This window comes from Podarcis gaigeae (genome assembly GCF_964106915.1).
Source record: "Podarcis gaigeae genome assembly, chromosome: 3".
In the NCBI taxonomy this organism is placed as follows: Eukaryota; Metazoa; Chordata; class Lepidosauria; order Squamata; family Lacertidae; genus Podarcis; species Podarcis gaigeae.
The window spans coordinates 93,387,736-93,459,824 of NC_139680.1; the positions used below are offsets into that span (position 1 = coordinate 93,387,736).

A 72,089-nucleotide genomic window follows, 5' to 3' on the forward strand; every position below is an offset into this window, starting at 1 on the left:
CTCTGAAGCTTGCTCCCAGAGGAGGCAGTGATGGCCAACAATTTAGATGACTTCGAAAGAGGACTAGATAAATTCATGGAGGAGAAGGTTATCAATGGCTATGCTTTGTCTCCATAGTCTGAATCAGGACTTCCTCTGAATACCAGTTCCTGGAAGCCACAGGAAGTGAGAGAGCTTGTGCTTGGATCCTGCTTGCATATCCCCCAACATTTCCCCAATGAAAATAGGGACGTCCCATTCCATAATGATAACCCCACACATCTTTTGGGGTTGCCCCAGCACTCTGGGCAGCTTCCAATATATTATTATTATTATTAATAATAATAATAATAATAATAATAATAATAATAAAACATTTTAAAAGTTTCCCCATAGAGGATTGCCTTCAGACAGCTTAGGGGTCGGATAAATCCTTACCCTCCTATGAAAATAGGGACATCCTAAGGAAAAGCAGGATATTCTGGGATCAAATCAGAAACTGGGACGGCTTCTCTAAATCAGGAACGTACCTGGAAAATAGGGACACTTGAAGGGTCTGTGCTTGCAGGTTTCCCTCAGGTATCTGGTGGGCCACTGTGAGAACTAGGTGGGCCATTGGACTGATCCAGCAAACTCTTCTTAAATTCTTTAGTTGCTGCTGTTTACTGGGACAGAGAGGGGCAGGGGGAAGGCCATGGTGAGGTCAGCATATAGAAATGTGCCAGCAGGAGTGGCAGGCCTATTCCGCCAGCATGTTTGCGCCACACTGACCTCATCACTGCCTTACGTCTCCAATCCCCATCTCAGTACGTAGGAGTGACTCAGCCAGAGAGAGGTCAGGTGACATCAGCCTACTAGCCAAAGGTCAACGATGATGGGAGTTGTAGTCCAGGTAATGTGAGTAGTAGCTCAGTATTTTCCAGACTGACCAGTAGCAGATCTCCGGAATTTCAGGCAAGGAATCCTTCCTAGCCTTACCTGGAGATGCCAGGGATTGAATTTAGGATCTTTTGCCTACCATGCTGATGTTCTGCCACTGAGCTACAGCTCCTTAGCGATGTAACTATCTAACTAGCCATTCAACAAGCTAACAAGCTAACTATTCCCTCCCTTTCTATATTTTCTCTACTGGGATCCTGTGTCACATTTATGTTCTTTTCTGCTCTATCATCACAGCTGCTGACTTCAATCCTATGGTTGCTCAGGGTCCACATTTGGCCTTATATTTGACCTGTTCTTTGGCCTATTTCATGCTTTTATACTCCACTATTTTAATTTTGTGATTCTAATCTCTAAACTCTCTGATGTATTTCACTATCCATACTCGCTCCAAAATACAGAACGTTTCCCCTGAGATTTGTTTGTGCCCCAATATTATAAGCACAATGTTGTTCAACTGTGAGAGAAAGCGCACGGTTTGTCCTTGCCAAAAGGACACACTTCATGCTTCTACTTCATCCATATCCCAGGAAACAATTCCTGAGTGATCATATGGTTATTTATTTGCATCTGTGAGAGACAATGAATCCTGGGTAAAAGTATGAATTCAGGGAACGTGTTCTCTGTGTACAGTTAATGGATGTGTGTCTTTTGGTGCTGTGGGACTTTGGGGAAAGGAAAGACAATTGAGATGACTTCATCTGAGTAGACAGAGGAGCAGAAGTTCAGAGGATGTAATGGGTTCTTTGGATCCCATTAGCCACACCTCCTTTGTTTAGAAAATAAACTGAAGCTGTGCAAATACTTCGCTGATCACAAAATCTGCTGGCAGAATTTTTGTGTCCTTAATTTTGTACAAAAGGGAAAACAAAAGCTGGCAAGAAGTGCAGTTGTGGATATTTTATGTCAAGCTCAATAAAATGAGCAAACGTCAAGGCCTAGACTACACAAATAGCCCCTATGTCAATTTTGGTAGAATCCATAAGTTTCCCCCCCCCCCCGCCACGCCCCCAAAATCCCAATTCTTTAAACCAGACTTGGGCTGGACAGTCCTTCAACTGAAGGTCCTCACTATGTAAAGCAGGATCCATGTTTGGGATCCTATGCACTAAATATAGTAATACTTAGTTCTGAATACACATGCATAAGATTGCATTGCCAGAAAGCTTTGACACTGAGATAAATGTCACAGGATGGGTAAAATAGCTTCTCAGAGAAGAAGCAAAGGAACTACTCACCAAAAGCTCCTTGCTTTTCTGTTAGCACTTCTGATCCAAGCTGAATCCAAAATGTGACTTCATGCAACACAGTGGCCTCTTCAAGAATGTGCTAAGTACAATATAAACTCAGGAGAATAAACAGTGACATAACAAGGGCTCAACAAACATTGAATAAGAGACACAAGCTTTCCTCTAAACATGTTGCATTGTTCTGTGTCCAATTAATTGATATAATTACATCATCAATTGAGCACAGATTATTCTGTACTCATGTACATGATACACACCAGTGGCATGCGGTGAAATTTTTTGTAGGGGAACATTTAGGGCCAGAGGCATCAGCTTACAAGGGTGATTTGGGGTGTGTGTGATGTCATGCCCATGAGCATCCCGCCTCCTTCTCTAAGCTGGGCTTCTGACATGATGCTGGAGCTCTGCTGCCTCCATCCTAAAGCTAGGCAGGCTTTGGGAAAGTGGTGGGAAGGAAACATTTAGTCCCCCTTGTCCAATGACCACACACCACTGACACACACACAAATGAGAGTTGCATTTTTTCTAACACATATGGCAACTAAGGTCATATCTACTCCACTGATTTTTTCATGAAACAAGCTTCTAGAAAGTGTGTGTGTTAGTAAAACTTAGTGCTAGTTTTAAGATGGAGACAGATTGTCCCCAGCCCAGCCCAGCCTGAGCTGAGGGTAGTGTTATCATAACAGTGTCAGCTTCAACGTTTTTTTTTTGGGGGGGGGGTGGATGGGGGGATGTCAGCAGCTTCAAGAAGAGGTCCTCTGTGGGCCACCTTCCCTGGGTAGGTTCACCTCCTTGCCGCCACCACCAGCCACTGTCATTTGACTAGTCTCAGCAGTGTTGAACCACTGTTATCAGGATTGATTCACTTTTGTAAGTGAAAAGGCCTGCTCCTCCACCTCAGAGTTGAATGAAATATTTGAAGGGTCCAAAGAAAAGGTAGAAAACTCTTTCTAATGAGAGGGATGAACTCTTAACAAGCAGGGAAGTGGTTAGTGTTGACTAGCTTGCTCTTCCATAAATGCACAGTGCTGTGACTCCAGAACCAGATAGCGCTGTTCTACTATGTTCTGAGAAATAAAGGTGGCCCTACCATTAGGCAGAGAGATGTGATTTTCTCAAGCAACAGATGCTGGGGGCAGGAAGCAGCACTGAAGGCCAGACCACTGCCCTGTGTCCAACACAGCAAGCCTGCTGGCCTCAGGTTCACAGTCCCATTGAAGCATGAGTCAGCTGCCAACCAAACAGCTTCCATACATGGAATGTGTGTGGGTGCCATCTTGGCCTTCACCAGGCTCAGGCAGAAAAATAATGTATCGGGCATCCTGCACCTCCTCCACCTTTTCCCCTTCCTCCAGCCAGGGATCCTGCCTCATAGGAGGCACAAAACCTCATAAATCACTAAACCCTTCCATTGGATCAGCCTCAGGCCCTCATGCCTCTGCCACACACTCCTCAGAGCCCTGTCAGTTCCTGCCAGCCCTGTATACAGCATCCATGTTTGCTGGTGCTTCCTCAGGAACCACCTGTCTCTGTTCTTCTGCTAACTGCTGAATATAATGCCTTAGGACCTTCCCTCACAGCTATTTGGATAGATGGTAGCTGTACATGATCTTCTTTTCCTGTATGGCATTTTGCTCCATGGCGAGCTTCATGGATTTAGGTGCATAGGGAACTCGTTCAGGAACCCGTAGGGGAAAAAATGCTTTCTACTCTTTCATTCAGTTTAGGGAATCCCTGTATATTTGGGATCATTTGACTTTCAGGGACTTGTTCCTTTCAGCTTATGTCAGATATGCACGTGCACTGCAGACTTGTGAACGGTCCAAGTCATGCGCAGTTCCCAGACCAACCTGAGAAGGGCAGACTTTGTTTTTCAGACCTGTGGTGTGTGGCAGGGGGCTACTCCCAGAGCAAATACTCATCTGTTATAAAGTTGCAGCTCAGAGGCCACTGGAAATAGAAGAGGCTGGTGATGATGCAATTGGCTGTATTAAACAGAAGAGCTCAATTTCCTGCTTTGTTTATCTGGAATGATGCATGCAGACTGACCTCACCTTTGAGAACGAGAGAACGAGAGAGAGAGTTATTGGAAAGAACCTAATGCTGGAGCTGTTGTTTTATGGGTTTCTCCACTGGAACAGATCTAGGTCAGCTGAGCTCATTAACAAGAATTGGTCTGGACTCCGGAGCAGGTTCATTTGAGCAAATGCAAGCTCTTGTTTATAATAAAACATGTGGGCCAAATTAGAATGTAAATAAACGGGTGACTCTCCAGAATCCCAGATAACACTTGCTGAGCAATGGGGTCAGAGCAGATGTAATCTAAAAATCTTTCTGCTGCGTGTAAATGATTATGTCATAGCATTTGTCTTTAATTACTAAACTCTTTCCAAAGGATTGACTCATAGCACGTTTCCTGGTTAACCACAAAAACTTGTACTACAAGATTTGTCATATAGATTCTTTCGTTCCCCCTACAGCATTGTTAAGTCTTGGCTCCTGTAAAAGAAAATCCTTGCTCCCTAGAAATACATTTGCAGTCATCTTTAATATTAGGGGTGGTAGAGGGGATGGGGAGCGGGGATTTCAGCAAAAGACCTGTTTATTTTTGACTCAGGGGGAAGAGTCTTATATTTAACGATGACAGTGTTTCACTAAAGTACAGCTCATTAAACTCAATGTTCCCTATAAAACAAAGCAGAGAGCACCTTACTATATCTGCAGGAATGCTACATAAATATTAAGGGTGCTGACTATTTGGGAAGACTTCTGGGGTGCTGGGCTTTTAAAATTACTTTTCTCTTTGGCGGGGTTGAAAGAGGGAGAATGCTACTAAAATTTCCTGAGTTATATATTTGTTTATAATAATGTTATATATGCATTGTAATACTGCGTTAACAAAATTGAAGGTTGGGATGGCAGAGAGTTAATGGATCCACATATACAAAGTTTGTCATTGGTTGGGGAAATTAAAGGTAAATTACCCGCCATGGCTCATGAGTAGTTGAAAGGGAGGTACCTTTCTCTCCTCCCACCCAAAAAAAGTTTCAACAACATTGTTATATAATCTAAGTGACTGGGAAGGGGGGGGGGGGAGAACAAGCTGCAGTTCGATAAACAGAGGATTTATTTATTGCATTGATATCCCATTTTTTCTCTGCTCCTCAGTTAATCCCCACAACACCCCTGTGAGGTTAGGCTGAGAGGCAGCGACTGGCCCAAGGTCACGCAGTGAGCTTCATGACCGAGTGGGGATTTGAACCCTGGTCACCCTGGTCCTAGTCCCACCCTCTGATTTAGAACTGAGTTTGGGGTCTAAGGCAGGGAAAGCCTTTTATGTTTTGCCACCCAAGGCCAAAAGGGAATGTGCCGTCCCCACCCCACTTCTGCCGCTGGAATACCCTCATCTCACCAAAAATGGGTGAGAGGAGGGTGTTCCACAAAGCTTCGCCGCTCATCTTTTTTGCCCCAGTGGCCTGAATCTCGGCGAGAGGGGGGGGCATCCGGGTACTGCCAGTAGTGGTGAGCAGGGCACTGCCTCTTGCACTTCTGCTACCTGATGCAGCTGCTTCACTCCACCTCATGAGTGGGCTGGCGCTGATCCCGGGGTGTTGCTGGCTGTATCTCTAGGGACTGAGCGAGGGGCAGGAAATATGGCTGTTGGTCAGAGTGTTTAAGAGGTTCCTCTGACCATGCTTAACCTGTACATTATTAAATAAATGCAATGACTACAAAATGCCAACAACCGCACAATCCTATATGTGTCTAGTCTAGTTAAAAACAAACCACATTCATTTCACTGGGAATTACTCCATGAATATGGGACACGGGTGGTGCTGTGGTCTAAACCACTGGGTCTCTTGGGCTTGCTGATCAGAAGGCCAGCGGTTCAAATCCCTGTAACAGGGTGAGCTCCCATTGCTCTGTCCCAGCTCCTGCCAAGCTAGCAGTTCAAAAGCACAGCAGTGCAAGTAGATAAATAGGTACCACTGTGGCGGGAAGGTAAATGGTGTTTCTGTGTGCTCTGGTTTCCGTCACAGTGTTCTGTTGCGCCAGAAGTGGTTTAGTCATGCTGGCCACATGTCCCAGAAAGCTGTCTGTGGCCTCACTTGGTCTGAAAGCGAGATGAGCGCCACAACCCCATCGTCGCCTATGACTGGACTTAACCGTCCAGAGGTCATTTACCTTTACCTTACTCCATGAAACTGGGTACAGGCTTGCAGCCACATCATCCAGTGACCTACTTCTCAAGGAAACCACACCTGGGTTATCTTTGCATCCCTAGACTGTCTCGCTGCTTAGACAGGTGGCAATGTCCTGATATGTATTGGGATAGGACAAAATAGATGGAAATGAAGCTTCTGAAAATTGGTGGTGTGATACTACAGACTGTACCTGGTCTAGCTGGGCTATGTTTTTTAAAAAATATTTTGAGACACTTTTAGAACCGTGGAGGGAAAAGGAAGCTACAAAGATGCGAAAAGAATGAATAGATAAAAGTCCACTATACTGCAGCCACACCTGTGCACTCACAGGGATTTGCTTTATACCAGCTCAGATTGTTTGTCTAATTCTCTAATCTGCCAGCTGCTTGCCTTTGAGCACCTGGGTACATTCCGAATCCTCCTCCTTCCTCAAGCAGTCTCTGCTCATCGGCTCAGGGATGAGTGGCTCAGGGATGAGTGGGTGAAGCATTGAAGTCCTGCTTGAGGTCAGGGCCGTCTTTACCCAGGGGTGCAAGAGGTCCGGGGCACCCGGGCGCCGAATTCTGGGGGGCGTCAAATGTATACCTACTGTATACCAGTCCTTTTCAATTGGCGGCAGTGAAAAGCAATGGAGCGAAAGTTCCCCGTCCCCTTCCTCTGTTGCTCTGTTACTCCCTAGTGCTAAATATTCTTTTTTTATAAAAAAAAATTAAATTGTTTTTCCAATAAAAAAGCCAATCAACATATCCACATCATAATGTAATTAAAAACAATAAACTAAAATAAAAAACCACAACCAGTTAATTTGGGAGTGGCTAAACTAAATTTGAGGGCACTGGGTGGTTCTTTGCACCCCAGCGGTGCATATGCCTAAAGATGCTTGAGGTAAAGTGTCTGGCTACAATGACACATGTGGAAGGATGCCACATCTGACAAGGAACGTGAAGATTTTGCTTGGCTCCAATAGGAATGGAGGCAGTATATGCCTTCCTGGGAACCACAGTGTTGAGAGGACACTTAGGTCCTCCTTGGACCTGGCTGACCTCTGTGAGAACACAGTGCTGGACTAGATGGGTCTGTGACTTACCCCAGCAAGACTCTCCTTGTCTTCTGTGCGCAAACATGCTACGGGAACCAGAATTCACCTATTACCTACACCACTTGCAAGGGGGGGATGAGCGAATCATACCTCTTCTGGCTTTAGCTCTGGAAACAATTCCAGTGCAACCTCTCTGTAATTGGCCAAATCCTTCCACCTGCATCACTGGGATTCCCAGGGTAGTCTGGACTGCGCATGAGGCAGTTGGGATTTTCCTGCAGACAACAAGGAGCATCCAGAACCAGGGAATGTAAAAAACACAAGAAATCCATTCTTTCCTTCACGAGAGGTGGACATTAGCAGAGCTTAAGGTTGCATCAACCAAACTCTTCATTTTTAATATGTATCGGCTTCAGGGTAGCTGAAGTCTGAATCAAAAGATACCATTGGCCATTAGTAATTGTTTGGCGCTAATGTGTAATGCAGTGCAGATCTCTTCTATCTGTGGCAGCTTTCACCTTTTCCATAAGCCTGTCGGGTCCAAGATTTACAAGCAAATTAGCTGGAGATGACGATATGTAGATGATGCCCGCTGCCCCATGCTTTGCCTTTTTGGTGTATGTAATAACTCAACCCTCTTAGGGATTATGCTCTTAAGCTGTCTGAAGGCAGGTTATCTGTTGAAATACTTATCCTTTTATGAGGGTGAATCCAGAGTGCATTGTGTAATGTATAATAAAATTGAGGGGGTGGCGTGGGGGAGAGAAGAAAGAGAGGAAAAGATAACACAGTAAAATCAGCTCCAATGACTTCACCATTCAGTAATGGCTCCTACCAAATAACAACCCCGTAGTTTTATCTTTCAAAAACCAAGATTGTGTTAATGCTCTAAAATTAAATCTCTTGTGAAGTTATCTGGAATTTCTCAACAAGTTTAAAAGGGGGATTATTTTTTCATCCGAGGTCATGCCTCAAGAATTTGTAGGAATTCCGCCTGGAAAGAAATAATCAGTGGAAACTGGCAGTCAAAGCTAATTTATACTACTCTTCCAGATAAAAATTCCTTCCGTCTTAGACCTGCATTTAAAAAAGAAAGAAAGGGAAAGAAAAGAAAGAAAAGATTATTATCACTCATGAGAGAATACATCAGTGAAAAAATATATAGAAAGGAATGACTTAAGAGGAGTCTTCGCTACATCTGTAGCATTGTCATTTTGAAATGCTTGAGTAATGAACGAATGGTAAGAAATGTGGGTGTGAGGGAATGAGCATTCAGTGCTGCGATATACTGTAAAATAAGACTCACCAACAGATTTAGGGCCATGAAGTACAGTGATTATTTGAGTCTGCCTGGGTGCTGAAAGTGTGTTTGTCTTGCTACCTATGTTTTAAAATTTCCCACAGCTCAGAGCACACATAATTTACTTTTTCACATGGGGCTGGTTCGTACATCAACTGATGTATGCGTATAACTGTGCTGCTCTGACACCTGAAAGTCTTGCATCGTGTGTATGGTTCAGTACTTTTTTCCTGGGGGTACTCAAGGGCACACAGTACCGGCACCTTTTTTTCCTACAAGAAGAACATTGTGTGTGTCTAATTGTGAACTGCTCTGCCGGCCAATTTTGTCATAGGATGAGGATATAGATTAGTTTAATGAATGAAAATGATACAAAGATGGACTCTGTGGAAATACATCTTGTTTGAAATGCGACATATTATGGAATTCAAGTCACTGCTTACTTGGGCTAGAAGACAATTATATTCCAGCTGCCTGAGACCCAAACTACAAGCATTTTTTGAAAAACCCGGAAAAGCACTTCAGAGGTGGGGCAGGGAAAAGCAGCGGCTTCTAGCTGTTTTCCCAGTCAAAATCCTTCCCCTGGTAGGGTTGCATTTATTTCATAAATGAATTGCTTCCCATGGAACATCCAAAAGCAATTTAACAATAAAAACAGCAACAATAAAATTCATATACACACTTGCTAGGCTGATGCAGATGAATGCTGCAATTGAAGGGATAAAGAAATATCCACATAAAGACTTGTGGGACAAGAAAGGTCTTTCATATCTTCCAAAAGACAACGGAGATGGTACATTTCTGACATGTGATGAGGAGTTCCCAAGGGCTGGTGCCATCACACTAAAGACCAAATTCCTGCATCGTACTTCCTGATGAGACGGTATCTGTGGAAAGTCTTCAGCTCTAGCACCCTGAACTTAGCCAGGGAGGTAATTGGTGGCCAGAGAAAGCAGTGGTTTTCAGCAGTACCCATATCTTTTCTGCGCACTGGGTGAAAACTGGGGTGTTTGAGGAATTCATTATTTTTGAATCCTGATATGAACTGCCCCTCTCTTGGAAGTCTATATCTGTCCGGAGAACACTGCTACCCTCCAAATGTCACACCGAATTTTGTGATACAGTTCTCAGCTCTCCTCCCAACCCCTAAAAAAGTTTAAAAATGAATACATAAAAATGTGTGTTTTGGGGTATATTTAAGAAATGTGTATTATTAAAAAAATACATTTAAAATTCTGAATGTATCATTAAAATACAACTCCTTGTGGGTTTTTTTTAATTAAAAAAAACCCCACCATAGGATAATTAAGGCAGAAATGGGGTGCGGCGGACTTATAAATGAACAAACTTATGAATGAATGTTAGTCATGCAAAACCTGACAGGGATCAGAAACACATCTATCCATCACCAGTAAAAAAACAGGCTGGAGAGACAATTGAGCATTGCATATTGTTTGGGCCTAAGAAAGCTCCCTTCTATCTGCTACTGTCTCTCCCACATGCCTGGTTGCTGGAATTTGTGATATATCTGTCCTCTCCCTCACTCCTGCCAGGATTCCATATTGTATTTTTGATACAAGTCTACTTCTAATACTAGGAGCTTAGAGAGTAGGTAATTCTTTAGGAGTGAAAACAGAAGACAGATTTGCTTCCAAATGTGAGCTCATTCCTAGGTCACCACTGAGAGCGGAGAGGAGCAGGCTCCAAAATAAACAACTCAAACATATCCCCCCCTTTTTTTGTTACAGGGTTCCCCACTTCGGATGAAGGAAGCCTTGCCTGCTCAGGTCAGCAATTTGCAAATTTCCCTTGGCGAGTCTTTTCAGAGGGTGCATTTAGATGGCACACCCGTTTTGTGGTGCTTATCCCTAAGAAAGAGACTCACGCCAGCTCCCTCTATAAGTTCACATCCTGTAGCTATCTGGGAAAGAAAACAACTGCTACGAACAATCCATTCTAGCAAAGTTGTTAACTCGAGTGGGCCAGATAAGGCTTTCTCGATTTGCTTGTAATTTAGGATTCTGTGACATGGTTATTAACTAATGGATGAACTATGCACACATTCCCTGCCCCTAGGCTTCTCTTTAAACAATTAAGTAAAAGAAAACAGAGTAATTATATGCTCCCCCCCCCGCCACCCCAGTCAAATGTATTTTTGCTGCTTTCTACCATCATCTTTATAAAATTTTGCTGGGTTTCCTTTACACCAGTATTGGTGATAGACCTGCCCCGTGATATCCCTGCCACTGTTTAGTGGAAGGGGACAAACCTAGACTTGCTGAACGTTGGACAGGTCTTTCTTTTAAATTCATTTATCTATTGCATTTCTATCCCATCTTTTTTCTCTGAAACATAGGGTGGCATACATGGTCTTTCCCATCTTACCCTTACAACAACCCTGGGAAGTAGTTTCAGGTAAGAGAGAGTGATTCGTCAGTGGAGCTTTCAACAAGGGGTCTCACCAGTCCTACTCTAACATGCTGACAACCTGCACCATGCTCTCTCTTTGAAATTGAGGCCATGATGAGTGCCAAACCTCTGAAGAAGCAAGAATAATTCAAAGCTGGAATTATTCAAGAGCCATTTTTCTGAGAGCTTTTTGATATTTTCTTTTTCTTTTCTTCACCTGTTTTTGCATCATTTGTCCAAATATTATCCACCATATCTGGGGTTTTCTTCTCCTTTGGGGACAAAAAATGGATGGTGAATGTGTGAATCTCCAGACTTTGCTGGACTCTAATGGTTAGGGATGATGGGAGTTGTTCAACAACCTTTGGAGGACCACGAAGCCCCCATCACAGGTCTATCTATGAAGGCAGACAGTTTATTTAAACATGTTTTTAGGGGTCAGTGGGTGGGTTTAATAATTTGTGTAAACTCATTTGCAAGGCTGCTTTTTAAGGAACAAACAGTGCACAGTTCAAACACGAGTTAATTCTGTTTTTACTGTATCTTCTGGCAAATGGGAAAGTTTTAAATGAAGACAACTCTGGGCCAATGAATCAAGACATAACTTTTTTTCCCTTTCAAACCAGACTGGCAATTGGAAAATAACTAACATGTCATGTGGATGTGAACAAAAGCTGACAGAGAGAAAGAGAGAAAGAAAGAGAGAGAGAAAGAGAGAGAGAGAGAGAGAGAGGAGAGGAGAGGAGAGAGAGAGAGAGAGAGAGAGAGAGAGAGATGTTGACAAAGAGCATTCTTTTGAAGCATCTCTTTCATATGTACTTTACTAGAACTTTTTTGGAAAAAAATACACGCACACACACCAAATAGAAATGACCCTATTGTCATTTATTCATTCATGGCCATGGAACTCCAACTCTCCATAAAACTCCCCTCATGCAAGTAGGAATTTGTCCACGTATTTATTTAGGGGCTGATGTTTTATGAATCCTACTCTCTCTGAGTAGCTTTTCCTAAGAATAAAAATGGGCAATATGAGTAGTTTGTCTTGGTCACTTCATACCCTCAGGAAACATATCTCCAGGAAAGGACAGGCAGGTGCCAAGGCAAATAGAGAGAGTGGCAACTCTAAAAGGGAGCCGGAGAGAGAAATTTGTTTTATTACCACACTTTTCAACCCTTTTCTGTTTTCACATCTTGTATGAGCATTTGGATGCTTTACAATATGCAACATTTAAGTGGATTGGTGTGGTTTTTTTTTTAGTGGAACATTTAAGTACAGCCCATCAACAGGAGGATTTTGGAATTAAGTCACTGCCAAACCTGTCACAGCTGCATGGAGTCCTCCCTCCCTGCCTCAACTTTTTGTCACAACTGCTTCAGCACATGTGTGTGTGAGGAACAGGTTTGTCACGCGGGCAGCCAGCTTGCCAAACGCAAACACAGCCAAGCTTGAGGGTAGCAGTGTTCTGTCAGAGAAGCTGACAGGGTAACAAACTTCCTGGTTTCCTGGCATGGAAGAAAAATGACTATATATTATTTCCAAGAAGAATTTAGTGATGCTGACGGGGGGTGGCAGCAAGTTATTTGCTGATTTAAGCACAGGTGCCGATCATTTTAGTAACACGATGCTTTCCTTTCCACCTTTTTATTTTTTTAATATTTATTTTTGTTGTGTTTCATTACATATTGAAAGGAGAGAAAAGACAAGCTAAATACTCCCCCACCCAATCTGAAGAGATAGTTCAAGATGTCAATATGGAGGAAGACATTAACACAGCAATATACGTGAATTATAGAGTGTACTGTTTCTCCTGTAGAGTCTTTGTTTGTGTGCTGGATAAATGGCCATGAGTCCACTATTGAAGTTTCTCTGCCTCTCTCTCTCTCTCTCTCTCTCTCTCTCTCTCTCTCTCTCTCCCTCCCCCTCTCCTTTTTGCTTTCTAGTCATGCAAAGTTTCTGTGTCAGTTTGCGTCTTACACCCTTATGTGCTTGCTCAGTCCCCTTGTCGTGTGAAACAGGAACGAAAAATGCCATGTGAAACCATGTTGAAGGCTAAAATATAAATAAATAAAAGAGTAACAATGGAATAATAATTGCATACTGATTATATCAGTTGAAGGTCATATTTAAAGCACTCATATCAGTTTAACAGGCATGGCTTCCGCAAAGAATAATGGATACTAGTGTGCTAAGGCTGCTAACCTCACAGAACTACAACTCCCAGTGTCCTCAACAAACTACAGATCTGAAGGATTCTCCACAACTACTAAAGTGGTATAAGAATGTTTTTGAATGCAGGCTCAGCGAAGAAGACTTGAGCTCTTCCTCCCGCCTTCCAGCCTGTGTCTGCAACTCACACCATCCAGCTAATATTTGCTGCTATTTGGTGGCGGCAACCTGGGGTTCCCAGGCCCAGATCTGATGCTGAACATCTAATTCCATCCACTCTGCATGGTTTTAGCTTTTATTCTGAATCAATTTTACCAAATAACGTATTTTTAACAGTGCCGGGTAAATGGTTCTAAAGCAGCCAGTAAACAGGCAAGCCAAATCCTCTTCAGAAGAATTTACAACGAAGCCATACTTTTCACCAAGTTGTGCCCAACAGCATTTTAACTCTTAAACCTAAACCTACTAGAAAACACACATAAATCAAACAGGCACCACCACCCTATTATATACTTCCCTTTGCTATAAAGGGGAAAAAGTGATATCATGATGAGGTTCCTGCGCATGAATGAAGAGCATTGAAACAGCCCCATGTGAAAGCGCAGGGGCTGGTGGTTCCACATGACATCACTGCAAAGATACAAGACAGATTTCTTGTTGATACAACCACTATTTAGTTTCAGTTGTGTGAGGTATCAGGCAACTTTTAAGCCTTGCCTCATGGATGTTAAAAAAATGTTTACCTTTTTCCAGGCAATTACTTCATGACTTCATGTAAGAAAAATGACTTCATATATAAGGAGTGAACACGCATTAAGCTGATTGACACCTTGGTTACAAAAACGCCGATTCAAAATAAGACATTACTGAAAGACGTGACCTTTGGGGAGTGATGTGAAATATTAATAATAAGCATTTCTGTACTGTGTGTCTCTTAGGAACAAAGGAAGTGGCCTTATACCAAGCCAGACCATCTACATTACTATTATCTTCTCCAGGGGTGAGCAAACTTCAGGCTAGTGTTCTGCTAGAACCCCAAGATTCACTAACAGGCCCCAGGAGCAAGAAATATAGGCAAGAATGAAAGATGGTGCATCTGTGCATGGAGCAACAGGAATGAGCTGAGTTCGCAGTCACAGGTCAAGGGCCATAGCTCAGTGGCAGAGAGTCTGCCTTGTAAGCAGAAGGTCCCAGGTTCAAGCCTGGGCATTTCCAGGTAAGGTTGGGAGTGCCTGCTGCCTGACATCCTAGACAGCTGCTGCCAGTAAGTGTAAATAACACAGAGCATCTATACCCTGCCTTTCTTTGATCACAAAACTCAAGGTTGCATGTGCAGGTTCCACAGGGGGGGTCCTGTCCAAGCACTGAACCCACCTAGACCTGTTTGGCTTCAGCAAAGTGGCTGCTTAATGTGGCTGCCCAGGTAAAGCTCTAAAAGGGTCTGCCAAGACCCTCAGCAATTTTCAAGAGTTCTGCTGGGGAAAAGTTTGGGAGCCACTGTACTAGACCATAGCTAGAAGCTTCTCTAATGAACATTTGTTTTACCTGAAGTCACTAGTGTATAGGCTGGTTTTCCTTTAGATTTCCAACAGATACATAAGATTCCAGGTAGAGATGAGATAGCCATGTAATTCAGAGTAGTTTAGCATTGCCTGCAAAAATGTTTCATGCTCTGCATGACTGGAAATTTGAGGAACATGAAGTAATGCCCACCTGAATTTGGAAAGTTGCACTCTAACTTTGAAACGTGAGATACTTTATTAAGGAAGGCTCAAGAGGCATTTTTGCTCTTCCATGAGCACAACACCATACATTTACATTCTCAGGCATACAGACATTGAAAGGGGATTTTACAGTGGTTCCGAGAAAAGCAAAATATTTGCCATCTTTGCTTTTCTGTAACTCTCTACCAGGTCAGTAAGTTCCACCATAATCAATATGGATAACTCTCAAGTAAATATTCCAATTTGGGTAGAATGAAACCCACTGACCTGAGCGGGATTTGCTCCTAAGAAAACCTGCATTGTTGAACACAGCTATGGCTCAACTACACAAAGCTTGTGTATGTTATTTTGAGGGCCAGCTAAGTAAAATATAAGATAATTACTTTACTGAATTTTTAAATATTTACTTTCAGATTTCTAAAGTTCTGTATAGGTGTTCTAAGTGCGGCTTGCCTCAGTGAGATCATGGTGACAACCACTTACCAAGTGATAATTTGCCTTCTGGGCATACAAGCGCACAGGAAGCCATTAGTGTGGAGACACTGAGGAGCTAGAATGCTCCTCAGTGGTGGCAGAACCACCATCATGTGTAGGCGATGTGGTTAAATAACCACACCACTTGGTAAACTCTCATCTGAATTCACCCAGAGCCTTGTGGAAACCTGCTGATTGAATCGAATTGTCATCTCAAGAGGAAGAAAAATATTCTAGTGGCTGCATTTGAGGAAACTCCAGACAGATCCAGCAACGCCTACTGGCGGGCCACATAGGAGCCTGTAAGGAAAGTATTGCGACTAAGTTTTATTTTAGGTTCAGAAGTGGGGGAAAACTTGAAGCTTCATAACATACAGCAGCGCCATTCAGGGTCTGCCAAGGTTTCCATTATGAACAGCAACTTTCAGGAGCTTATAACCTAGTTGTAAAAAAATTGTTTTGGGATCAAATATGAAATAATACTGTCTCCACGTCGTATTTGTTCCATCTCGATTTTCTTATTCTTTCTATTCGGAAGGGAGGGGAGCGAAGGAAAGTTGAATTAAGGGTAATAAAAAGAGACAAAATAAATTAGGATCAGATGCCGTCTGATTGGTCTACTGCTTTCAGTCCTCTGAACAGCCCACATGCTCAAGATTTGCTTTTGAAGCACATATAGCAGGCCTTATTCTCAGGTCTGAGACAGTAAAAGGTAAAGGTACCCCTGACCATTAGGTCCAGTCGCGGACGACCATGGGGTTGCGCGTTCATCTCACTCTATAGGCTGAGGGAGTCGGCGTTTGTCCGCAGACAGCTTCTGGGTCATGTGGCCAGCATGACTAAGCTGCTTCTGGCAAACCAGAGCAGTGCACGGAAACACCATTTACCTTCCCGCCGGAGTGGTACCTATTTATCTACTCGCATTTGACGTGCTTTCGAACTGCTAGGTAGGCAGGAGCTGGGACCGAACACCCCGTTGCGGGGATTTGAACCGCCGACCTTCTGATCGACAGTAGACTTTGAAAATGATATAGGAGTGGAGGAAAAAAATATGGAGGATAAGGGATAGGGAAGAAATTCATTCAGCTTTCATTATAATGCAAGCATACCAAATTTAAACCAATACACTGTAAAAACAGCAGCAGCAGCAACAAGCTAAAACATAGCTCTGCTCCAAGCAAAGAATGCGTACAAAAAGGCATATACAGTGGTACCTTGGGTTAAGTACTTAATTCGTTCTGGAGGTCCATTCTTAACCTGAAACTGTTCTTAACCTGAAGCACCACATTAGCTAATGGGGCCTCCTGCTGCCGCTGCGCTCCCGGAACATGATTTCTGTTTTCATCCTGAAGCAAAGTTCTTAACCCGAGGTACTATTTCTGGGTTAGCAGAGTCTGTAACCTGAAGCATATGTAACCCGAGGTACCACTGTATTAATAAAAGGAGTGTTCAATAACATGTATGTTAAGGAAAGCAACGCACTGAAACATATTCAATTAGTGGAAAATTGTTTGCAAAAATCTGTATTTGAAGCAAAATTGCATGCAAAAATGGGTATATCGGGAGTAGCATACATACACAGTTGCAAATATATTGTAGAAGTGGGGGGGAAACAACCTTAAGATTGAATATTGAGAAATTGAGAAAAACCAAAAACAACAAATTCTGGATAGAATATATGGTTTTGTTTCTTACTCCCATTGTATCCTCTCAGCAAACCAATGCAGCAGGCTACGCTGTGAGGTACTGACTTATCCAAGGTTTCCCAGGAAATTTCATGAATGAGTGGAGATTTGAAACTTAAGTCTTCCCAGCCAACATTTTAAATGACTGCTTTCAGGTTGAACTTTCCTAGGGTGCCCCTACAATACCTTAATTCTCCAAGGAGGGATAAGAATCCTAGAATCTCGCTCTCCTACAGATTGAATGTGCTTATTACTGGGAGAGGCTAGTGGACAAACAGACCTTTTTTCATTATAGCTGGGAAGTGCCTACTTCTATGTGCTACATCAGCCACTGTACACTTGCTCAGTCCATTTTTATTATGAGTTGGCAGATCAGAAGCAAGTTCCTGCAGCAGCAACAGAGTCTTTCTGTAGATTTTCTGTAATCAGAGCCACCCATTTTACACAAGCAGGCCATCAGGGGCTTCTCTGAAAAACTGGTTCCCATTTGAAATTGAACTCAATATACCTCACTTTTAAAATACAACACTATCGTGAGTGAAAGAGGTGCTTTAATATTCTTCCCGTTGTGGCACTGGCCAAGAAAAACATCCTCTCTTGTAACTGTTCTGCTGGGGGTGAGAAATATCACAATTAGATAGGTGAAGAACATAGAATGCAACAATTTACCCCAGTTTTTGTGATGGAATGGTTGAGACTGTGCGCATGCATGGATGTGCCCATTTGCATCTACTTATCCTGCATGCATGAACTGTGAAAGGAGATTTGGAAATGTACATTTTTGCAAAATCCATAAAGTGATGTCAGAGGTTCTGAGATGCTCTCTGGTTTCCAGAGTGGACAGGCAATGGAAAATATTCCTGAAGTCAGCAGTGAAAGATGCAATTCCAGTTAAGCTAGCTGGGCAGATTCTGCTGTCTTCTGCCCTGCATCTCCCTGTGTAATGGTTTGATTAGGTTGACTTATTACTTCATAATTTGAACGAACAACCTGAAAAATGAGTTTTCAATATGAAAAGCAAGAGCCATTTATGAATTACCTACAGCAATCATAACAAATGCGGTAATGTAGCCCTGACGACAAGATCACAAGTTCTTCCCTACCATATGAAGAAGATTAGAGATGGCAATAGTCTGGCATTAATCAAAGACACTTTCAGAACATTTGTTTTCACAGCAAGGAAAAGCTTGCCATTCTCAAGGCAGCCCAGCCAGCCCTTTAGAAGCTTTCATATTTTGCTTACAGAAGCATCCTCTTTCTTCTTTCTTTAAAAAAAGAAAAAATGGACCGAGAAAGAGCCAAGGATGATTTCATGAGGCATTTACAGAAGGTTTGCCTATCATCTTTTCTTTTTCACTTTTTGTCAGCGCAAATGTGTTTTGGCCTTTGGAATAATTCTGATATCATCGTTGTATCATCAACACGGCTCCGACTTCTGGAGGTAAGTCAACACTCAGTTATGTAACACAAGCAGAGTGAGTACTTTGTTAAAAAAAAATCCCTACGTGGTGAACCCATCGTACCATCCTGCTTTGGTTGAAATAAGTTCAAAAACTAGACCAAGACAAACAACATTTGGCTAGCTAATGGGGCACAAGAGGGGCCTGCTAGCCATGCCCTGTACCAGGATACTCCATCCCAACCCCAATCCCCAATAAATACGAGGTAAATCAATAAATATGAGGGAGTAAGTCACCCACATAGGCAGTTCACAGGGTCTTCATGAATTTTGTAATGTTAAAGTTCACACTCTTCTTTTGATCTGTTCTTTTTGTAAATCGGTTTATGGCTGATTCATTGTACAGTGGTACCTCAGGTTAAGTACTTCATTCGTTCTGGAGGTCTGTTCTTAACCTGATGGTTAGCTAATGGGGCCTCCTGCTGCCGCCGCGCTGCCAGAACACGATTTCTGTTCTCATCCTGAAGCAAAGTTCTTAACCCGAGGTACTATTTTTGGGTTAGCGGAGTCTTTAACCTGAAGCGTCTGTAACCTGAAGCGTCTGTAACCCGAGGTACCACTGTAGTGTCTAAACACCTTTGCAGTTGTAATTTGCATCATAGCCTACCCTGTAATCTTAACCATAAAGGACAAGTTAGAAATATACTAAATAAATACTGACTTGATGTTGTTTGTTTTAACTGCATCTCTTGCAGGGTGGTTCAAACTGATAGAAACCGCCTACCCCACCCCACTCCACTTTAATAAATTAATTAGCTCAACCACATCCAGTCTTTCTCATACATCTCTCGCTTCAATCCACAAATCCAGCTCTCCCCCCCATCCTTTTCCTTCCCTGAATGAAGTTATTAAAGGATCCAAGGTCTATTTCCGTTCTTTCTTTTAAAACCACTTGACTGTCAGATGGTTTAATAGGGGAGACTAATTTAACTCCACAACCTCTTGGGCATTCCAGTTTTGTTACCAATAATTTTAGGCTTGATCAGCTGGTTTCAGTCTTGCCTATAATTGTTCTCTGGCTCCAGCTGTCTGCAGCCACAAGTCAATTAGTTAGGAAGCATTGCTGTTCAAAGCACTAATCTATTCATGAATTGCAGCCCTCTTTTAAAAACAATCTATAATGGTGGAAGATTTTTTTTTAAAGAAAAAAAACCCAACTACCACCAAACTTTGTTTCCAAGCAGAACAGAAAACCTTTACAGAACCCAGGAGAATTCAAGCCTAATTTGAAGCTGTTTTCATTTGCTTGCTGAATTATGTACCTTGCCAACGTAAGTGGCAGCTCCAGAAGGTATCATGAAATGGACGGCTTAAGCCCACTCATTTGTTTCATTTAGATTTGCCAAACGGCCTTCAACTCTTAAAGACCGAAATGAGAGGCTACATGATATATTGGTTTAAAAAAGGCCCCTAGAAAAAAAAGAAGTTACTTTTAAACAGTAAAGGACATTGACTAATTATTTATTGTGCTTCTGAATGAACTTTTGCTGGGTTCTGAAGTGATCACTGAAAAGCTGTATGAAAGTGGCTCCCTCTCTTTCAGCTTCAGCTCATGGAGAAAAAGCATACAACATATTTAGAAAACAATTTCAGCAAGCTTCAGGATCAATGGATTTCATAAGTCCATTTTGGCAGAATGCAAACCTCTGCAAAACTATGCACAGAACAAAGCCCAACTGCTTTGCATAGGATTGCAACCTGGGAGATTTAGGTCAGGATCAAAACTATTTCAATACTCCAAAAAGCTTGTTCAATACCTGCCCCATGCTCCATGGCAAACTGCTTTTAAAGTGAGCTTGAAGATCTGTTTGCACTGTGTTTGTGTGTTCTGTTAAATAATTATTTACCTGAGACATAATGTCTAAATCAGCCTGCTACCATTAGTAATAAAATCAATTCATATATGCAGTAAGATAAAGGTAAGGTAAAGGACCCCTGGGGTGCAGTGCTCATCTCGCTTTCAGGCCGAGGGAGCTGGCATTTGTCCACAGACGGTTTTCCGGGTCATGTGGTCAGCATGACTAATCCTCTTCTGGCACAACAGAACCACAATGTGCACAAGGAAATGCTGTTCACCTTCCTGCCGCAGTGGTACCTATTTATCTACTTCCACTTGTGTGCTTTCGAACTGCTAGGTTGGAAGGAGCTGGGACAGAGCAACGGGAGCTCACCCTATCACGGGGATTCGAACTGCCGACCTTCTGATTGGCAAGCCTAAGAGGCTCAGTGGTTTAGACCACAGAGCCACCAAGTCAAGTTTCTGGACTTTGCAAGCTACCCATCATATTGAGATGGGATCCTCCTAGTGCTTGATAATTCTATTTCATCCTGTTTAATAGATACAGTGGTGCCCCGCAAGACGAACGCCTCGCAAGACGAAAAACCCGCTAGACGAAAGGGTTTTCCGTTTTGGAGGCGCTTCGCAAAACGAATTTCCCTATGGGCTTGCTTCGCAAGAAGAAAGCCCATAGGGAAATCTCCGGGGACCTCTTTTAAATGCTAGCGGTGGGGAGCAAAGCCTTTCCCCCCCCCTCCGGCCTTCAGAAGAGGTCCAGGAAGGCCGGCGGGGGCCGAAAGGCTTTGCTCCCCACCGTCAGCATTTTAAAAGCAGTCCGGGATAGCAGGGAAGCGCTTCCCGCTATCCCAGACGGCTTTTGAAGGCAGGCGAGGGGCAAAAGTCTTTGCTCCCCCCCACCTGCCTTCAAAAGCCGTCCGGGAGCATTTTAAAATCGCCCCGGGACAGCAGAGGAATTCTCCGCTGTCCCGGGGCGATTTAAAAGCCCCCGGGAAGGCAAGCAGGGGGGACAAAGACAAAGGACCTCTTCTGAAGGCTGGCGGGGGGCAAAAGTCTTTGTCCCCCCTGCCTGCCTTCCTGGGGGCTTTTAAATTGCCCCGGGACAGCGGAGAATTCCTCCGCTGTCCCGGAGCGATTTTAAAATGCTCCCGGACGGCTTTTGAAGGCAGGTGGGGGGGAGCAAAGACTTTTGCCCCCCGCCGGCCTTCAGAAGAGGTCGGGGGACAGACTATCCCCGGACCTGGTCTGAAGGCGGTTTCCATAGGAACGCATTAATTGATTTTTAATGCATTCCTATGGGAAATCGTGCTTCGCAAGACGAAAAACTCGCAAGACGAAAAGACTTGCGGAACGAATTAATTTCGTCTTGCGAGGCACCACTGTATACAAATCATGATATGCACAACCAAGACCTCGGAAATTAAACAGATAAAACTCAAGAAATTCATGGCAACTTACTTTTCTGTGAGTTTTTAATATTTTCATTTGAATATCTGTGAAAAAAATGAATTATGTCTATTAATAGGAAATTATCATATTACATGGTTGAAAGCCACAAGGCACAGAAAATTCCATTGCATTTCGTTTCTATATATACTTTCATTTATTGTTCATGGTTACTCTGGCAATTTCTTCAAAATCCAAGATTGCAGTTTGTCCAGCTCACTTTTGTTTAGTTCATGATAAAGGTTTGGCAAGCTCAGAAACGTAGTCGCTACTCCCAGGGATTTCAACATCTTGTTGGTTTCTTCACCCCACGAATACAGAACCAATTCATCAGCAGTTCCATGGCACTGAAATAACTCTGGTGGTTCCCTTTCAATTTTCTTCAGCGCCTGTTAGTAAAGGAGACATCTGTGTTGTTACCACAATAGAGAAGTGAAGGGAGATATTTTACAGTGGATACCCAGTGATCCACCTAGATTAGTGAGTGCATGGAATATCCAGCAAGTGTAAGGAACTGAAAAGATCAATAAGCAATTGTCCACTGCTTTCTACTTTCAGACCATCATTGGTCCATCTAAGCCCGTCATTGTTTACTGTGATTAGTAAAGTGTATCAGAGATCTTAGCTTTAAAACTGAGACCACTGAGTAATCATTATCTTTGCTCAACTAAAAGATATTGAAAAGGGAGTGTACGGGGTTCCTGCCACTTGGGGTTTACACTCTGGCACAACCTTCTGAGATTTTAAATGGCCACAATGGGACAAACAGTTAGCAAAGAGTTCGGTACCCACCTGGTAAACAGCAGAGGTCTTACTGAGGAAGCTCGAAAGACCAAACACTCCAGCTACATCTTGGTGGTACCTATAGGCTAAGTGCATTGCCATGCCTCCTCCCATTGAAAAACCACCTATGGATTTTTAAGGGGGGAAACAATGTTAAAGCAAACATTCAGAGCTCTGAGAAACTATTGGAAATGCTTTCAGTGATGACTTTCTGCTTTCTGTAGGAAACGCGTCTGAACAAGCTAAAACTTAATCAAGTTGTACAGACTGTATCTTTGTTCACAAAGAAAAAGTCCATATTGACTGCGATGAACACTTGTGATTTTTAATCAATCTCTGCCCCACAATATATTTCACTGTATATAAGGACTGTATAGTTTCAGTTGCATAGGGATTCCAAGGGACTGTTCATACTTTTAGACAAATCAATTAGACTTCTGGTTTACTTGGTGCCCCCTCTTTTTTTTTGGCTTCTCAAAGCATGAGAAGGGGAAAATGTCGCTAGACTCCAATTCCCATCAGCCCCAGCCAGCATGGTCAATGGTCAGGGATGATGGGAGCTTGAGTCAACCTCTGGATGGCCACAAATTCCCTTCCATGTTATGGTGAATTATGAAGACCAAACCGGAATCTAGCAGTTCAATTCTATGGAGGCTTAATGGGGGTTCATCCACACTTCTGTGTGGTCAATGTTTTATACTGCTTGTCCCATGGGTTCTAGGCAAAAGTCTGAGAGGTTCTTTGTTAGCCCCACTACTTTCCCTGGGAAAGCCGATGGTTTACTGCTGGATCAGAACGGACGTCAATCTGCAGAAAACCTAAAGAGGTAAACAACAGTTTTCCCCGGGGAAAGGCAGAAGGATGAAAAAAACAACCCTTTCAAACCCATGACTTGAAACCATGGGAGCCCAAAGAAGTGGCACCCACTATGTTAAACAAGGCAAATATACAAAGGTCTGCAGTGTAAAAGTGCAATTTTGTGAACTTATATGTGGAAATAAATCCCACGGAGTTCAACAGGACTTAACTCTCAGGTAAACATACAGGGATTCCAACAAAAAAACCCCCAAAACTGCTTCCCATTTGTCTCATGGGGGCTGTAGTACAAAATCTCCAGGTATCTTCCGAAAGAACAGGTCTGCTATGAAAATGTAGGTATGAACGACTATTACACACTTGGCTTTTTTCAAAAAGAAATAACTGCTCACGAGTCCTCTACTTATTTCCTTATGCCCTCCAGCGAATGATGCCATCACCGCAACACTTGTAAAAATAGAGTGGACAAGTTTCGCTCTGTATTAATAGATGCATATTTATGGTCAGACGCTGGTGCATAGGGTGCATACATAAAACTAAATACATTTGAATGTTTCAGAATACAGAGGCAACATGGAGCACACTGAAAGCTCGTTCTGAATTTGGAAATGATTTGCAGCAGAATCCTTTGCATGTGTATTCAGAATTAAGTCCCCCCGATATCAACTGGCCCGGCTCTAAGCTAAGTGTATACAGGATTGCAACTTCTCTCTCTCTCCATCTCTTTTCTTTTTTTTTTTCTTTTTAAAATTCACTTACACTGGAGCTCACAAAGCAACCTAGAATTACTCACTGGCAGCGCCTGATAATGCAGTCACCTTCTGTGAGGACAGAAAAGCTTACGGCTTTCATGTGGTTCCTGCTATTCAGGAAAAAACCTGAATGCCAGAAGTTGGTTTGTTGAAATTTGGTTTTGTAAGTGGAAGCCTGCAGCTTATTAATCAGAAAAACATGGTCTCTGGGAGAATTATGGAGAGGGAAAGCTTTGCAGGCCCCTAGTCTGGAAACAGTGGGTATCATTGAAGGTAAAATCCTGTGATTTCAAAGCACCATTCTTACCATGAAAACCTGCACTAGTCCTGCATAAGCTTGTGTTAGCATAATATGGATGGCACAGTCATAACAAGAGAGTTTTGGAGCCAATTTTCAATGTCTAAAGTGAAATCTAAAAATAAAATGTATATTGCAATAACTAGGGAAGTATGAAATGGACTTGTCAGTGTCAATTTTGTATGTTTCATTTTTAATTCCATTTCATACTGTTTCTGCAGAAATCTATAGCGTTTTTAAAAGTAATTCTTAAAGTTGCTTTTAAATACACATGTTATCACAGGTTATCTCAATGCACTCATTGCTAAATGTCTTCCCAATAAACTCACATTTGTTATGTATTTTGCTAAGTTTGTTTGTTTGTTTTGAGCCATGAGCTCTATTGCAAAATTTGAAGATGTATGTATTTGCTACTTAATGCCCAAGTGGCTTCTGGTCATTACGTGGTATATTAAGGATAATTACATTCTGATCAGTGTATATATTAGTCCAGGAACTGCATATTAGATCAGTTTGCTTCTTATTATTAAACAAATTTACAGCCCACTTTACAGCATAAAGTCATCAATGCAGTGTGCAATCAAAAAACATAATAAAACAGAAAAACACAAGCTCTGAAAACAATAAAAACAATTCAACACACCCTGAAACACAAGAAAACCATCCCTACAAGTTCCAAAACCAGCAAAACAATTTCATCATAAAATTGATATTCCTTATATGATTGCATTACATGTCAGGAGAAGCCTTCTTTTAAAAAAATGCCTTGTGGACCAAACAAAATTCTCTTCCCTCTCTAACAATAACACTTCACTGGATGGACAAAATATGTCTGTCCAATGATGTCACTGTAATACCATACAGACTGAGACATACAAGGTTTGTTTAATCATCTCAGTTATATGTGGTAGGTTGCTTGTGGCAAAAAACAACAGAACATGGTGCCTTGAAACTTGGCTGTGACTACAATCCTGGTACAGTGATGCTGCTTAAATCTTACTGAAGTGAGCAAGTTTACTGTGCATACACTTGCAGCAGAAATACAGTGGTTGCCGTTTAAGTCTGAAATTGGCCACACATAACATAATGGGGGCATTTGGCACAGAACAGCTAAGCAGAGCAGTTGCCCCAGTCAAGTTATTTCAATGCGTTCAGTGCAGGGTGTTATTCAGTAACTGACAGTACCCTTTCTCATTCTTCTTCGTCATCCTGTCCAGACCCAGAAGCCAATGAATATGCCAATATTTATAGGAAACACGGCAACTTTCATATTCCTTCTCCCATGGCTCTGTAGCTACGGAAGAAGCCTAGCAATCAACAAGAAAGTAGTTGTGTGTCCTGTGTTATTGTAATGAAACAAGGGGTCAAAAACCATGCATGTATTCCTTGGCATTCTGTCGAGTCTACGGCTCTGTCACAGAAGGTTTATTTTCATTGGCTGCTTATGAAAGTGACTACAGGTGGCAGGAACCCATTGGCTTGGATCAGCATTTCTGTGGCGTACCAAAGAAAGGAAGAAATAAGGGAGAGAGAAAAAATGGTCCTGAGAAAACTACAAGAGAGGAAGCGAAGACTTCGAGGGAGAAAGCTAAAAATCATATATGGTTTTGCTCCACTGCCAGTACAGCAGAGGTAAAAACTGCAGCTTGCACCCGATCCTGCAATATATTTGACACAAATGGAGATAGGGAATTTGTGGCCTTTCAAATGTTGTTGGACTCCAACTCCCATCAGCCCCATCTAGCATGGCCAATGGTCAGGGACAATGGGCATTCAGTAACATCTGGTGAGCCACAACGGAATATTTTCCCAGAATGGGGAACAAAGTAATAAAGATGAACTGAGAGAATGCAATATACAAAAATAACAAAATCATAGCAACAGATCCAAGAAACAACACATTTAACAATTCTTACCTGATTGAAACAAGCAAAACTACAGTGAGGCCAAACTTAAAATCTCTAAATACCTAGGTAAACAAAAAGAAAACAAACCAAGAAACACTAGGGAACATTCTAACCGATTAACCAACCAATAGTCATAGCCAGGGCCATCAGTTATTAAGAGTTACAGATAGGTAGCCGTGTTGGTCTGCCATAGTCAAAACAAAAAAATTCCTTCCAGTAGCACCTTAAAGACCAACTAAGTTAGTTCTTGGTATGAGCTTTCGTGTGCATGTGTATCTGAAGAAGTGTGCATGCACACGAAAGCTCATACCAAGAACTAACTTAGTTGGTCTTTAAGGTGCTACTGGAAGGAATTTAGTTATTAAGAGTGACTAGTTGCCCATAACGTGACTTGGTATGCACAAAGATGAGACTATCTGCTCATCTATTGTCCAGTGTATTCTTATATTCTTCTCTGACTAGGAGCAGATCTCTGGGGTCTCAGAGGTCTTTCGTGACAAATGCTTTGTGATCCTTTGAAAATGCAAACAAACCTTGGATGTCAGGGGTTGAATCTGAGGCCTTCTGCACTCAAAGCATGTGCTCTGCATTGAGCTATGGTCTGTTCACCGTATGCACAGAGAATGAACTTAATGTGCATTAGCGTAACGTATTTAAATAGACAAAAAAGAAATGATGCTTAAAATCTGGCAGGTTGTTGAAAATGGAAAAAGTGACAATTATTAAACCAAGAGAAAACTTGGCTCTAGTCGAGTTATTGAAATGATGCTTACCAGTTGAATTACAGTTATTATTTTGTCACTTATGTAAAAAAAAAAAGAGAGAGAGAGATCTTAAGATACAAGATGTACTCACTGCATTACTTTATTCTTATTTTTAAAAATGGTGTGGTAATTCACCTGCTCTTTTTAAATAGCTCCAAAGGAAGTTTTCCTTGGGCAGCCACCAGTCAGCTCAGCCATCTCTGTGAAGCAGAGCGGTTCCACGCAAAAACATATTCTCCCAAAAGTGAATTCCCAGACAGAAAATGTCTCTCCAGAAGAGCCCCCTCCAAGACCTTGTTTTTCTGGGCCTTGGTGCAATGTGCTGTGTGTAGCTGCCCTACCAGCCGGCCCTATGGAAGACACCTGCTCCTCTTCATATGCTTCAGTGTCAGCAGGTAAAGTGGCGAAACCAGATCAAACAGACTCTGTGGACCATTTCCCACAAGCCAGGGCAAGGAGCCACCAAGGCAAGGCAAACAGGGCCCTTCAAAAGAGCAGGGAGTGGCCAGATCCAGAAAGAAAACAGGCAAGGAGTATTTTGGCTCCATCGTTCAGGATCTTGGTGGCATCTGGATAGGATTTTAGACATTCCCACATTAAAAGCAAATTTTCTCAATATTGGATTATTCATTGGTGTGCTCTCAACACCAATTTCACTCAAATGTGAAGAGAACATTTTCCTCATGTGAGCAATCACACACGAAGAGAGGGCATAGTATGTTGTCAAGCTATGGGCTGTATTCTATCCATAGGTCCCATCAGTGCCCAGATTTACTTTCCCCATCTTTCCTCTGCATGCCCCACACCCTCCCCAAATCAGCTCCCCTAAAGTGTTAGGGGGCTCCTATTTAGGGGGCATGGATGGGGAGAACGTTCTTTGGCTCAAGCAGAAATCCTTGCACTGGTGGAACATTCACTTTGCTTCATCATCCCTTCCCCAAAGCACTGGGATAGCCCTGGTAAAGTCCTGGATAGCCCCTTAATAGTATTCTGATGTACTGATTGTATTGTGTTGTAACCATTTTACTGGAAATTGCTATGCAATGGAGGGCAGTTCATAAATGAAATAGGGTAGAATGCCGTGTAATGTTAAAGAATCACTTGTCTGTCCTTTGCTAGGTCTGCTAGTGGTGTTTGCTTGGAAAAAGCTGGACATTAACTTCCTTCTGCCTCTATACCACATACCCTCACATTTATAACATTGTTGATGTTAATTTTTTACATCTTTATTTTGGATCTTATGATTTATGTGGAAATTTTCCAGTTTATATTTTTTGACGTTTTGTTTACTGTTTCGGACTAGTTTTGTTATGTTGGCGGTTATGTAATTTTTTATATGTTGTAAGCTGCCTTGCACATGGTTTCAACTTTGGAAAAATTAAATGATTGATTTACTCCTGTCAAATCAGCTTTGCACTTAGTTTTTGTGACCCCCCCCAGTCACTAGCGTACGGGATTCAAAATAGTTTTTATATTTGCATTTTTGTTATTGTATTGTGACATTGCTTCAAGATGCTTCATAAGAAGCGATTCATAAATGAAGGGGGGAAATTATCATCTCTTTTTTAAAAAATCCCTACAATAGTGAATTGAAGCCTGGTTTAGGCTGCAGGGTCAAAATCAGAGTTTCCCAAACTTGGGTCTCCAGCTGTTTCTGGACTACAATTCCCATCATCCCTAGCTAGCAGGACCAGTGGTCAGGGATGATGGGAACTGTAGTCCAAAAACAGCTGGAGACCCAAGTTTGGGAAGCCCTGGTCTAAATGAATACTTCACAAGCAGCTTCCTCTCAAAGCGTAACCCCTAGGATTGAGCCCCCTGTTCTCGGTTCATGGGGGAAGAAGACACAGTCTTTAATTAAAACCTAGCTAAACATTAGTCCTGACCACCCCCCTCCCCAAATTGCTTTGGTGCTGGATCCAGTTCGGGGGGGTGGGTGGGATCCCGGATAACTTAATAATAATTAAAGAGCAACAATAGTTTCCAAGTAAAACATATTTCCACAAAAATAGGTTCTTGTGCAAATTTCTCACGTGTATTCTGAGCCTCGTCTAGAGGGCATTTGAGCAGTCACAGAGTTTGTGTAAGAGATAGACGACATTGGCCTCAATCCACAAGGCTGCTGCCCTGCTCAAGTCTCGTCAAAACTGACTGGGAGCTGTGGAAGGGGATGACCATGATGCAGGAATGGGAGAAGGCAGCTAGCACTGCCCTCTCCACCTGCTGTGTGGGGGAAAACGGCCATTTAATTCCTCTTTTCCCAGAAGTAATTTGCTCAGTGGCCATTCCATCACACAATTAAACTTTGGTAGCCACAAAAAGTCAGCATGTTTACTTAGGCCTTTTCACCTATTTCTGGCTTGCATTGCCACAATTCCTATGAAACAGAAACAGTGCTTCTACTGCCTCCCAGGCACAGCATCTCATTCCTCCCACAAGTGTGGTGTTGCATGCAGCAAAGAAAACCCAACACATGGGCACCAGCTTGCTCCTTGCAATTGGGCCATCCAATTGAATCTCATCCCTCCCTATCCCCTTTTTTATTATGTCTATTAGGAGGTTAAGCCTGCAGTCAGAGACAGCATTGTTTTCTTAATCTTAACTTATGTACTGTGCCTGGAAAACCTGGAGTGCTTTCCAAATAAATTAGCATTATTCTTGTGCAGTTGCTAGCTCTTTCAACAGAGTTCTGCACAGCAGAACTTCCCATTTTCAGATAATAAGATGGAATCTGTTCCAACTACTGCTCTGCTTCTTATCCCAACTGGGATGCAAAGAAAACCTATGTCAGGTGGTGTCAAGAGAGAGAGAGCATATGCCTGCCCCGTTTTCTTCAAAAGACCCATCTCAAATGAAGCTGATGATGGGTCTCCTCTTTGCAACAGAACCTCCGTGTTACGAACTCTGGTGAAACAGAACTTGCTTCCAACTATAATGGCTGAAGATAGCACCGAAAAGACATTAGCACAACCCCTACCTAAGCATTCAGGGATTCCTTGGCTGCTCAAAGCCTCTATAACCACTCACCACATTCCCCGGTTTGGCTCCACTCACAGGATGAGCTCTCTTACAAATGTCAAATATTTTCTTCTTTCTAAATCTTACCCAAGAGTATCCTGTTCTTTCCAATGCCGCTTTTAACTTCATCATCAATCAAACTCGTAAGTGCTTGACACATTGAGTCAATGGTTTCAATATGTTCCGGGCAATCATTAGAGATCTTATATCTGTCATGCCACACGTTGGACAAGGACCCTCTCATCGGTGTATATGGTCTGGAAGAAAAGTCGATGAAAAAGGTGTAAGAAGAAAACTGTAATATATAGCCATGGAAATCAGGAAGCCATGCTACGCCCTAGGGCCTCTCCATGTGTGCCAGGGTGGGGGTGGTGATGGATGGCTGTCACTCAGCCACCCAGGTAAGGCTCAAATTACGGGTGGCTGTCATAGTAATTTGGAGGGAATGTATGTCAAGAAGGGATGCCTGCGTAAGAGAAAAAGTCCATTGCCCCAAGCAATTGTACCTAGATTGGTTCGTTGTTACAACTCATCAGATCTTACAGAGTGAAAAAGGCAGTCAAGGGGAAAGCCTGAGATTTAGGGTAGAATAGTAAGCTTTACTTAACACCAAGAACTTGGACCAATGGATGGAGCCACAGACCAGATTCGGCTTCAGGTTCTCTTTACAGCTATGAATACAGCAGGTGGATTTAGTTTGCTGTTTGTATCACGTTCCTAATGGAGATTTCCACAAGGTGAACAAGACCATATTTACTTTGAATGCAAAACATACGACAGAAATTCTTTATTTGGCTTTTTAAACCCTTCCAGTAATCTGGACCACAGGCAGCCCTGGTATTAAGATATACGGTAAGTGGAGCTGTGTATGTCTGTGTGTGATACCATTAAGACCAGTGTACAAAATCAACCAACCAACAGCACCACCATATTGAATTGTTGGGTGGCTTTGGAGACTAGGTATCTGAGATTCTCTCAGTTTAGAACTAGGAGATTAAAAAGAGCCCCAAGTGTACCACGTCTTTCTGCTTATAGCAAAACTTCAATGTGTTTTCATAGATTATATCAAATTGCCATGTTGTATCCTTGGGGGTCCAAAGATTATACCAGCACATGAAGGTGGTGAATGGATGGAAGGATCCTGAGTGAGAGACAGGGAAGGGAAGACCTCCCAGGTTGAGAGACTTGGGAGAAGAAAAGAAAGCTCCCAGGTGAGAGCTGGGAGGGTCTACCACTTTCTGTGTGAGACGGGAGTCAAGAGATCCCTTTGAGAGAGGACTCTGTGTTTTCTTTTCTCTTTCTCTGTTTTTATTTAGATAAGTTTATTTTATCTTATTATATCATGGAAAAGCCTCCAAGAAAATCTTATGGGAAAAGAAAAAAACACCCTCAAATTGCTCTGTTGTATGCTCCCTTGGCAACATCTGCTTTAAAGGTAGCATATAAAAGATTCTAATGAATAATAAATACAACTTTTCAGTGCATGCTCATTATTTCCTTGGTTGCTCCCTACATGGTGCATATTGGCCCATTCCTATATGGGATTGCATCCCTTTGGATTAACATTTTCAATAGATGACTTGAACGGCATCTGTAAATGTGGTTCCTGCTTAATGACAACTGGTGGCCTGATTTAGGAACTGCAGATGTACCAGAATTTATACTTGTTGACTATGGGGTTTGTAACAGCTTGCAGGTACGGCTTTGGTTTGAAATTGCAGTGCAACTTCCCACTAAAGGAGACAGTTTGCAAACTTTCCATCCCCATATTTCTATGCGACTGAAACTATTCCATGTTAGATGTATGGAACCTGTGTTCAAGGTGGCTTATAAATACTTTAACCCAAGAGCTGTCACCACTGTGTGTGATTTGATCTTCATTAACCCAACGCAAGTGGCTCATAGTTACCACAATGCACATATGGAACTCCCCTTTTCATATAGAGCTCCCCTGTTCTTTTCAACATGTGCAGCCATTCCTCCAAAAGTCTGTATCCTTTGCCTCCATTAACGCTAACCGTACCCTGCCTGACCCTTTTGCACATGATCTGCTCTTCTAAATCAGAATGCAAGAGAAAGTTTAGTTCAAAATTCGTGTGCTTAAACAGGGGGTGCTGTCCCCTTCTCATCTTTTTTTTTTTAAGTGTAACAGAAAGAAGAATTTGTAGCTCACTTCTTCCAAGAAGCTCTGGAACTCAGCCTAGTTCCAGGACCATCAATCCAGTTTAGCAGCAAAATAAAACATTTGTCAGGTAAGGGACGATACAGTGTGGATCTGAAGCCTAATTTTAATGGGCAATTAGGCTGTCAGATGGTACAGAGAAGCAAACACTGCACCTTTTTATTATTTTTTAAAAAGAAGCAGCCAGCAGAGCCTTTTCTTGCAAACTGTGTGTGCTAAATCTGGGTAGACGTGGCTATAGTAAAGATGCCATTCCTTCAACAACAGAACAAAGAGGTTTCTTTTCTTTTCTTGACGCCCCTCTTTGTGTGGATTAATCCGCTGGTACTAGCTCCTGACGTCTCTTGGCTCTCATCCCATTGGCAAAAGAAGCGTTCACCATCAGCACCGATGCCAACGTTTTCAACTACCACTCTGAAGAGCAGATTAATGTATGTGCACATGCAAAAATAACAATCTAAAAATGTCAGCTCTGCTTCTTCATTGTAATAAATGCCGTCTGCTGAAATTTCTTCTGCTTCCATCAGCCCTGGGCAGAACCTAACCAAAGTTACACAATGTTTAAAGTGTCCCCAATTTCAACGCGAGTTGATTTAACCACTTGGCCCAAGATCTCATCCATTTTAGTTCTTCACCCATCAAAGATGGATGCATATGCTTAATTGCTTTCCTGAATCTGCGCCTAAGGCTTTGCAGTAAGGTTTTCCAGTTTCCATGTCCGTATGCTATAAAGCCAAGCCGACTTCAAAACCTCAAAACATCATTAAAAAGGATTAAAATAATTTCTAACACAAAAAAGAAGTCTTCCTCTACTAGAAACAGCCATATACTTTAAACCTGCCCCTGTATCACTTCATTGGCTCCAAACCTTCAGAAAATTTAGGATGCAAGACTTAATGGATTGGTTTTAAAGTATAAGATAGAATGCATTTCAGGTTTATATTTATGAAAGGATAAAGCTGGCAATCTAAAATTCCTCAGGGACTATCTAGGCATCCAGACTTTTCAATAAACATATATATAATATTAAAAGCTGGCAACCCACCGAATATTACACTGTGAATGCCTGAACCAAGAGCAACTAAAAGACTCCAGCAGAGGAGGGACGACTCAGTACTTGCACTTGGGGAATCCTGGGGTAACTAAGATCATTTTAATCTCTTTACTGCATATCCTCCAGAAGCAAAAACTACAATGTCTAAGACAAAAAGAAAGAATTCAGGTACACCTGGCGCTAGTTTTACTAGCTTCCTCCTGGAAGAACTGATTTACACATCGGTGTAAACACGGCTCTTTTGTCGCTCTACTTGATTTCCGTATACTTGGATGATCGGCTGTTGGGTTTTCCTCTCTGTATGGTCCATTCACACATGTAAGTCATCACTTGATCTTGTAGTTATAAAAGTACTGAATAAAACCATAAATGAGTGGAGCCTCCAAAAGAGACACCAAGGAAAATAGTTCTTGCCTCTTGGGGTTACCTGGATGTTGTGACAAGAAATAACACATTTCTGGATAAGGAGACAAATTGTAAGGTGCCCATAATATAGAGTTCTAAAATCTCTAGTGAAATCTTGCACAACTGGGCCCAACAGGGCTTGGGTTTTGCCTCAACTGGCTGAGAACCCATAGCCCTCCAAGTGTTTGACTACAACTCCTATATGTGAGCTCTCTAACACTGCCCGCCTAAAAACCATCCATTTGCCAAAAGCAAAGAGATCCAGTAGAAAAGAAATGCAAAGAGACTTGAACTTCTCCTGAGATTCATTGATGGCACCACAAAACATAACCAAAGTACAGGAACCCCTGACTCCCTTGTAGACATCTATAAAGATCTCAATCTATAAAAGTCTGTGTTGGTTGAGGTTGGTGAACAGAGATGGGAATTAATGAAATATTTGCTTGAGAATATGGGTGGGTACTATGCACTGGAATCTTGCTGACACAATTTTACTGATTCAGCCCAGTTATGATTTTTAAAAAGCTAATGTGGATCAAGTAGCTGCCAATATACTTGAAACAGGGCCAAACTGACTAGTGTTGGTGCCGACCTTTAAAGACCTAAACGGCCTCGGCCCTGTCTACCTGAAGGAGCGTCTCCACCCCCATCGTTCAGCCTGGACACTGAGGTCCAGCGCTGAGGGCCTTCTGGTGGTTCCCTCACTGTAAGAAGTGAGGTTACAGGGCACCAGGCAGAAGGCCTTCTCGGTGGTGGCACCTGCCCTGTGGAACGCCCTCCCATCAGATGTCAAGGAAATAAACAACTATCTGACTTTTGGAAGACATCTGAAGGCAGCCCTGTTTAGGGAAGTTTTTAATGTTTGAAGTTTTATTCTGTTTTTAGTTTTCTGTTGGGAGCTGCCCAGAGTGTCTGGGGAAACCCAGCCAGATGGGTGGGGCATAAATAATAAAATTATTATTATTAATTAGTGATTCTGTACCGTGGCCAGAGAAGGAGCGAGGGACCTCCTATGAGAAGCTCGAGGTGGGGTGGGTGGGAGTCTGCATTGCTTTGTAAGCCATTTTCCACAAATATTTACTCAAATGAAAAGAGATCAAAATTCTTTGCAAAATGTATCCTGAAAAGCACGTAAGTTATCTGTTGTCTATTGAAAAGAACACATGTAGGGTATCTCTGTTTACTGATAGGTTAACTCTGGATTTGCAGCAGGAAGAATTTCAAGAAGGAAATGCTACATAACGCAAAGATTCTTTGACCTAGATTTGCCGAAGGGAAACATAAAAAGGTATGGCATAGTTATTTCAAAAAAGTGGAGACGACATAATTTTAACTTGACCACGTTAGCTGCTACAATGCCAATTTAAACTATCACTTTCTATTGAACAGAAAGGCTACAACAAAAAAGGAGCAGTATTCTGTTCAAATTTAGACATTCAAAAGAAAACCAAAGGCTTAAGTCACACTTCCAGCAGCTGAAACATAAATTTGCAGCTATGCCTGCCCTGTTTGCTTTTAAAAACCACTTGGACAGACGTGGCAGCGCATGGTATTTTTTAAAGCCCTGACTTCAGTTACAGCACATTTACTCACAATGATTGAAAAGACAAAAAAGATTAAGATTGCAATCTTATGCAGTTTTACCTGCAAAAAAGCCTCACTAAACATAGTGGGGCTTGCTTCTGAGTAAGCATGTCTTTGATTACGCTAGAAGTTATATTTAACCACTGAAAGTTGATGCAGTTGTTATTTCTACATCTCCCTTAATTCAATGACTCATGCAAATGCAAACCGTAATTCCCAGCCGGTAAGTTTGCCAGCATTTGCAAAAGTATCGTTGGCCACAACTATGAACCTTCTAGAACTCTGCTTTCGAAAAACACATCCCTTAAATTTACCTCCTGCGTGCGAACCAGAGGGTGGGAGGCTCCCTTTTAAGTTGTTATTGACTATAAATTCCCATCAGCCACAGCCAGCAATCCCAGGGATGGGTCAGGGATAATTGGGGGGGGGGGCACAGTTCCTCATGTCAGATGTAAACACTGGCTAACACACTATGTCCTTGGAGGCTTTTGGACCCAGCGACAGGAGAACCCTGAGAACAGTACATGGGCAGGGGGAAGTTGTTCCGGCTGGATTGCTTGCATGGAAGGAAGGAATGGAAAAGTGTGATTCTCCACCCCATGAGTCTTGCGGTTCCTTCAATGCTATCACTTGTGGCCTGAATCAGCGCAATGGACACAATACGTGTGTTAATTGGCTTACCCATGCTAGAATCCCTGTGTTACCAAGTGCCGGCTTTCTGTGAATGAGACCATATAACACCAGTCTTGGCTCCCAGTATGTTTCCGAGCACAATTCAAAGTATTGGTGCTGACCTTTAAAGCCCTAAATGGCCTTGGTCCAGTATACCTGAAAGAGCGTCACCACCTCCATCATTCTGCCCGGACACTGAGGTCCAGCGCCGAGGGCCTTCTGGCGGTTCCCTCACTGCGAGAAGCCAAGTTACAGGGAACCAGGCAGAGGGCCTTCTCGGTAGTGGCACCCGCCCTGTGGAACGCCCTCCCATCAGATGTCAAAGCGATAAATAACTACCTGACATTCAGAAGACATCTGAAGGCAGCCCTGTTTAGGGAAGCTTTTAATGTTTAATAGGTTATTGTATTTTAGTGTTTTGTTGGAAGCCGCCCAGAGTGGCTGGGGAGGCCCAGACAGATGGGCAGGGTATAAATAATTTATTATTATTATTATTATTATTATTATTATTATTATTATTATTATCATCATCATCATCAGCTGGACTTCTCTTCCTTTCCTTCTGATGCTACTATGGTTTGTGTGTGTATGTGGCTGGCCTCTTGGTGGTCTCTGTGGGATCTGATTGGCCATTGTGAGAACTAGACGGGCTGCTGGCCTGGTTCAGCAGTCTCTTATGTGTGTATAACATCACACACACACACACACACGAGGGTAACATGTCATGCATCTGATGAAGCAGACTGTAGTCCATAAAAGCGTACGCCATTTTCAATCTTTTAGTCCTTAAGGGGTCACCTTATAGTTCCTGTTGCAGCACAAAAGCATGCCTGTCATAGCACAGTTTGGGAATCACAGATTTACACCAAATTCTGACTGTGGGAAGACAGCCTATACTTAAAGTATGCCCCACAGATGTTTATCACATTGGTTGATGAGTTTTCCAGGCAAACTCTGCCATGCTGGCCTTGTCGCTGAAAGTGAGCTGTGGTTGCATTGCTTAAAAAAAAAGAAGAAAAAAGGCTCTGCCTACTTTTCACACAGACCTGGCAAAACCTAAAATATTCCCACCCACAAATTGATGCCTGTGCTGCAATTGGCATGCTCTATATGCTAATCATTGACTTAGTGGCACAACAAATCTTAGGGTTGCACAGCTGGCCTGCTGGCACCAGGGAGACGGAATCTGGTTAATTCCAGTAATTCAGATTAATTAATTAGTGGATCAAAGAAACAGCTTTCGAGAGCCAACTAAACACCGCACAGAGTGTTATGCTGCATTAGCTATTTCTGCCATTCACCCTGATTGGGCCTTCCTCAGCTTCATTAATAAAGCTCTCAACAGCGGCAGTACATTAGAGCCCAAAAGAGAGAGAGAGAGAGAGAGAGAGAGAGAGAGAGAGAGAGAGGAAGGAAGGAAGGAAGGAAGGAAGGAAGGAAGGAAAATGGCTTTAGAAAGGTTTCCTCTGATCTCTGGGAAACAGTGACATCAGACTCACTGCAGGTAACTCTGGAAATGTGAACGGGGTTGACAATTTGCGAGAGCGCTGAAGCCAAAGATCCTAACGAGAGCCATTTATTTAAAAACAAATATAGAAACTGAGCATTAATTTTTATTCTTCTCTAGGGGGTAATACAGTGGTACCTCGGGTTACATACGCTTCAGGTTACATACGCTTCAGGTTATAGACTCCGCTAACCCAGAAATAGTACCTCGGGTTAAGAACTTTGCTTCAGGATGAGAACAGAAATCGCATGGCGGCAGCAGGAGGCCCCATTAGCTAAAGTGGTGCTTCAGGTTAAGAACAGTTTCAGGTTAAGAATGGACCTCCGGAATGAATTAAGTACTTAACCTGAGGTACCACTGTATACACATGTGCACATGTGAGGGGGGGGGGGAGGCACAATTACATGTACTGCAAAATCCTGAAATAATTGTTCTAATTTTTTTTAAAGAGTAAAAAGCTTTATTGTTCCACTTCAAAAAGCACTTGCATATATGCTCGCTGGAGGCTTTGACACAAAGATTTTTTTTCAGATGGAGGATGCTGGATTTATCAATGGACTAGGGAACCTGTATTGCTATTCATACTGAGGGATAATTCATTGAGAACCTCAGTACATATTGAAGAGCAGAGGTGGAGTGTTCTGCCCTCCTCCTATAAGTGGTTAAATATCAGAAGTCAAAGCCTTCCTCTGTCATCAAATAAACACAGTATACAGCTTACTTACAACTTGCCCTCACACTGGGGGTAAATGCAAATGTCACAACATATCTGGAGAAAAGTAGTTTTGCAAATTCAACTTAGGACATATCTGCAAACCTTTATGTCAATTAGTTACAACCTTAATAACAAACAGTTTTTAAAGAAGGGAATAAAGGAAGGCTAGTATAAAAATGCATTAAAGAAATACCTGGCAGGAGCTGTTGGATAAATGACTTTTATATGCTGGAAAGACAAATCGTGACTCAAAACCCCTTTGATCCAGTCTCTTATTCCTTGGCCGGTATCACCTAAGTAATACAGAAAGATAAAGGCTACTTTAGATATCTACACAATGCCAAAGGCCAGGCCTTGTTCTACATAATACACAAATATAGAATTGCATTATCAAAGAGAAAAACAGAACGTCATCTGGGCAAAGGTGCTCAGCCTTATTGGATTTCATGATAACTAACCTCTCAGTGACCAAGTTCAGGTGATTATTCCAGGCTCCATATGCTATGGAGCTGGGACTCCACCCCGAGTGCCCTGCCTATTCTCCTGTTATAGATTAGTTTTTGTGCAAAGATCCTGGCTTGTATTCAGCCAGATAACTGATGCAGGGAACGCTGCCTTAATGTCAGTTAACAAACCACAGAAATAAGTCAGGATCACATTGTCCAAAGATTACCCCAAACAGATTCCCAGGTGAGCACATGTGGTTTTGTGATAGTTGGAGGACTTTTGTTTCCCACTTTTGCCAACTGGTGAAACAAAAGCTCCTCTTTTATGAATAACAATTATAAATTATGAGTATATTGGAGGAAAATATTGTAAGGGAAAGGATGGCAAGTCAGAAAGCTTAACAAGTTTGCATACTTGAACTTCTCGTAGGAACGTTTCATAACAAGAGGAGCCAATGGACCATCTACTCCCATTGAATCCTTCTCTCACAGGGGCAAACCAGATAATGCTTTTTTATTATTAGATTCTTGTTGGAAACTGGCAAGCAGGACAAGAGCAGTCTCCCCTCCAAAAGATTCAAGCAACTGGTAATTAGCATGACTTTCTTCTGTCTATGAAAGCAGAGCACAGTCATCATGGCTAGTACCCATTGACAGCTCTCTCCTCCTCCATGAATCTGTCCAATCTTCTTCAGAAGCCATCCATTATTATTATTATTATTATTATTATTATTATTATTATTATTATACCCCATCCATCTGGCTGGGTTTTCCCAGCCACCCTGGGCTGCTCCCAACCGAATATTAAAAACACAATATAGCATTACACATTAAAAGCTTCCCTAAACAGGGCTGCCTTCAGATGTCTTCTAAAAGTCTGGTAGTTGTTGTTCTCTTTGACATCTGGTGGGAGGGCGTTCCACAGGGAGGGCGCCACTACTGAGAAGGCCCTCTGCCTGGTTCCCTGTAACTTGGCCTCTCGCAGTGAGGGAACCACCAGAAGGCCCTCGGTGCTGGACCTCAGTGTCCGGGTAGAATGATGGGGGTGGAGACACTCCTTCAGATATACTGGACCGAGGCCGTTTAGGGCTTTAAAGGTCAGCACCAACACACTGAATTGTGCTCAGACTTTGTGTGTCCGACTCTTCGTGACGCCATGGACCAGAGCATACCAGGCACTCCTGTCTTCCACTGCCTCCCACAGTTTGGTCAAACTCATGCTGGTAGCTTCGAGAACACTGTCCAACCATATCGTCCTCTGTCGTCCCCTTCTCCTTGTGCCCCCCATCTTTCCCAACATCAGGGTCTTTTCCAGGGAGTCTTCTCTTCTCATGAGGTGGCCAAAGTTTTGGAGCCTCAGGTTCACGATCTGTCCTTCCAGTGAGCACTCAGGGCTGATTTCCTTAAGAATGGATAGGTTTGATCTTCTTGCAGTCCATGGGACTCTCCAGAGTCTCCTCCAGCACCATAATTCAAAAGCATCAACTCTTCGGCGATCAGCCTTCTTTATGGTCCAGCTCCCACTTCCATACATCACTACTGGGAAAACTATAGCTTTAAGTATACGGACCTTGGTCGGCAAGGTGATGTCTCTGCTGCTCAGGAACGTACTGGGAGCCAATGTAGGTGTTTCAGGTCCGGTGTTATATGGTATTGGCGGCCACTAACAGTCACCAGTCTAGCTGCCACATTCTGGATTAATTGCAGTTTCCGAGTCACCTTCAAAGGTAGCCCCACGCAAAGCACATTGCAGTAGTCCAAGTGGAGCATACACCACTCTGGCAAGACAGTCCACAGGCAGGTAGGGTCTCAGCCTGCATACCAGATGGAGCTGGTAGATAGCTGCCCTGGACACAGAATTGACCTGCGCCTCCTTGGACAGCTGTAAGTCCAAAATGACTCCCAGGCTGCGCACCCGGTCCTTCAAGGGCAGTTACCCCATTCAGGATCAGGGAGTCCTCCACACCAACCTGCCCCCTGTCCCCCAAGAACAGTACTGTCTTATCAGGATTCAACCTCAATCTGTTAGATGCCATCCATCCTCCAACCGCCTCCAGACACTCATACAGGACCTTCACTGTCCTCAGTGGTTCTGATTTGAAAGAGAGGTAGAGCTGGGTATCATCCGCATATTGATGAACACCCAGCCCAAATCCCCTGATGATCTCTCCCAGCGGATGCATGTAGATGTTGAAAAGCATGGGGGAGAGGACGGAACCCTGAGGTACCCCACAAGTGAGATCCCAGGGGTCTGAACACTCATCCTCCAACACCAATTTCTGGATACGGACCAGGAGAAAGGAGCGGAACAACTGTATAACAGTGCCCCCAGCTCCCAACCCCTGTAGACAGTCCAGAAGGATGTTATGGTTGATGGTATCAAAGGCCACTGAGAGATCCAGCAGAACTAGGAAACAGCTTTCACCTTTGTCCCTAGCCTGCCGGAGACCACCGACCATCCAAGTGGTTGGCCATCATTGCTTCCTGTGGCATTGAGTCCCATAGTTTCTGAGTCATCCAGCATGCAGCTTCATTTCCCAACCTATCATTTAACAATAGATTATGAAATTTCCCCAGGCCAGTCTTTAATGCAGTGTTTCCCAACCTTGTGCCTCCAGATGTTTTTGGCCTACAACTCCCATCATCCCTGACCACTGGTCTTGCTAGCTAGGGATGATGGGAGTTGTAGGCCAAAAACATCTGGAGGCACAAGGTTGGGAAACACTGCTTTAATGTATATTAATGGGAGTGTCCAAGGTGCACACCAAATCTTTATGGTTGATGCACGTTCAGGCAAAGAGCCTTGCCTACCCTTCATGGCCCTCCAAATATTGTTGGTCTTCTGCTTCCAAAGCGGCCAACCTGATACCAATGTGAAGCGGACAGGCAGGACCTGAGCACAACACTGTCTTCCTAACTTGGGATTTCCAGAAATTGGCATTCAGAGGTATAATGCTTCTGGCAGTGACTCATGGCCTGATACTGTGCCGTCCCATCCTTTGGTCCTCTTTCCCTCTCAGCTGCAACATCCTGAAATCTACACAGCAAGGGGGTATGAGAAAAGGGACTCAAGAGTTCATACTCTGAATAATTTTTCACTTGAGGAACAGATGTTGTCTCTGGGCCTCGTACTTGCAACTACAGCCTCCCCCCCCCCCCCCGATTTCCATGAAAAACGATCCCTTATAAACACAAGTTTACACTCAGGTAGTAAAAACATTTTAAACAACTTTAGAGTGCTATAACCCCTTTCACACTTTTTGTGTGTGTAAAAAAAAAAAAGTTTCTTTAAAACCACATCTAAAAGCCTTTGATCTAGTCCACCTACGCAAACACTACAAATGAAAGGGCTGGAAGAGGATAGCACCTGCCGAGGAATAACAATCTCAGCATGCCTGTGGTCAGGTAAACAAGGTAGCCCTAAGGTGATGAAAGTTTCACAGGCGCTAAAGTACTCTGAGGCGGAGCACGTGCTGTCCACACATACATCCGTCCCCCAAATCAACTTAAAAATCAGTGCAAACTGAAAGGCAATGGAAACGCGGAAGGCACGCACTTCTAAGGTGAAACTGCTTTTGGTACTGTTGTAGCTAGGAAGTGGATATCAACGTGGAGCAAGATGCAAGTCCACAGGAAGAATGTCAATCGGACCTATCCCCCTAAATGCACTTCCAGACTAATTTCGGGTGGGATTCAATTATATACTGTCAAATTCCGGTTGTGCAATTAAAGGCGATTTGTAGCTCTTGCGCAACAAACCTGCGTCCCCAATGGAACTATTGTTTTTAGCTTTAGTTTTGCAATAAGGAAGTCACAGGAAAATATTGTCCAATCTCTCTGTAAACAAACAAGCCAATACACAAAGAATGGGGAACCTGGTGCCCTGCAGCTCCTGCTGGGATTACAGTTCCTGTCATTCCTGGCTATTGGCTATGCTGGCTGGGACTGATGGGTGACTGATTCCAGTAACACCAGAATGGCCAATTTCCCAAGCCCATTTAAAAGATCACCACCCAGATGTAAAATGACAGGTACACCATGCACTTGAAGCACACCCAATACTCATTTAAAGCATGCAATTTCCTCCAAAGAACCCTGGGAAGCATTGCTTGCTTAGGGTGCTGGGAATTTTAGCTGTGAGGGGGAAACGGCCCTCTCCAGGATGGGGGGGGGGGAGTCACGTGCTTTAAATGTACACCGGATGTGCTTTGAATTCATAGGCACAACTTTCATCCAGCAATGTGCCACCCGAGGGCATCCGCATCTCTGCCAATTCGTCCAGGATTGGCAGGAATTCAAGGAAGAGCTGTGGACACTTCCTTGGGAGCTGGCGGGAGGTTTTTAAGCAAAGGTTGGACGGCCATCTGTCATGGATGCTTTTTGATATTCCTGCATTGCAGAGGGTTAGACTAGATGACTCTCGGGGGAGGGGGGCTTCAAACTCTACAACTCCATGATTCCTTGCACAAAGAAGGAACAAAAGCCAGTATATATAAAACACCCAACTCTCTTCTCCCTACGCCCCTTTCTGTGCGCCTTTGCTGTGAAATGGCACCGCAACCAGCCCACTCCCTTATTGGCGAAGCTTGGGGAGGCTTCCGCGGTGGCGCCCCCTGCAGACCGCTCTGCGGTCGGACTCATCCACCTGAGCCGTGGAGGAAGACGACGGAAGCCGTGTGTCTCCCCGCGGGGGCCACCACGCTCCTCTGCAGCGCCGCTGGAGCCGCCATGGCTGTCCCAACCCTCCGGAGAAAAGGGGCGGCCAAGGCGCACAGCGCCGGCGCGTCGCAGGGAAAGTCCGCGCGCTTCCATTGGAGGAGGAAGCCCTTTGCGTAAAAGCGCAGGCGCGGCTGCCGCTCTGGGTGAGGAGGCTGGGGAGAAAAGCGAAGGCGGGTAGGCTGCGCAGCTCCGTCCAGCGCTGGGTTAGCGGTCCTCAGCCTGTGGGTCCCTAGATGTTGTTGGGACCTTGCTAGCTAGGGGTGATGGGAGTTGTAGTTCATCTGGGGACCCACTGCAAGCCGTGGATTGAAATGCGCCTAACTCCGCGTGGTTTTTCAACGTTAGAAGGAGACGAGGGGAACTGCAGGGGAGAGTTGCTTTTTCCTTTTTTTAAACAGTGCAGTCTTAACTTAACATCAGTAATTCCCATTGACATCAACGGGGCGTATCCCAAGGGAGTCGTTATAGGATTGCAACCTGATTGCTAAGCAATACCTGGAAACGCTTCTCTGATCTGTAAGCTGTTTCTGCTAGTCAGCGATGCGATTCTCTGTAGGTAGCACGGGCAGGAGGGGAATGCGCTCTCCCCAGGGCCTTGTTTTGTTTCGTTTCGTTTTCTTATCAACATACAATTAAGGGTTGAGCCCTCATACTTAAAGCAATTGCCAGGGTTGAGCACAGCGTGCGCATTAACGGTAACACAAATAAAGATGGCGATCGTGTGCACACTTTCTTGGGCATAAGCCCCACTGGATTCAGTGGAACTTCTTTCTGAATAGAGAAGCAGAGAATGGGGCTGTAAAGGCCTTGCAAAGGAAGAAAAGGGGTTTTTTTGGGGGGGGGGAGGCGGTCTGAAAAGGTGGCAGAGGGGAGGTGTGTGTTGGAAAGGGTGGGAATGCCAGCAGTAGACCAGCCCCTATTTGCTTAATTTAGTCCTACCATCCTTTCTGTCTCCAGAACTCTCTTAATTCCTCCTTTGTGTGGGTCATGCTCCTTTAAAGTCCCAGTGCTTTAACATGAGGGGTTTTTTTTTGGGGGGGGGAGGCTTGTATTTTTCTGTGAAAGTCTTCCCAGTAAGCAGCATGCCACCTTCAGTTTTTCTGTGGGAAAAAGTAGAAGGAACTTCTGGAGATGTTTGCTTTCATTAGCAAAAAGGCAGTTGCAATGTGGATTGATAATATGCAGTAAGATAATAGGCAGTAAGGTATGTAGGAGCCAGTGTGGTGTAGTGATTAGGAGCGGTAGTCTCGTAATCTGGGGAACCGGGTTCGCATCTCCGCTCCTCCACATGCAGCTGCTGGGTGACCTTGGGCCAGTCACACTTCTTTGAAGTCTCTCAGTCCCACTCACCTCACAGAGTGTTTGTTGTGGGGGAGGAAGGGAAAGGAGAATATTAGCCGCTTTGAGACTCCTGAAGGGGAGTGAAAGGTGGGATATCAAATCCAAACTCTTCTTCCAAACTCTTCTAGGTGGCGCTGTGGGTTAAACCACAAAGCCTAGGACTTGCCGATCAGAAGGTCAGCAGTTCGAATCCCCGCGACGGGGTGAGCTCCCATTGCTCGGTCCCTGCTCCTTCCAACCTAGCAGTTTGAAAGCACGTCAAAGTGCAAGTAGATAAATAGGTACCGCTCCGGTGGAAAGGTAAATGGCGCTTCCGTGCGCTGCTCTGGTTTGTCAGAAGCAGCTTAGTCATGCTGGCCACATGACCCGGAAGCTGTACGCTGGCTCCCTCGGCCAATAAAGTGAGATGAGTGACGCAACCCCAGAGTTTGTCACCACTGGACTTAATGGTCAGGGGTCCCTTTACCTTTACCTTAATAGGCAGTAAGAAAGTATTTGGTTGAATTTCACTTAATCATAAGGGGCACAGCACTGGAAGGTGCCTTGTAGGACCAGTCCAGTAGTCTTCAACCTTTTCCAACCTGGAACCTGCCTGACATTTGGGAATTCATTAATTCCTTATCATCTGTTTCTGTTGTGCTGCTGCAAACCACCTTAGATCAGGCCATGACCCAGTAGCTGAATACCAATGAGCTAGTAGTCTAACCCTCTAGAAGGGAAGGGTCATAGCTCAGCAACTGCTTTGTGTGCAGAAGATCCCAGATCCAATCCTTGATGTCTGCAGGTAGGCCTGCAAGATACCCTGTTGCTGCCTGTCTGTGTAGACAGTACTGAGCTAGATGGTCTGATTCAGAGTAAGACAGCTTCCTGCGTTCCCTTCTCACAGCAGGGAACCCATCAAACAGCTGTCTAGGCTCGGTTTGAGGACCTGAGTTTGAAGTGTTGGAGAGTCCATTAACATACTAAGGAATTGGGTCTCTTGCTAGGCTTCTCTTAACATCAGATATGTCATCTACTGTTCAGCTGAAATATACGTACCTTTCTGAAGATGGTGGCAGCTGCGACAGCCATTTTGCCCACTGTTGTTCTACTCGGCGTTGGGCTTCTCACCCCCTGTCACCATAGTCTCTCTTCCCCCACAGCTGTTCTCTAGTAAGCTTTTGGAGAGACCCACAATGGTGGGGCAAGGAGGGCATTTTGACTTCACCAGCACTGCATCAAACTCACTAGGACTCAAATGCTTAAGGGCTTGCAATCTTGCTGTGCGAGTGTTTTTGCATGTCATGCAGCCTGATCCTGTCCACATTTCTCCCTCCTGCTTTCTGCCTGTATTCTCTACGTTTTGCTCACACCTTCCTTGGCAACTAACCATACGTCCTTAGGGAGGCCCGGTGCTCACTTTGAGAATCACTGCAATTTGTTGAAGGCATTTTAATCGCCTTCATATGTGGATTAGTTCAGAAAACACATGTGAAGTAAGCACTTGTCCAGCCCCTCCCTGCTCCCATTTTTATACTTCTGGGAGCTCATGTTTATGGCTTCCACATTTTGCCATTTATTTGCCTAAAGTGGGGCGGGGATGTATTGCCCTCCCCCAGTTTATGTGCTGCCATAATAGCCTCCCCCCTCCTTTCTTGTTTTGTTTTTCATCACTTATTAGCTCAGCTCCCCAGCTGTGCAGCACCACTCCCTGGTGTGAACTACAGAGGCGTAATTCTGACAAGTTTACTTTGGCCCAAAATTTACGGCCTTTCATATGGGCAAAGCAGTATCTTGTTCACATTTCCATTGCAATACACTTACTCTGTGTGGCAGCATCTGTCCTCGCCGTGCAAGGAACACTGAAAAGGTGGCGTTTTTGGAAGGTAAAAAATGACGTGTGCGGCAACTTGCTCATTACAGGAACAAAAGAATTGTCAAAAGGGGGAGAGAAGATACATTGGCTGTGCATGAGGAATGACGTTCCTTCTGCCGAGGAGTACTCCACATGCCCTTTTCAGTGGTGAAACGCAACTGAGTTACGTGCACCAAATCACTTTTATATACACCTCTCAGGATATGCAGTGCACCATACACAAGGTTACGTGTCAGGTACAGTAGGCTGAAAGATGGTGGTTTGCCCAAAGCCAGGAGTTGATAGGTGGCTTTTTAGAGGCCTCTGTAATAAGAACATAGCAGAGCCTTTCTGCACCCGGCCAATGGCCAGTCTAGGCCAGCATCCTGTTCTCACAGCGGCCAACCAGATGCCCATGGGGACTTCAGCACAATAACCCTCTCCAGAGGTTAACAGCAACTGGTATTCAGGTACATTACTGCCAGTATTGGGTTACTGCCACCTTACTCACTCACACTTTGACTAATGTGGTGTGCCTAGAAAGGCTTATTAAAAATGTGCTGTTCATCTAAAGCAGAGGTGAAAAGCCTGTCACCGTTCACATGTTACTGACTAGGTCATTATAAAGAGAATTAGTGGTTCTTAATTGATAGGGGATTCGGTAGTGCTGTATTGTATTATTTATGCAAATTGATTTTCTCTGGAGTTAAAGATCTGACCGGGACAAACCTTGTTATGTTGAGCTCGTATTTTGCACAATTTGTATACGGTGTCTGTTTGATAATGTGTGGTTTGCTATGCCTAATGAAGGATTATATATATATATATGTTATTGACTGGATTCCAACTTCCGTCACATCCAGTGAGACTTAACTCAAATGCTGGTGTTTGTAGGATTCCATGTAAATATGCGCAGAGCTGCATGGATGGCGAGTTGCAGCCTGAAGGTCTTTCACACAAGACACGGCAGCAACCCCAAAGGGGGAAATTGGGCTCGAGCAAAGCAAGTCCTGCTGAGTCAATTCCACCTTCCCTTTTCAGTCCTGTAAGATGGTGAAGGGCCAGTCTCAAGGAGAACTAGGGCCAGGAGCTATAATGTGCAACTGGCTGCCCACAGAACTGAGTTGGAGCCACTGTGGAGGGGTGTGTGTGTAAGTGTGAGTGTGATTTCCTGTGAGTCATAGTATATGGGAAAGGGAATATAAACAAAGCTCCATAACTCAAAAGAAATCATACAATACATTTTCAATGGCTTGTTGGAGACTTCTCACATTCCATCCTTTTGTTCCAGAAACTAGTGCAGCATCCGTTCACCAACAAGTGGCCATACGGAAAACACTTGTCTTTGAAACAGTTCTTACACTTTTATTGACCTATTGGATGCAGGGAAACTCCTCAAGATTTCTTATTTTAAACAAACAAATGCTGATATATTAACTCTAGTTAGAAGGTGGCGGGGAACCTTTTGTAACTTTCATAAATCAAACTGGAGTCTCAAAGGCCATGTTTTAATGTGGTTATTTTGGAATAAGGTCCATTGACTTTTACTTTGAGATCCTGTGAAATGGGCAATCTGAGGATTAGACACCAGAATGTCTATTAACAAGTCATTTCCCTGTATTAAAATATTTCTCCCACTTCTGCAATAATTCTAGTGATATGATTTTAAAAGAAGGAAAATGGAAGGAATGGGGCCTGGGAGGGATTCTCAAGGCAACGAACAAGTTCCACTGCCTGTGGTGTAAACCAGCCCCTATCCCTGTTTTGTCCCCACTTATTTGACCCCATCCTATACCAGCTTTGTTACCTGTGGAACTGAGTGCTGCTGCTTTGTCATCTTCCATAAATTTAGGGGCCCTCCAGACATCCTTTTTAATGTGCATTCATGACTGTGCTCCTGGTGGTCAGTGCAGTTATAAGCCTTCCTGCTTTCAATACCATTTGGGCCTGCAAGAGTTTGGGGGCAGACATTACAGCTTGGTTTTCAAATGGTAAACGTCCCATAACGTCCTGCTGAAATCTGGCAATTTTTTATACCAGTAATGTTCCGGTTTGGTTTGTTTTATTTGTTTTGCCTTCTTTTATGCTACAGAGTGCCCTTCCAGGCAGCAACAATGTGATAACATTGGAAAAGCAACACAGAACAGCTAATAAAGTGGAATGATGTGGGGATAGGCACATACGAATCCAGCACTATTGCATTAATGACATGTTGTAAAACCAGGCAGGAGGGGCTCTTTACAGATTAGGACTTAAATTCTTAAAGGAATGCCTCTCCTGGTATCAGTTTGCCTGTGCCTTATGATCTTCAGGGGAGTTCCTGGGGGAGACACCTCTAGTAGTGTTGTGGTCAAGGGCCTTCTTTGTGGTGGCACTAAGGAATGCCTGACTTTGTTTATTATCCTTTCAGCACAAAGTGCTGGTTTTGACCTGTAAAGCCTTGAACGGTTCAGGACCACAATACCTTAAGGATCGCCTCTCCCCATATGAACCTACCCAGACACTGCAAACACCATCAGATGGGCTTTTGTCCTAACTACCAGGAAGTTAGCCTGGCTATTCCAGCAATTGAATCCTTGCTGGATCCAGCCATTAAAAGGGACTTGAGCATACAGCCTACCCCTACCCCCCCTCCAACTCACAACACACTTTAGGAACTATGGGGTTAAAGACTAAGACACTGTCAATGAATGGGTGAGCTGGGGCTTCTAGCCTGAGCTAACGTGTCTGGTCTCAGGCTTAGTTTTCATTCCAGATTAATTCAAGCAAAGTACAAGCGTTGTCATTTTGTGTATGTAGCATATGGGAAGGATTAAGAGGTACATGAAGGTTCTTTATTTCCCTCTTCCTCTGTTTCTTATTTTCTCATGTTTACAGGAGGCCACTATTCTATTTTGCCTTCTGCTCAACGTGCAGGCCTCTTACAGAGTGCTCATTGTTGCCCCGAAATAGTTTTGCAGCTCAGCATTTGGTAATCCTGTTTGTTCCTTTCATTTGATCCTTTCACTTAATGTCTGCTTATTTTTACACAGAATCTCTTGAGTGGATGGTTTTGCTCCACCAGCAGGAAGAAATGATTTCTGAAGGATTCCCCTCCACTGGCCTTCCCCAACCTGGTGCTGTCTGGTGTGTACAGATAGACACACACTTTAAAAATGTATTAAGCTTGTTGAAAACCTTTTGCATCTCATTCCTTACTGAACCACAATGGCCTATGTTGTTCTTTCCCCTGTTTAGACTGAGCTGGGAAGCATTTTAACTGTGAGATGCTCTTGAAGTGTGTCTTCAGTATGTCACGTTCCCCCCCCCCCCCCCCCCGTTCCGACAGTTAACAGGAAGTAGTCTCCACATTAATTCTGAGTCAACTACATTATCCCACTTACTCCCTCACGGGGTATTCTGCACTCAACCTTGAAGCTGGCCAGGCATTTTCAGGCAATTTTGTGAACTATGCTTTCACTATCCACTGTGTCACACTCCATGTTGTTGCTAAGTGAGTGTAGACCCTGCCTTTCCTCTTAAAGGAGCCCAGGCTGGCTAATACACAAGCAGTATTAAGCTGGTCTCTGACCGTAATAAATTATCTACACAAGCAGTAAAACATCTAAAAATTGCAAAACAGAGGCAGACAGGGAAAGCTTGGTGGAAGAGGAAGGTCTTCAATAGGCTCCCAAAAATCCAGCAGAGACGTCTAATATTTACCAGGAAGGGATTTCAAAGGGTTGGTGCCACCACACTAAAGGCCCAGTTCCTAAGGTGGTGTCTGAAGGATGTCCTTACCACTGGCGGAGGAAGAGAAGTGCGGGGGGGGGAGCGCATCACCCCCGGCAGCGCGACCCCCAGGGTGCCATCGCGGCTACCGCCCCCCCCACCCGTGCTGGGCGCCCCGCCCCCAGGACGCGCACCAGCCCTGCCCCCGCCTGCTCTCTGCCCCCGATGCTGGAGCATGAAGAAATTCAATTTAGTTTGCATTTAAAGATAAACTTAACCAAATTCTCACTTTTTGAAACAATACTGAAAGCAAAATGAGCACTACTCTGAGTTGTGCAATGCAGTCCTCCAGCCAAGTCATGTATACAAAGATATAACTGCTTTTATTAGCAAACATAATATGTTAAAATGCATTATATTAGGGGGAATTGCTGGCAAAAATGTATATAGTAGTCAAAAATGCATACAAAAATTTAAGATTTAAGACTAATTTAAGATTAGAAAAATGAAAAACCTGGAGAACTGGAATTGGTGGATTTGCCCTTCCCTATTCATAATGCCCCTTTGCTATTAGCCAATCAAGCAGCACAGCTTGTCTTTCAGGCAGGGGGTTCTGCCTTTTGATTGGCTGCGTGGACTGGGTTCCCAATCCTCTTGGAGGTAAGCACTTCCTAGTTGCTTCCTCCCTCCCTGCTCTTCTTCTGGATTGAAACACTGAAACAAGATTTGTTCTTTTTAATTGGGAATCTCTCTCTTTGGAGAGAACCAGTGCTAAAAAGCTGTGTGGCTTTTGCGGAAAAACAACCCCCCCCCCCCATAGTACGCCTGAGAACATCTGCTCAGAAAAGCGACTCGGAACAGTACAATTCGGTAGCACGATAAGAAAACATCTGGGAAGGCTGTAGTCATGGGAGGAATATTATCAGCAGGAGGAGGAGATGGAGGATGCACCAGGGTTGGCAGTCGGTGAGGGAGAGGCAACACTTTTGAGCGCCAGGGGCACGACCTCGATTATTCCTTTTGTGCTCACGCCCACATCCAAAGTCAAAACGTTGTGATGATAGAGGTGGGGAGAGAGTAGAAGGGAGCAGTCAGGAAAAAAAAGGAGCAGCTACAATTTATGGTGAAAGAAACAATCAGATAACAGAAAGGCATCTTGGGCTGTGCGTGTGAAGGGTAAGGCAAGCTCTCCTGCCCGCTTAGGACAGCCAGGAAGTAGAAGGTCAAAGGGAGGGTAGCCCATCGCTAGTCAAGCACAATAATGGCATGTGAAAGGTTTACATAATCGGAACCTGGTATGTGCATTGAACCTTAACCGCTCTTTGCCTTTGTTGTGTTTTACACGCCGGATGAATCTCCCAATTTTATTGGGCGGTGGTGGGGGGAAGAAAAAGCCTTGCTCTTATTAAAATAATATATAAACAGTACCCCGCCTTTGTACATATATCTATATCACTATAGCCACACGTACAGGTTGCGAATTTGATTTCAGCGTTCTTTTTCTTTGCCCGTTATTGGGCACGTGATGCACAGCTGTGATTTGCTCGACATTTGGCTTTAATTGATTTGCTTTCAGTTACAGGCACGCCGACAGTGTTTATTCGTTTCATTTGGCAATTTAACCAGAGAGCAAGCCTCTCTTACATAGACATTGCCCACAGTTTTGGTCCTGTTGCAATAAACATTTCAGGCTTCTGATTTTTTTTTATTAAAAAAAATGAAAACGGACAAAAGCCAGGTGTACAGGAAGAGACAATATACCGTATTTTTTGCTCTATAAGACTCACTTTTTCCCTCCTAAAAAGTAAGGGGAAATGTGTGTGCGTCTTACGGAGCGAATGCAGGCTGCGCAGCTCTCCCAGAAGCCTGAACAGCAAGAGGAACCGCTGCTTTCACTGTGCAGCGATCCCTCTTGCTGTTCTGGCTTCTGAGATTCAGAATATTTTTTTTCTTGTTTTCCTCCTCCAAAAACTAGGTGCGTGTTGTGGTCTGGTGCGTCTTATAGAGCGAAAAATACGGTAATGAGTGAGCCTAGGTAGGAAACAGCTGCATTTTCTGTCATCTACCATATCAACCAAGGACTAAGCATCCCTAGTCCTTGTCCCTCAAAGTTTGCTGTGCATGTGATTGAGTGAAGCAAGGGCTTGAGTTGGAAAATACAGTACAGTAGTTACCTCAAAGGTCACCAAGCCCTGCTGACACAGGAAGCCCAAGTTTCCAAACCGCTTAAAGCTCTGCGCCATATATTATTCCTTAGTCTTGGCCTTCCCCCACTATGTATAAGTCCCTGTACAATTTCTTACTCCTTTTAAAATCTAGTGTCTGGGATTTGTATTAGGATGATCAGAAATAAAAAAGTGTGTTTGGGTAGTGCCATCATCTTTATGGCTCCCCAGACATCACATGTTTCATTTTCTTCAGGAGAAAGTTTTTTTTAAAAATTCCTTTAGTAATTTTGTGTGATTAAGGGAATTGAGAATTGACCGTTCTATTGTATTTCAGTGCCTTACGAAAGATCTTTAGACCAGAGTCCTTCTGAATTATCTGTTGTGTTGTTGGCAACGTGTTTAGTCAGAGAACCTCTGATGCATTAGAATTAATTTGGAGACCTGCAAGTGATCTGTATTGTTCAAGAATTAGGCATTAACTTAGTAATGGATTGATCAAGTCTTGACATTATTGCCCTATTGTCAGCACAGAAATTTACAAGATGGGTTTTCTTGGGGGGGGGGGTATTTATACACTGTATGTCTGGTTCTAGGGTGTATGGGATGTTAGGGGAAGGGTAATATCTCTGGTGGGGGACATGTCATGATCCTTCTGGGGCAGTCTGTACACTTTTGGTTCCAAACCTGCACCTGTGGCTCCTAGAAGCTGTCAGTACATGGCAGTGGCCACACCCAAGGAATGGCTTCAACTGGCCAGCTAAACCAGGAGAGGGTAGCCAATGGGTCTCAAACCCTCAGTGAGTTAGGGACTTACCCTGCATGCAAAGACAGACTCTGGCGGATTGAGCAGACTAGACTGACCATGGGTCCAATGGCCAATTTCTTCGACAATAATTTTGCATTATGTTTTTGAGTGAAATTGGTCATTATGATCCTGCTTGTTCACCATCTTTATCCATTCCTTCCTCTCAATGCCAGTATTCCTTTCAAAAGGAAGGGTTGCATCCTGCTGACATTACTGCGTTGAATAAATTGTGAAAGAAAGAGGTTGTGTCGTTTTTACATTTTTTCATAGAAGGCTCCTGTGCAACAAGATTTCCCTTGTTTTCATTTCTCAATTGCTTTCTATAACTCTTCCGTAGAGAAAGGGCTATTTAAGTTAACTCTGTGATCTTCTGATATTTGTTTCACCCCTACTTTGTTTAGGTAGGCCGTAATCTGAGTGGAATGCAGCATGGCTGGAGAATATCAACTGGAATAATATTTTTTAAATTGGTTCAAAATGTCGTTGTCCAAAGTTTTAGTCCCATTTGATCACCTGAGGAAGGTGAAATCGATAGTCCCGCTCCAGAATGGCAATCTTCTCCATCGCTTCTCGTTATACTTCAAAGCAACAGCAGCAATTATGGTGTCTTTGTTTTGATTTATTGTCATGTCTAAATTATGTACTATGGGTGAGAGCCAGCACATCAGGAGCAAGTGTCCAGAGGGTCAGGGATACACTGGAGCAGATTTTGATTCAAGGAGAAGGAGGAGAGAAACCAGAAACCACCTCAGAAATGGGTGTGCTCTTGCTCATGGGAAGTTTTTAAACAGAGGTTGGATGGCCATATGTTAGGGATTCTTTAGCCAATTCCTGCATTGCCAGGGTAAGACTAGATGATGCTTGGAGTCCCTTCCACCTCTACAATTCTCTGATTCTATTACAGTATTCAGAAGCAACACTGCATAAGCAGGTTTCTGTTGTGTAGGTGGGTGGACATAATTGGTTTTGAACGGTTTTGTCAAGGAACTGCCATCGGAGCTAGAGGCGGAGGGAAGGCTCCAGAGGGATGCCGGAGAGGGTCCCAGCAGGGAGAGAGGCAGCCCATCTGCTGCGGAAGGAAATCAGCGTAACACCAGTGGAGAAGGGGGGCAGATGGAATCGGAGAGGAGGCTCCAGAACTCTTCACCGGAGACCAGCGGGGAGAGCACGGGTCCTCCGCTGCCCACACCCTCCCTGCGCAGAAGACTTCCGCGCAGGGAGGGTAGGAGGAGACTTGGCATCAAAGAACTTCTTTGTTGGAAGAAGTTCAAGAAACGCCCACTGACGGATTCTGCCAGCGACTGAGACAGCCACGAAGTGAAAGGCTGTCCAGACAGAAAGGGTTTGGCCAGGTAACCTAGCCAGGAGTGGCGGCAACTTACGCACAAGCAACCCCTAGAACCATTACAGGTTTCCATGCATATTTTGCAAAGAGAGGGATGTTGATGTGAGTAGTAAAATAGTGATCCATAACATATTAACTATATACAGTGGTACCTCGGGTTACAGACGCTTCAGGTTACAGACTCCCCTAACCCAGAAATAGTACCTCAGGTTTCGAACTTTGCTTCAGGATGAGAACGGAAATCGTGCGGCGGCAACAGGAGGCCCCATTAGCTAAAGTAGTGCCTCAGGTTAAGAACAGTTTCAGGTTAAGAACGGACCTCCAGAATGAATTAAGTTCTTAATCCGAGGTACCACTATATTGTAATATATCAATGCAAAACTTTAAAAAGCTTTATCAACTCTTTAAAAATCATGGCAGATTAGCAGGAACCATTTTTTTTTTTGTCCCTCTGTTGCTGCTTGGATCACAGCTGTGCAATGACTGGAGAGAAGCAAAATCCCTGCAGCTACACAGATCATCCTTGCTAGTCACCCGCCGGAGAGAGATGAGAAGGGAAGAATAATTCTAAAGCTAATAAACATTCAAAACCATTTATTTCAATAGCTAATAATCACAGCATAACGATTTACAAAAATTGTCTGCCCTCAGTTTAGCTAAGGTTTTCGCCTGTGATCATGGTAATCAGTTCTGCCTTTTTGACGAAACGCATGCTTGCACAGCTTGAAACATTTAAAAACCTTTCAAGTTGGTCTTTGGCACGTCTAATGGTATGTACTGTGCTTATGACAGTTAATCATGTGAACTGATTCTCCTGCCCTCCCCGCCCCCATCACTTGAAAATTGGTGAATAAGATTATCTTTTTGTTCACATTTTTCAAACACATTTCTTCTTCCAAGTCAAATTTCCAGTACATGGCCCATAATCCCTAAGTAGTTAACCCTGATTTTTTTTCCGGTTTCTTGCTCATGTGTTGCTTTATTGTACGCTTTGAGTTATGACTCTGTAATATTGCTGAATTATTAAAGCTGCAATCCTAAACATACTTACAAAAAGGTAAAGCCTGTTGCATTCAATAATAAACAAGGAATCGTGTAGGACTGAGTTGGGTGAGGCTTAAATCAGCCTATCTGTCAAGGACCTGGCTAAATGATAGCATTTTTCCAAAAAATAAAATAAAAATTGGTCAGACTACACCTGGAATACTGTGTTCAATTCTGGGCACCACAATTTAAGAAGGATGTTGACAAGCTGGAATGTGTGCAGAAGAGGGCAACCAAGTTGATTAAAACTCTGGAAGCCAAGCCTTATGAGGAGTGGTTGAAGGAACTGCGTTTATTTAGCCTGGAACAGAGGAGACTGAGAGGAGATATGATAGCCATCTTCAAATATCTCAAAGGTTGTTACATAGAAGAGGGAACAAGTTTGTTTTCTCCTGCTCTGGAGGGTAGGATCAGGACAAGAAGAAGAAGAAGAAGAGTTTGGATTTGATATCCCGCCTTTCACTCCCTTTAAGGAGTCTCAAAGCGGCTAACATTCTCCTTTCCCTTCCTCCCCCACAACAAACACTCTGTGAGGTGAGTGGGGCTGAGAGACTTCACAGAAGTGTGACTGGCCCAAGGTCACCCAGCAGCTGCATGTGGAGGAGCGGAGACGCGAACCCGGTTCCCCAGGATTACGAGACTACCGCTCTTAACCACTACACCACACTGGACAAGGGCCCATCTAGCCCGCATTTTGTTCTCACAGATGCCAACCAGAAACCTGTGGGAAACCTGCAAGGAGGACCCAAGCACAAGAGTACTCTCCCTGTGGTTTCTAGAAACTGCTATTCAGAAGCATTGCTGCCTCCAACTGTAAAGGCAGAGCATGGCCATCATGATGGATAGTGTGCTGGGCACGGGGTAACCCACGAAGCGCGGTCCAGAACCAGTCCAGAATCCATTAATTGGTCCAATCTTCTTTGAACGCTATCCAGGGGGGTGACCATCACTGCCTCCTGTGGGAACAGGTTCCATAGTATGTGAAGAAACACTCCCCCCCTGTCCTGAATCTTCCAACATTTCACTTCATTGGATGCCCACAAAGTTCTAGTGTTTTGAAAGAAGGAGAAAAACTTTTCTCTACCCAGTTTCTCAATGCCATGCTTAATTTTATAAATGTCTATCATGTCACCTCTTAGTCGCCTGTTCTCTCAACAAAAATATCGCAAACGCTGCAACTTTTTCTCACAGGGGTGCGGCTTTAACCGCTTGATCTTTTTGGTTGCCCTTTTCTGAACCTTTCCCAACTCCATATCCTTTTTGAGGTGTGTGCTCTTATTTATTTGTATAGCATTCCATATCTTCATTGACCGGGAGCAGGTTAAATGTGTGCTCTCCACATTTTTGCCAGTAGTTTGCATGCCTTGCTAAACATATTCACATCTAAGGGCTTCTGAACATATATAAGAGATAGCAAACAATGTACTTAAGATACAGGTAAATTAGGGCCCATGAGGATGATACAGTGGTACCTTGCGCTTCAGGTCACATACGCTTCAGGTTACAGACTCCGCTAACCCATAAATAGTGCTTCAGGTTAAGAACTTTGCTTCAAGATGAGAACAGAAATCATGCTCTGGCGGTGCGGCTGCAGCAGGAGGCCCCATTAGCTAAAGGAGTTGCTTTAGGTTAAGAACAGTTTCAGGTTAAGTACGGACCTCCGGAATGAATTAAGTACTTAACCCGAGGTACCACTGTGGTAGGATTCACAGGATTGACCTTGAGGTGAAAATATATGTGAATCCAGTATAACTCAGAATCCTCTTAGTCCGTTTGAAGTAAAGAATTGAACCATGAAATAGTCCAGCATTCATATTAAAGTAGGAAAAAGAAAACTGATGGCAGTAGCTAGAAACACAATGGATCACAATACTGTTTGAGAAGGCAGCTGTGCAGCATATAAGAAATTAAAACCAATTGGGGGCCCTTGGGGAGACTTTAATGCTTATAACACCAAGGCAGGCTCAAATGACTCTTAGATGCATAATTACATGGGATGGATAACTCATGGAAGAGTGATCCAGTAAACAAGGGATTAATTCCTCAAAATATTGTCAAGGCACCTCCCTTTCTGTGTAAACAGAAAAGGGAGGGCCTGAAATACTTTGCAAAGTAGGGCAGCATTTCCAGTTCATTTACGAGCACAGCTGAGGAGACATTATCTCTGAGATTGGTGAAAGCATTCTTATGCAACAAGGAGATCATTTGTTTCTGGTGTGACTTCCTCTGGGCAGATGTTCTCCACCACCCATGAATCCAAAAAGCAAGGGTGTACAGCTGACGGCAGGTGCACACTTAGCCATTTGTAGCACAGAGAAGTCGCTTTCCTCAATAAGGATTTGAGCCTGCTCTTCCATAACATGTTGCCTTCAATGCCGATTGGTTCTGGATCCTGCCAACAACAAGGGTGGGTGTGATTACTTGATACATGTTTGAAAACTCTAACCTTGAACAGATTATCGACAACTTTTCTTCCCCACACATGCCCCAGGTAAATGGATGAAAAAGTGGGCATTGTGATCTTGGTATATGCCCAGTCGTAGCATTACTGGGCAGATGTGGATAGACCAACTATTGCTGGGAACACCTCCATCTATTTTCATATGGACACAATGGGAAGTAACGCAGAATCAATTTGCATTGAGATTTCATTTTCAGAATGCCACTTGTTTGTGAAATAGCTCTTTTCAGGGGCATAGATATGCAACGGGTCCAGAGTGTGCACGGACTAGGTAGAAAAGCAAGATCTCAATGTGCATTGAATATAATGTTGGATGTATACATGCAAGAAATCACCACTCAGCCATGGCTTGCCTTGGAATGCATTGTATAAGTGCATCAGAAGTTGCAGGAAAGCATGGTAAGCTTGGGCTGACTTGGGTTCAAATCCTCATAAGCTTTGATACTCATTGGATGACTTTGGGCCAGTCACTCTCTTTTCACCTAACCTGCCTTTAAGACTTGTTGTGAGGATAATCCCGAGGGGGGAACCATGTATGCATCAACTTCTGTGACTGAAAAGCTATGGAACGGTGGGATTACCTAGGAAGAGCTATGCCAGCACTAGAGTATGGAGCATGTACTTGTGTTACCTTGGCTCTCCCCATGTTTTATGCTTCCTATATTCTTACAACGAAGTGGCAACCACGGGCCTTTGTAAGACTCTTTCTGTTGATTTTTGGCTTCGGGAGAGTCACCGTGACAAAGTTGGAGAACTCAAACGATGCCATTCAGCTCCTGCATACATGAACCTAGAGCAAATGCTTAAAAGCATCTAACTCGCCCCATCATGCGGGCCAAGGGCAAGTAGCAACACTTCATGGAACAATGGAATAAAATCAGCAAAGTGGTACCCATTAAAACAGAAAATAATATATACAAAAACTAATTAAAATTGCCACACACCTGCTTAAACCTGGCCATTAAACCTCAAAGCCAGCCCAAACAGGCATGTTTAGGGCTGAATTCTGCTGAATCAGGCTGGGTAGGGAAAGTGCCTTTTGATGTGCCCTCGCTGCTGAATTTGGCACATGGATAGTTGCAGTCATAAGGGCGGCTTTGCTTGATGGGACCTGTCTTGAGTGGGGCATCAGGGAAGTCTCAAATGACCTAAGCAGTCTGTGACTTTGCAGTGATAAAATCAGATGACGATTTCCTGGAACTTCCATAATGTTCTGCCAGTAGTCTCAGCTTCAACATAAAGGGGGATGAATTATTTCCCCTTATTCTACTTGCTTTCATTCAGAATCCATGCATTCCTGCCCATCAGTTGTCCACTTGTTAAAAATACTGATGGACAAAGACAAAGGCATTGTTTACACCAAGAGGATGGATGTTATCCTATTTGCCTTACGCTTATGCTTTCTTCTTCTTCTTCTTCTTCTTCTTCTTCTTCTTCTTCTTCTTCTTCTTCTTCTTCTTCCTCCTCCTCCTCCTCCTCCTTTGTCCCAGGCAATACGTGGTACTCACAGGGCTCAATAAACACCACCACCCAATCAAGGATCACATACTGAATGAAATGGCGCCAGAAGACTATAGCTTGAAAATGTACCTTGCTTATGCGACAATGTGACATCATCACATTGTTGTTGTTTAGTCATTTAGTCGTGTCTGACTCTTTGTGACCCCATGGACCAGAGCACGCCAGGCACTCCTGCCTTCCACTGCCTCCCACAGTTTGGTCAGACTCATGTTTGTAGCTTCGAGAACACTGTGCAACCATCTCGTCCTCTGTCGTCACCTTCTCCTTGTACCCTCCATCTTTCCCAACATCAGGGTCTTTTCCAGGGAGTCTTCTCTTCTCATGAGGTGGCCAAAGTATTGGAGCCTCAGCTTCAGGATCTGTCCTTCCAGTGAGCACTCAGGGCTGATTTCCTTCAGAATGGAGAGGTTTGATCTTCTTGCAGTCCATGGGACTCTCAAGAGTCTCCTCCAGCACCATAATTCAAAAGCATCAATTCTTTGGCGATCAGCCCTCTTTATGGTCCAGCTCTCACTTCCATACATCACTACTGGGAAAACCATGGCTTTAACTATACGGACCTTTGTTGGCAAGGTGATGTCTCTCCACCCATCATCACATGGGTGGATCCATCTGACTGCAATGTGCTGTGATATCATTCACCGATTCCTTGATTTTTTGTTGGATAGGCTCAACATTAACCCAGGAAGAAGAAGAAGCTAGAGAAAGACAACATTAAAAGGGGACAAACATTGTATCTATCTGTCTTGGGGAAGACTCTACGCACAATCGTTAGTTTTTGCTTCAAAAAACAAATGAGTGAATATTTTGTGCCGGTCCAGTGCATATTACGCATGCCATTAAAAGAAAAAACTATCCTGGTGAGGAAACTGCATGATAGCTAACTGGATGCTTCTCTATGAAGTATTCTCTCACAGAGATTTCAGCGCATCTCTTTTCTGGGTCAGTTGCTTCTCTATTTTGAAGTACAGTACTACCCAGTTGCCACAGGGGGAACTGTTGGCCTAATTTTGCCTTTGCAATCCCTGCCATTGAAATGATTATTAAGCTAATAATTTACACTCCTATGATACAACAATCTCTTGTGTTTCAATCGGTTACTATGTTTTGTTTACTGTTTATGACTACGGAGTTGTTTTAACTGCTGCTCATTCGACTTGCATGGTTTATTTATCCTCTAGATTTTCACAAACCACTGATTGATATAGGGGGGATTGATTTATGCCCCCCCCTTTAAATCCCACAAGCTCTGAATTAACCACTGTTCTCTCATATAGAAAAATATGAACACTGAACAATGGATGTCAAAACCAGCTTATATTTATACTAGCTTCTGGTTTTATCATAGTGGAAAGTTTGAGTCTTTTTCTTAAAGTTCTATGACTCCATCATTTTTTGGTTATGAACTCAACAATTTTCCCCTTCAGATATTTCTCTTCAGGTCAGCTTAAGGACTCAGTTTGTGCTTAAAGAATCAAGTGTTTGTATGTGCAATGTGCGAGTAAAGCTAGTTTTCCCAACCTGGTGCCCTCCAGATGTTTTGGAATATGTGCTCATGTAAAGTATATTGGTGTAAAGTATCCTGAAAAAAATAATCAGTGTTCTGTTTTCTGAGTAATGTATGTGTATGCAGATTTTTATTTTGTTTTATTTCCCTTAGCTGCAAAGCTATAGGCACAGCCTTAACTAGGTCAAACTACTGCTGCATCTAGTCACCGTCTTGCAGTCCAAGATTCTGTAAGAACACTATAGATATGAGTATCAAATGTTCTCAGAATTCCAGTTCATTTATTTAATATGCTATGTAATTAGCAACATTTCTAAACTTTACAGCATTTAAATCCTGCTCTTCCTGCAAGTGCCTCATGGCTGAATTCATGGTCCTTCCTTCCACCAGCACCTCATATTTTCTCTTCACAACTTGAACAACTTGCGCACACAATGAACCTTCTCCTTCCTCTCTCCCTGAACCCTCACACTGCCTCTCCACTCCAAATCTACTATGGTGTCTCCTCCCAACCCTCTAAGGCAGATTTGAGATGGTGGAGAGGGGTACCCTGTAGGAGGAGGACAGAGAAGAAAAGCTCCAAAGGGCTTGTGCAGTAACTTCCTTGGATTGAACCCTGTTCTAAGGTCACTTACTGAGCTTCATGGCTGTGGAGTGGTGGAGGAGGCCCCATTCAGGTGAAGAGATCCTTCTTCTGTGAGGAAAGCGGTCATTTTGAGATCCCTTTGCCTTGCCTTCTGACCACTCAACCTTTGGACAAGTGCCCTCTGGTCTTTGCTCCATGAAAGGTTGGCACATGGCACTCCCCTGTACCCTGCAGAGTTGCCACTTGCCAACCTTTCAGAATTCATCACCACAACTATTGACCATTAAATAAATACCCAGCTCTGCTAGGTCCTGTACAGGACACAGAACTCGTGGGTTGTATCTAATCTTAGTCCTATTTATTTATTTTAATTGATATTTTATTAAATTTCACAAAAATTAACAACAATAAAAACAACCCAACAAACGCATACAACAAAAAATGCCAACAAAAGACAAAAAACAACAACAATAAAGAACATAACAAAGAAAATTCAAGATTAAAAACAAACTCTGTTTCAAATTAATAACCTTCCAGATCTTATTTTCCTTGCTTCCACCCGCTTTCCTTTCATGTATTCCATTTTATAATTAGTTCAGCAATTATCATATTATTCAAATTCATTTTTTATCTTTACCTTTATACGCTTATTTATCTTAATCACTGGAACCCCTTCATTTCATTTACAATGCCCTTAACATTCATAAATTTTACAATGTTTTTGCAGATAAACTTTAAACTTCTTCCAGTCCTCTTCCACCTGCTCTTCTCCTTGATCTCAGATTCTGCCGGTCATTTCTGCCAGTTCCATATAGTCTATAACTTGCATCTGCCATTTTTCCAGGGTGGGTAGGTCTTGTGTCTTCCAGTGCTTTGCGATGAGTATTCTTGCTGCTGCTGTGGCATACATAAAAAAGGTTCTATCCTTCTTTGGCACCAATTGGCCGACCATGCCCAGGAGAAAGGCCTCTGGTTTCTTCAGGAAAGTATACCTAAATACTTTTTTCAGTTCATTATAAATCATTTCCCAGAAAGCCTTGATCCTTGGGAATCTTAGTCCTATTTAGAGTAGACACACTGAAATTAATAGGTGTGCCTAACCTCATTCCATTAATTTCAATGAGCCTACTCTGACTAGAAAAGTTCCATATAACTGCAGGTCTTTAAATCTGTCACTTTTCTGCAAAAGTAAAACACATTAAGAAAAATAAATGGGCGTAAGCTTAATTTTCACCCTCACTGTTATGACAAGCACTTTTTTAAAAAAAAGAAATTATGTTTAAAGGGGTCAATTTTATTTTGAAGAAGAACCAGCAACCCATAAAAAGTTGGGTGCCCCGTTGTAGAATGTGTTTCCCACATGTGATTAGGTGATGGTTTCCTTCAAAATCTGCAACAAGGTGCTATTTTCCCCCAGAAGCAAACAAGCCAGTCCGTCCCCAGCTTGTGGCAAAACAAGTGTGCAGATGTGAACACATGGGAGATGGGTTGATGGGGGGGGCGGGATCTGCAAAGATACTGGATCATTCCCTTAGTTGTGACTGATTTACTAAGTCAACGAATTAAAGCCATTCTTAAACCACTTGGTAGTTGAACAGGTTTTGCTAGTGAAGAATCCAAACCTGAAATTAAACCAGGGATGCATGAATCTGTTGCTCCATTTCTGCATTTGTTTCCCTTTCTTTCCCCTTTTTGAAGGCTGCACAAACATTTTTACACATTTCCATGCACATTTCATCCAATTTTTTAAAAGTTGGTTTCACTCATAAACACATTTGGGGCACACTTTTCTCCAAAGTTCCTTTTGTATTCCTTTTTTTAAAAATGGGGAAATTGCATCAAACAATTCAAAGAAATTCACATTTCAAAGAATAGCTGTACTTCAGTTTGTGTACTCATATGAGAGGTGTGAGCTGGGTAAGTTTGTATTAAAATTATAAACCCTTATATACTCTGTGGGTCACTGTCTGTGGGAGAGCTTCTGCTGCAAGTTCCAAGGATCTCAGAAGCCCTTTCTGCAGTAACTCAGAGCAGGCGTTTTAGTGAGGCTGCTCCTATTCTGTGGAACATAATCCTTGTTGAGATATGACAGGCAGCCTTCCCCAGCACTTTCCGGAAACATCTGAAGACATTTCTGTTCCAACAACCTTCCTAGCTAAGGCAATAGGTCCTTGCCATGGGCATCTCCTTCAAACTCTCTAAAAATTTATATGGCATTATTTGTTGTGTTTTTTCCATGACTTTTTAAAGCAGTTTTTATTGAATTTTATATATAACCTTGAGCCACGTGTGTGGAAGGTGATAAATAAAGTGGAAGGTGTGAACCAAACAAATTTCTGCACTATCCCTAAGTGAACTTCGTGCTTTTTGAAATAATGTTTCACAACTGGATGAAGAATAAAAGAACTAGACCCTAGTACATTACAGATAACTGCCTCTCTGGATAGCTTTTGTGTGCCTGTAGAAAATGGAACACTCTCTCTCTCTCTCTCTCTCTCTCTCTCTCTCTCTCTCTCTCTCTCTATATATATATTACTGGAAATTCCCAATGTGTTTTATGGCATTATTCTTGATCAGTCAGGAGAGAACAGTATAAAGATGTCTCTGGTGAGGTGTAAGGTGTTTCAGTACCTTTTACCACACAATAAAACTGCTTGCTAAGAGACCAGTGTAAAATTGTACGTTTTAAAGAATAATTCGCAAATACATTACACCTTTAAAGTATTTTTTTTTTGTTCCTTGAATGTAAAATGCGCTATGTTAAATGTATGACTATATAACTGCACCTCTACCTTTTAGCTATAAGTGCAGCCTGCTTTATTATGGAATATAACGAGTGGCTGCATGAAAATGGTTTTAAATAGATTTACTGCTATGAAGTAATAAAAAGATCAACCAAGAGACAAGTTACAACTTTTTCCAAACTCTTCTCCTCTAACTATAGAAATGCTGTTGGCTGCTTCAGCTTGCCCTGCAATTAACAGCTCTGGGGGAACAGCCATGTTTTGGCTGAACATTGTTGACATCCATCTGTTTTGGGAAAGAATGGAGAAGTGTGCTTTCAATGGTGAATCCATTGGAGAGTTACAGCGCCTGCTGTAACACAGAAGAGACATGTTCTGTTGCAGCTGGGGCAGATACAGGCGTTCAGTTGTGCTGCTGCTGATACACCATGGCATTTCTCCTCTCTGCACTCCTCCCAGTGATCATTTGTCCTCTCCTCACTGCTGTGGATTCACGACCTGACTGTCTGTCTCTAGCCACTGTGGCCATCTGCAAGGGATTCCCATACGGTGGGGTTGATGTTGCCAGCCTTAATGTTACATTTGCAGACATCTTTGTAACACAGAGTTTATCTGCCAACAGGCCTGGTGCCTGAAACCAGCTCCTCATAGAGGGGATCCTTGGGGATATTGCCATCTTCCATTCTGTGGATAAGACAGCATGGACATCGCTGAGACAGGAGGATGTACATGCTGAGAACGGGGGTTTGCGAACACATCTTTGTTTGGGACTTTGTCTTGCCATGTGATGCCCAATATCTTCCTGACAAAGCGCATGTGGTACACATTGAGGAGTCGCTCCTGATGGTTGTAAGTTGCCCACAGCTTACTTCCATAAAGCAGTGTGTTCAACACGCAAGCCTGGTAGACCTTCATCTTGGTGTTGGTCGTTGGCATCACATTGGTCATTGGCATCACCCATAACCTTTTGGAGAGGTGAGCCATTGCCGTAACAACCTTGCCAATATGCTTGTCCAGTTCAGTGTTGATGGAGAAGTTGCTGGTTATGGTGGAACCGAGGTAGATAAAATCATCTACCACCTCAAACGTGTAATCACCAATGCTAATGTGTGGAGAGTTAGTAACATCCTGACCCAAGATGTTGGTCTTCACTAGGCTGGTGGTGTGACTAAACTTGGGCAAAATGGTTGATGAGTCTCTGTAGATATTCCTCAGAACGTGCAATCAAGGCTGTGTCATCTGTAAACAACATCTCTCGTATAGGGACCTGTCATACTTTTGTCTTGGCATGAATACATGCCCTAGTACATTGGTACCTCGGGTTACAGATGCTTCAGGTTACAGACGCTTCAGGTTACAGACTCTGCTAACCCAGAAATAGTACCTTGGGTTAAGAACTTTGCTTCAGGATGAGAACAGAAATTGCACAGCGGTGGCAGTGGGAGGCCCCATTGGAGTAGTATCTCAGATTAAGAACAGTTTCAGGTTAAGAATGGACCTCCAGAACTAATTAAGTTCTTAACCCAAGGTACCACTGTATATGCTTTTTGTACATATTTTCTGGCTGGAAAACTATTGCACAATTCAGAGAAGTGTAAATAAAAAAGAAGAGAGGATGTGTTTTGGTTCTCATATTGCTTCAGAAACTTTTAAAGGAAAAAAATGGATCAGATCAACCCCAGAACCCCAACCCCAGAAACATCTAGCACATTCCTTCTGATGAAACCTTTAGAGCAAAAAAACAAAAACAAAAAAACAGTGTAGATCTGCTCCAGGTTTTTACCTTCCCTGCCCATTGCACCCACCATAGCTCAGTGAAAGTAACTTGGTTGCAGCTGTGTAGGCTGAATAGGATGGAGATATTGACCTATTGGAAAAATTGACATAGCATAACATATGCCTCCTTTTGTATTCATCTCAAATTTGTCTCAACGCTCCTTCCAGCTTTGCCTTCTCCTCCTCACTTTGAGGTTTTCCTGTTTCTTTGTTGCTTAAGTTCCCACCCTCGCTGAACGGTGTGTCATCAGCAAGTGCTGCGTTTGAAGTTGCACTTTCGCACTCTTCAAGGCCATTCATAAACATGGTAAACCAAAACCGGATCTCAATATTGACCTTTCCATGCACACCAGTCATTACCTCTTCCTACTCCCAACTCTTCACTTTTGCTAACGCCTTCTGTTTCCTGTCGGTAAGCCAATTTTTACATTGACAATATTTATATAGTCGTCTTACACATTGGTTTCTGAGGGCAGATTATTCCTGGCTTGAGCGTGGGTTTGAAGGAGGAGAGGTAAAGGCTGCCACGAGCCTTCAGCTCCCAACCCAATGGCTTTGAACAATACAAAGGCCTAATGGACTTTTAATATCTGTAAATGGGGTAGCTTCTAGGATTTGGTCTCCGGTGGCTGACACACTTCCTGACACACTCCTTTCCTCCAGCATTCCATTTTGTAAAGCAGATTTCTTTCTTTTTTTAATGAACTGATTATATTTTGGAAGACTGTGGATGCATGCTCCTCATATTCCACTCCAGTACAGGGCAACTCATTTAACCTTTTCTAAAAAGTAAATAATTCCACACATAATTACCTCCCTCACATGCTTATCTCACTATTTCATGGGTATCTTCCTTTCATGCTAACTTACAAACTCCTAAACATCAAATTCTTGAAGGAGTGCCTCTCCCTGTATATGCTGCTCCATTAGAGTTGCAAAGGAGATTCTTCTTGATCTTCCACCACTGGGTGAAGCCTGTAGTGCGGTGAGACAAGATAGGGCCTTCTCTACGGTGGCACCGTAGAGGTATGGCTGCCACCATCATTAATTAACTTTTGGCACAAAATAAAGACACATCTCTTCACCCAGAACCTTGGAGAGAGTTGATCCAACAAAGTCAGTTGGATGATTGTCCTCTACATCGTAATGCATTCTTATTTTAATTATGGTTTTTAACTGTCAGTTGAATTCTATTGTTTGAATGTATTGAGTTTATGGTCGTAAAATTGGGTTGGAATGATAACTGACAAAAGGTAGTTTAAAAATATAAGTAAGTAAGTAAATAAAGCGTATCTCCTCCCTTTTTAACGAAAGTATGGTGAGCAGCATACTTTTATACCCTCTGGTTTACGCCTGTCAGTTGCAGATTTCCCTATATTACATTTATATCCTACTTTTCTTCCATGATGGAATAAAAGGCAGTGTACATGGGGCCTTCAGGCTGGCCCCTCACCCTCATGGCTGAACCACTCATGAGGCAAGGTGCCTCAGGCAGGAGGATCTGCAGGGGAGTCAGATTTTGCCTCCATCACCTGCTTCTGCTACTTCTGTGGTGGAACCCGAGGCTTTGGTGCACTCCTTGAAGGCTAGAGCTACCATCTCCTGCAACTGCCCATTGTCTCCTCTACAGTGGCCTCTTGGCAAATAGGCGGCACAGCTGGTCTCTCTCTCCCTCACCCCCAGCCAGGGAAGAAATGGCAGGGGCTGCCCTCTGGGGTCTCTTGGGTTCTGCACCTACCAGGCATGATTCAGAGTGGGCCCCTCCCCCCCATCCCATGACAAACTTTGATTCCCATTTCAACTGTCAGGTAAGGTTGATTTGATTCCTCCCCTTGTTCCTAATATAGATCTTCACTCACCCTTCCTTCCCTGGCTGGAGGGGGGCACCATTTTTTAGATTACCTCAGATGCCCAAATGTCTTGGGTTGGCTCTGCTCACTATGTGCTGATCACTTCCAGTTCAAGTGTCCACAAGGGTGCTGCACAATGGAGAAAATACCCTTTAATGCAAATTCTGGCAGAATAGCAAGATTCAAATGAATTTCTCCTTCCTTCCTCCAATGTGGTTTTTAGTCAGTTAATTTAACAACCAGCCATCATCATCATCATTATAAAATGTATCATTGATTAACTAATTTTTATTTTACTATTTTTAATAGATACACTAATAAAAGATGCAGGTAGCAAGCACCATCTTTTAAAAAGTCATTTTTCTTGCTCATGATGGAAGAATGTGGCAGGCAATGGCCTACACAGCATCATCTAAAACCAAAGAAGCATGCTTTTTTACTTTGAATAACAGTCTTTTATTCACAAGCAGATTTAACCGATTAATCATTTAATTGGTTGATACTCATTTAAGCAATCAACCAACTGTTATTTCTTTAACTAAGTCACAGTTCTAAGTTTTATCTTAACTCCTAACTTTTTCCTAAAACAGAAAGTTAGGATCTAGGTGATGTTGATGATGAATGGGAGAGGACAGAACTGGTTGCAAATAATTAGTCGATGTAAATAATGAGGTCAAATATGCAATTGTCAAAATGTTACTCTGGAAGCAAGGATACAACTTCCCAAATACTTTCTATAACACTATATTTCTCTCCAGAGCATAATTATGAAGGCTGTTCAGCATTGGTTGGTCTAGTGTTAACGGCACAAAGCAATCATCTTTTCTAAGAAAACATTACAGTTTGCTTCCTCCAGAGATCCAATAAAGATTTTATGTATTCAATTTAGCCTTGTTCCACTTCCATTGTGAAGTTAAACACATTTATTTATGCCATTCTTCCTGCATGTCTGAATATATTTATATATAGCTGTAAATAGATATTTTATTTTACATGAAACTAATGCTTTCCGGTAACTGTTTGTACTGGGTTGTGTCTTTTTGTGTGTCTCTGTGCTTTTGGAATATAGTTGCAAGTGGTTTTCATAAAGGAACTTTGGTGATAGAGGTTATGTTTCTGAGTATCAAATTCTTTCCTGGATGTGTCTTTAAGGCTCAACCAGTGCTTATCCAAAAAGTGCCATCTGGAAATCACCCTCTGACCTTTCCAGTAAACCCAAGTGTGTGGGATCTGGTTGTGATTATACAGTGGCAAGGTTGTGGTACTCAGCACATTCTCAAAGATGCTATCTTATTGCTTAACCTGTTCTCAAGCAGAGCCTTAGAACCAGAAATTGATTTCTGGAGTTATGCTAATTCCCCAATAAATTAGGTCCTTGAAAACTAACTCTTGTGGAATTGAGAATGTTTGACTTGTGTGTTGCTCACTGACTTTCAGGTGCCATCCTAAGTCTATTGTCTCTCAGGCAGCCCAGAAAATGTCCAGATCTGTGTTGCTATAGCTGGTGGTTATTGATTTAGGGCTCTGTTGCCCTTTTATGGTTTCTTTTTACATGAAATGATCTATATTTTTGATACTGTGTTTTTTTTATTATAATTTTGATGTTTGTTGGTAGTTGTCTTTTACGTCTGTAAGACAGAAAGCTGAGCTGAATATTTTCTTTTTAAGCAGCACTTCACAGATGAAAAGCGACACATACACGTGGCCAAAAAGTTGGAAATGCATCACCAAAAAGGAAAACAACAGAGGATACAGATTGGCATAAAATCTGCATGGGGCAATTTAGGATGCAGTCCAATGCATGCTTACATGAGAGTAAGGGCTTACTTCTGAGCAGGTGCACCTTGTCCCCCTCAATATTTGTTTTAAGGGGGCCAGCTGCCCCAATTTTGAGGCGACCCTGCACACATCACAGGTCCAGTGGCCAGCTCCTCCAGAGCACTTGGCCTCCTCCATTGTGCACAGAGTGGGAGGTGACGAAGACAGGATGCTTGTGTTACTGTGTTCCATGAAGTGGGACTATTGCCCTTTGTTATTTTTCTCTTTGCAGTCTGATGCTAGAGAGAGAGGGAGCCACTTTGCAGTGCTCCTTGTGTGTTTATATGTAAATAAAGTAGATTAGCCAAAATGCTGAGTTGCTGAGGTCTGTTACGCAACTGCGCAAACTCTGCGGATCCCTAAGTGTGCTAGTGTCAGTTGGCATCGGTCCTTATGATGTTTGGGCAGACAAAAGCTTTTGAAGCTCCCGAACGATTGACCAGGAGGGAGGGAACATACCAGTTGGGCATGTGTCTCTGCCAAGGTCCTACTTGATTGTAGGCTGAACTCCTGACAGTCGTGACACACGGAAGATGCAGGCGACATGCCTGCCCTCCCCAATCTTGAGGGCGACCTAGTGCCTCTGCTTCTGAGTAGATATTTTCGGAGGATCATGATAATAATGATGGTAATTTTGTGCCTTTAATGATTGTAATTTTATGCCTTATCTACCACCCTTCTTCATAAAGAGCCCAGAGCAATGAACAGCATCTATGAAGCAATCAGTGATGCAGAACTGAACTATTAATATGTAAAGAATGGACACAAATCTAGACTGACTTACATACTTTATTTGATGAATTATCACTCATTTATGTAGAAATGCAGCCCATCACACCATACTGGCGAATAGGTCTGTCACCAGACACCTGGCCCTGCTGACCAGGTGCTATAACAGCTGACGGCCAACTTCAAGGTTTCTCCTGCTCTCCCATATTATGGTTCTTTATCTTTCAACTAGGCTTGGGATGTTCTTCAAGTATAGAACATCTTCAAGTAGATTCTCTGACAACCCTTTGAACACATGGTTCTGCACCAGTTCCAGAAACAACTTCCCGAGTGGGGTGGATTCACTCTGTTGGTTTCCTGGCAAGTGGGTTGCTTTGGCTTACCTGGAGGGACAAGTTAGCAAGGAGGTTGGTGCAGTGCAAACACACCAGCAGGAGTGCTGGATTGGCTCTGCTACTGCATTTTCACTGCACTGAGTTCCCCTCCATCTTGTGCCTCCCTTTCCCTCCTAGCAAGCAACAGTGACTCACCTGCCAGGAACCTACCATACTGGCTCTACCACACCTGGCAAACGGCTTCTGGAACTGGTGTGCATTCCTCTTAATTCTCAGTATTTACATCACCACTGGCACTTAGCATCTGAGTCTGCTGTTGGGGAGAATGATTGTATACAAATGCTGGAAGGGTCCTTAAAGAAACTGTACTTTTTTTGCAAGGCTTGTTTGAGTTTTTCAAGTTGCATTTTTCCAGTGGGATTTATTGATGCAGTGTGTGTGTGTGTGTGTGTGTGTGTGTGTGTAAATGTGTGTGGGGTATTGAGTCAATCACATTTTAGGAAAACACAGTTTCATCTATTCAGTTAAGCCCTAAGTTAAATACTTTAAAGCCAGCACAACTGAAACCATTCAGATCCCCTATAATCTCTCCTGTTTTCAAACTGCACAGCATTACAGATGGACTTTCTCTACACAGGGTGCACTATCTACTTATCTTCTGAGTGATCTTCAGTATAGATAGGCCACACTGAGGAAAAACATGGATAAAAAGCATTCATAGTAATAAATGTGCTGTTTTGTCAAAAGAAATGTTGGGCAGAGACCCAAAACTGAAGGGACTCCGTTTTTAAAAAGTAAAGTTGTTCTTTAAATAGAAAGACTTTATAGAAATAATCTTATCTTGATAAATACCCCATTATATATAAAAAAGTTTTGAGACATAAACAAAACAACTGGGGTTGAAATGTTGCTTCTTACGGAAAGTGGAAAGGGCTTACAAGAATCCAAGCCAAATATCAATCAAGCCCGAGGACTGAAATGTAAGCCTGTTTGTGTGGCAGCTTTGCCACCAGCT

The 72,089-nt window shown here is 43.2% G+C and overlaps 1 protein-coding gene across 1 annotated transcript; it reads right to left on the bottom strand.

Moving 5' to 3' along the window:
* Nucleotides 1-21,885: 21,885 nt before the first annotated feature.
* LYPLAL1 (lysophospholipase like 1) lies at nucleotides 21,886-43,588 on the bottom strand. The gene is made up of 5 exons (XM_083733830.1): nucleotides 43,426-43,588; nucleotides 38,528-38,627; nucleotides 30,303-30,472; nucleotides 22,670-22,785; nucleotides 21,886-22,266 (listed from the first exon to the last, which is right to left on the bottom strand). Exons 1-5 carry the CDS (start codon nucleotides 43,508-43,510, stop codon nucleotides 22,048-22,050), a joined length of 690 nt encoding a protein of 229 aa, XP_083589956.1. The 5' UTR covers nucleotides 43,511-43,588; the 3' UTR covers nucleotides 21,886-22,047.
* Between the last annotated feature and the right edge of the window lie 28,501 nt (nucleotides 43,589-72,089).

What these genes read in the sequence shown, in the direction of transcription:
- LYPLAL1 (XM_083733830.1), bottom strand. Translation starts at nt 43,510, where the DNA reads ATGGCGGCTCCAGCGGCGCTGCAGAGGAGCGTGGTGGCCCCCGCGGGG. An exon ending in CGTCTTCCTCCACGGCTCAG is followed by an intron (nt 38,628 to 43,425) that starts GTGGATGAGTCC and finishes TGTATTACTTAG; the next exon opens with GTGATACCGGCCAAGGAATA. An exon ending in AGACCTCTGCTGTTTACCAG is followed by an intron (nt 22,267 to 22,669) that starts GTGGGTACCGAA and finishes CTTTACTAACAG; the next exon opens with GCGCTGAAGAAAATTGAAAG.